The sequence below is a fragment of the Homalodisca vitripennis genome, chromosome 3 (assembly GCF_021130785.1).
Source record: "Homalodisca vitripennis isolate AUS2020 chromosome 3, UT_GWSS_2.1, whole genome shotgun sequence".
NCBI lineage: Eukaryota > Metazoa > Arthropoda > Insecta > Hemiptera > Cicadellidae > Homalodisca > Homalodisca vitripennis.
In genome coordinates this window covers 8,742,633-8,814,721 of record NC_060209.1, presented here as the reverse complement: position 1 = coordinate 8,814,721, position 72,089 = coordinate 8,742,633, and the positions used below count along the sequence as shown (strand labels likewise).

The window sequence follows — 72,089 nt, the reverse complement described above, 5'->3', positions numbered from 1 at the left end:
TATTATTGCAGGTAATTTTGATTTTACATGTTGGCCGAGATTTTGCCGAATCAAACAAATAGTTGAAGGCCCGTACGGTGTTACCACTAAACCATCGCTCAATTAAGTTTTGCATTTTAATAAATTCCAATTTTAGCTTACACTTGACTAGGAAGTAAAATCAAATCAGAATACTGAAATATTCATCTCCCACACATACATGGTATTTTAAAAAAGCTATTCAATTGATAATGAAGATAATTGTTTACTTTCCTATTTAATTTTATATGATGATAAAACCACATTACATGATTGAATTATTATTCCAGCATTTAATAACTCAATCAACAGTTTGTGTCAGCCTTAGTTTTGTACTTATCTGTAAAATGGAGTTTTCCGTATATAAATAAATAAATAAATAATAAATAAACACATTACTGTAAAAAATTCAAAACATAGAGTTTTATCTCTTAAAAAGTATAATCAATTTTAAAAGTTTGAATTCAGTATCACAATTGTATTTCATTGAAATTCTGCAATATTTGTTATCGCTTTATATCCTGAAATAATTACAGCTCAATACAATCTACTGTATGCTAGATGATTGAAACAAAATGATGTCATGGTTTGAGTGAATAAACCAATAAATTGTTAGTTATTAAACTATTAATCGGTTATAAGTTTATAAATAAGAAAGACATCTTTCGGCATTCGAGAACTAATTAATTCTGATCTACCCCAGTATATAAGATAGAGCTGTGATGAACCCCGGAACTGCTCTTTTATTGATAACAGTGTTAAAATATTAGTGTTTTATTCCCTTCTAAGCTGTAGTATTGCATTAACATTTAAAAGGAAATTTACCTTTAGCTGTTTGCTGAACGCTTCCCCTAGAGCTTTTTACTAATGCTTTATTCACAATCTCAGATCTTGGCGTGATGAATTTTGTGTTCGATAATATATCTGTTCAGAGCCAGGTTCAACTTTCTTCGATATTCCATTATTTATGCTAACAGACAGCACGACTTTTAATTCTTAAAGTAAGGTTTTAAACTAACATATAAGTAATAGAGTACTCATTATGTTGACTTAGTAATGGCTACAATCAATTAACCTGCTTAATTAGTTACTAAACATTTTTTAATGCTACTCTCCTCATACTGCCTCTTTAGAATATCAAAAATATGTTAAATTAACCTTTACTAATATTTTGATATTGTATTTTTAACTAAAATTCGTGCCTTCACTTAAACTGTTCAGAACGTTGGCTATCAGCATTAACTGGGCTATATAAAAAATATTATTCGTGTGGCATTAAGACGTACTCATCAGACAAATTTACTTTCTTTCGTTTACGAAAATGTAAAATAAAACAAGTCCAATGACCATTAATCCTATATATTAAATGATGTTCGCTTTTATTAATAGACAATACAGACAACAAATATTTCCATGCGTTAGAAAAATATTGTTTAAGTAGAAAGTTTAAAACCCAAAGTAATTGATACGACATGCTGGGACACAAGATAAGGTTTGAAACTAGGACCAGTCACCAGAACGCGCTTTTTTTTTTTTTTCCTTTGGGATATTGGGGTGGATTCCTAGATCCTCACACGTCAACCTGAGCTTATTGTGTGCCCCTTTGATGTTAGAGGGGTAAGCCTATCTTCGTGCCCTTAATTAGGCTAAGAAGCTTTTCCCCGATACTAGCATCTGGTTCGTCGCCTGGTTGTTTATCACCGAAAAGAGCCCTTCTCCTTGCTCCCAGTCTCTCACAGTCCAGTATTATGTGTTTTGCAGTCTCTTCAGACTTATTGCAGAGTCTACACTCCGAGTCCTCATTTCGTAAACCTAGAGTGTTTAGGTGTTTCCTGAAGTGGCCGTGTCCAGTGATCAAGGCAATCACTTGCTTAACCCGATCCCTCCCCAGCCCCATCAGCCATCTGGTGAATCCGGAGCTAGAATCGGCAAGCAGTCTTTTGCCGAGTGCTTGTCCTTGGTGACTCTGCCACCGCAAGCGGTGTGTCTTCCTGGACCATTTGTTTATACTTTGATAAGCGGCTGACTTGCTTATACCACAACTCGGTTCTGGACCGGTGTATGGCATGCTTGCTCCGCTTTTGGCAAGCCTGTCGGCGCATTCGTTGCCACCTATGCCTGTGTGGCCCGGTACCCAACCAAGACGCACACAGTTGCGTGATCCAAGCTTGCAGAGAGTGTTAAAGCACTCCCACACAAGCTTGGATGAAATGCTGTTGGAGTCAAGAGCTTTAAGAGCTGCCTGACTGTCTGACATTATACAGATGTTCATTTCCTGGTACCTTCTGGTGAGGCCTAGGTTGGCACAGGCTAGGATACCATAGATTTCGGCTTGAAATATGGAGCAGTTCCGACCCAAACTGCCGCTAAGGGCAGTTCTAGGGGATTGACTAAACACTCCATATCCAGTTCTACCCTTAATAAGCGAGCCATCCGTGTACCAGACAAAGCTCTTTCTTATTGTTGGGATGTTATCTTGCGATTTCCACTCATCTCTGGAGTAGAAGTCAACAGAGAATGGCTTATTGAATACGAACTCCGTTCTCATTGTGTCGGAGACCATTTCGAGAATAGCGCTTGGGTTTACAGCTTCAGTGATGGCGCCATGGCTCGCGTTAGACGCGCCATTCCTCCACAAGCCAGCAACCATCAGCCGATAAGCTGACTTACGCGCTTCAGCTTTTATATGAACATCAAGAGGTAGAAGTCCTAAAGCCACCTCGAGGGTCGCTGAGGGACTGCTCCTGAATGCTCCGGTTACAAAGATTGTGCCAAGCCTTTGTAAGCTTTCAAGCTTGGCTTTGGCAGTTACCTGATTCACCTTTGTCCACCAGACTAATGAACCATAAGTGATTTGAGGCCTTACAACTGCTTTGTAAAGCCATAGTGCTATATGGGGTTTTACGCCCCATGAGATTCCTGCAAGTCTCCTGGACGTCATGAGCGCCCACTTTGCTTTGTGCAGGATATTATTAAGATGATCATTCCACGTAAGCTTATGGTCTAGAGTCAGTCCTAAATATTTGACTGTCTTTGACCACTCCAGCTGAGTGGATGCGAGTTTCAGCCTAGAAAGAGACTCTAGGTTCTTTTTTCTAGTGAATGGTACAACTACTGCCTTAGAGGGATTTACTTTCAGTCCCTCTCCCTGACACCAGTTGTGTACATGTTGAAGGTTGGTATTCATGATATCAACAACAACATTTGTGTATTTTCCCTGTACCATAAGGACTATGTCGTCTGCATATCCTTGGACATAGATTCCGTTGTTAGTAAGGTCCTCAAGTAGACCATCTACTACTAGGTTCCACAGTAGAGGTGACAGGATGCCTCCTTGAGGACATCCCCTTGTGGGTGCGATCACAAGCGATACTTCATTGAGATCGGCCCTGATCCGTCTGGAGCACAGCATGGCCCTAAGCCACCGGCACAGAGCTGGCTCGAGGCCACGTCGCTGTGCTCCACTTACCATTGCAGTGAATTTGGCATTGTCGAAAGCTCCTTCAATGTCTATGAAGGTGCACAATGCCAATTCCTTGGCGGACAGGCTATCCTCAATCCTACTGACTAATTGGTGCAGTGCTGATTCACAGGATTTGCCTTGCTGGTATGCATGTTGGTTGCGATGAAGGGGAGTGTCTGAGAGAACTCCCTTTCTCAGGTGCCTCTCCACCAGTCTTTCTAATGTTTTCAGTAGAAACGAAGATAAACTGATGGGACGAAAAGATTTAGGGACAGAGTAGTCCGCTCTCCCTTTTTTAGGGATGAAGACCACCCTGTTGAGACGCCAGACTTGTGGTATGTACCCATAGGCTAGGCTCGCCCTGAATAGTTCACATAGAAGGGTAAGGAGATTCTCCGGCCCTTGTTGAAGCAGGGCCGGAAAGATTCCATCCCCTCCTGCAGATTTGAAAGGGGCAAATTTAGAAATTGCCCATTTGGCTTTAGAGAGAGTGACAATCCTTCTGGCAATGGCCCAGCTACCACGACAAGCTCTTGGCCGTGAGCCTGCCTCGTGATTACCAGACGTTCCAGTGTCGTCATTCTCAAAGATACAATCAGGGAAGTGAGTCTCAAGGAGAAGTTTGAGGCTATCACTAGACCCGGAAGTGTGTTGACCTCCCTGGGACCTTAAAGATCCCAAGTGACCGGTTGGACTTGAGGCTAGCAAGCGTTGCAGTCTAGCTGCCGCGCTTAACTCATTTACCTTCTGTGTAAACTGCCTCCAGGAACTTTGTTTTGCTTTTTTAATTGCTAGGCTGTATTCTGTTAGAGCTCTATGATAGGACTCCCAGATACGGCTCCTTTTGCATTGATTGTACAGCTTCCTGACATTAGCCCTTTTGCGAGCGAGGTCTGCAGTCCACCACTTACTATTGGTTCGACTCTTCCCCCGTCGCAATGGGCAATTGTCATGGAAGCTATTGATTATAGCATTCTGCAGGTCAGAAGCTATCTGATCTATGTCTGTGAAGCATCGCACCCTTCCGCCTACCGATCCCAACTGTGACTGAAGGTCAGACTTATATCCCAACCAGTCAGTCCTCCTGGGATTACGATAGAGGACCTCTGCAGCCTCATCTTGCAAGTTAAAGAGGATATACCTGTGATCCGATAATGAGGCCTCTTCGCTTACGTGCCACTTATCAACCATTCCAAGTATTCCTTGTGTGCAGATTGTTATGTCAATAACTTCTTGTCTAATTCGTGTTGCGAACGTAGGGCGGTTACCTTTATTACATATAAATAGGTCCCTACTTAGAAGAAATTGTAAAAGTGCCTCACCTCTAGGGTTAGTGTTGGTGCTGCCCCATCCAGCAGAGTGATGGGCGTTGGCGTCACAACCTAGAAGAAGTTGTTGACGTCTGGCTTGTGCTTCTTCCACCAGGAGCTCTAGGTCTCTTGATGGAGGGAGTTCCCTGGCATCATATGGCAAGTATACGGAGCCTACAATTGTGCTCTGCACTATACCTCCATTCTTCCAGGTCAGTGTGCCCACAGTGAGATCTCTGGAGCAGAATTCGTTGAGGGTTAGAAAATCCAAGCCTCTCCTCAACAGGATGCAGGTTCTGACATTCCTTAGAGAGGTACAGTAAATTAACTTACCTTTGGTTTCATTTAGGCCCGCCACTCTCCCTTGGTGAAGCCATGGTTCTTGAATCAGTGCCAGATCAAATCCCTCCTGGAGGAAGAACTGGCAGAAGGCTGCCGAGGCAGCCCTACTGTGCTGGAGGTTGATTTGTAGAACTCGTGGCATTGTCCTTGACTGTCGAGGAGACAATTGAGACCTGCCAGAGTCCTAAGTTGGCTCTACAGTTGGAAGCCTTCACAGCCTTGTAGCAGACCTCGTCCAGGAAGCAGACGAATCCGTAACCTTTCGGGTCTGGCTTGGATGGAAGGATTTTCCACTCGTTTACATTCAGGTTGGGGTTCTGCTTATTGAACATCTCAAGTACCTTTTCAGGTGTCTTCTTCAGAAGCTTCGGGTGAGCTCTGAAAAACACCCTGGTGGACCTCAAGATGTCCTTACGCAGACCCACTCTCAGAGAGATATCATCTCCCAGAGGTTTTATTCTTTGGATAACTTCTTCCAGCCAACGTTTGGTGTGTTCGTTGATGCAGGAAGCAATTAAAACACCTTTCTCTAGGTAGGTGCCCGCAAACGATGGAACGGAACCATCCTCCAGGGGTTGGATTTCTTCCATAATTGCGTCCTCGATGGCTTCTCCTTGCTCTGCACTAAGCTTCGCTTCCGGGTAGCCTTCGAGGGCTATGGCCATTTTAATCGCTGCGACCTCTCTGTAGGTAGCCTTGGGTGTGCTACCAGAGGCCTCGGGATCGTGGGCTTCGGGCTTTTGGGTTTCCCTCCTAGCCTTCTTTGCGGGTCCCTCAGCGGAGGGCGGGGTGACCAAGGTGCCTCTGGGGCGTTTGGCCGACCCCACCCCCGCCTTGGTACCCGCAGTTGGGCCCGGAGTTGAGACCTCCTGCCGTTCGGGATTCTTTTTCTTCTTCTTTTTCCCCCTCCTCCACTTGGAAGGGTCAAAAGCTTCACCCTTTTCAAGAAGTTTAGCCTTTAGTGCTTCTCTTCTTTGAGCAGTGGTGAGATTGGGCCTCTTCATTCTGAGGTTGCCGAGTTGCTCTGTGGCATCATCCAGCGTACCTGTAGACATGGGAGTGCTTGGGCTGTTGAGGAGCTGATCTTCTATATCTTGAAGGGATTTTGCTACCTCAGCGCTTGTACTGCCTTCCTCAGATAAAGCCTTGCCATGTATGGGAGCTTCAGTGTGCAATGGAACCTCCTGTGTTCCTAAGGCACTTTGTTGAGGAGAAGGTAGGGATGTTGGCATAACAACCTCTTGAGTTGTGTTGCCAGGTGGTGGTATGTGCGAGGTAGCTTCAGGAGCTACCTCAGCAGGAAGAGGTAGGTTAGAAACAGCTTCAGGAGCTGTTTCAAGGGTTGGTTTGTTTTGTTTTTTGTTTTTGTTTCTTTCCATGTTGTTCCCACGAGAAGCTAGGGAATGGAAGGTCCGCCCAGACAGAGCCCCGCATGCCTGGGTAAGCTGCTTTTAAACTGGAGGGTCGCCGGTGTCCAGAGTCCGCATAGTATAGACTGGTTTGCCACCAGCCATTCAGCCCTGGCCTACGCTGTTCCACCGTGGCTTGGCCCCTAGTGGGAGAAATGAAAGGGAAACTAGATCGAAGAGTTGAGGAACTTTACCTCAGATAGAAGAGAGTGAAGAAGAGAGATAGGCTGACACATAGAGAAGTGTGCCAGCCATAGGCCTCCAGAACAAGAAGAGAAGGGATCTGGAGCATTAGCTAGGGTACCTCGGGGTCGCCACTACCCGTACGGCCTTGAAAGTAAGACCGCCCCTGAGGGACAGAACGCGCTAGTAATGCTGCATGACCCGCCAATATTTGGCGTTAGTAGATAGGTCTGGCCATTCGATAGCGCTTTGAGCTTTTCTATGATCATTTCTGTGATCGCACAAGATTGAATAAACATACCACTCAAAGTTTTCTCAAACTTGACAGTTGGACTTACAAGACTTTCTAAAGACTCGAGAAGGAACTTGGAGGAGTTCCGTGCTGAAGTTTTACCGTCGCAATACTTCAGATCTGCATGTTTTAATTTAAGTTTTTAAGTTTTCAGGTAACTGTGTAAATAGCCAATAACGTCTACTTATCAATATTACCTTCTAAATAACTTCCTGTTGTGATTTATTTTCAAAGTGTTTTTGTGATTTAATCATAACATAACTGGCATTCAGAAGCCAATCTGACTAATGCCAAATAACTAAAATATTCAGTACAGACATCTAACATTATTAGAATATAAGAAACTGTAGTCTTTTTAGCACGTTTTTAATAAACTCGTTATTTTTTAATGCTTCAGGACATGACTTCATTACTTTAATCATGTTTAATAAATATTCAATTAATTTAACTAAGATAAAAATGAAATGTATAAGAGTTAAGTCACATTGCCAACTGAAAGGTATTGAAAAAACTATTCCGATTGGTTTGTACATACGTCACTCTACTAAACAAATGCTCACAAACAAAATTGTTTTACATGAAAAAATAAACAGTATACTTTGAAGTAACTAACATGGTTCTGGAAACAGAAAAACTGATCCTAGGCATAAAATAAAAATACAGATTTAAAAAAATACGTTTTCTAATCTACGTAAGTGATGCAGTCATTTTCAAGTTCATCCTGCAGCTTCGAATATCAGCGTTCTTGACTGGAATAAAACAAATAAAAGCTCTATTCTTGAATATTACGTTCCTATCAGTATGTCGACGTCTAATAATACTTGCTTGGTTTGATACAACCATTGACGTAAAAACTTTTCTGGGTGTGATTAGTTAAACTATAGAACGTCTTTAAAAGAATTTCTCTCTCATCTGCTGATATTTTTTCATTGCATTTCTGGACACTTGGACTGTTTGTCACTGAACGTTTTTGCAGCGATATTGTGTCCTGATATAGTTTAATAGCATTTGCCAGAAAGTCTCCTTTTATTATTATGTACCTTTTTCCAAATAGTTTGGCTTCATTTATATAGAACTTCTTTTAATAAACTCAGAGGTAGGCCCAGCCTCATTATTTGAAAGGGCAGAGTCCCTGTTTTCATGACTGGCCAGTCGTATGAACACAAAAAGGTTACTTGTTGACAATCTAGAAAGTTACAAAAGTGTACAGGATACTTTTTCTGGCAACTTGCTGTTGCCTAATAAAGGATTTGTTTGTCAGCCTGCCGCAGTTGAACGACCCTACAGGACGTGGGAGAGTGGTATAAAACTGGTAGCGGAAATTCCAATGCTGATTTCTGTTATTTCGATGTTAGTGTCCTGTGGTAGAGAACATGAGGTTTTTTTATTACGTTTCTTTCATTTCAATATTCAATAAACTCTGTTGAATGTTTGTTCTTTATTTAATAGACTGATAATCAGTTATAACTAATTTTGAATTTTTGTCCGTTTGATTATGATTTTGACTGTTCATGCTCGTGACTGAGCTCGCGACTTGGATCACATGTAGTGACAACGCCTGGACTGTACTCCAAGCAGCGTTTGGGTATGTTAGAACCATTTTCTCTCTCTTCTTTTTTGCTTCATTTGTTTATGTATTAATTTGCTCCCCACCTAACAAAGAGTAAATCTATTCAATCTTCAAAACGTTGCTATAATATCACGGAGGCAAACGTCCGAGATCCTAGAACCTCTTCTCTAAAACCGTCACATATTCTATTAAGAGTATTAATAACAAAAATTACTAGTAATAATACTTGGTGATAACAGGATTTCAGGAGCATGACGCGATTGGGGTAAATAATATGAAAGTTATATTGCATAATTACTAGTCTTATGATTGCTAACGCCTAAATTTAGTAACACTGAATTAATCAATACTTTCCTTAATAATTTCTTTCGCCTTCTACAGAATTTTTTTAGACGTAATCAAATCTCACAAGTTTATAACTAATATATTTAATATTTAAACAGTGATAAAATGCACGCAACTTTAATAAAATCTGTATTAAAAGTTAGAGCGGAAAGAAATGTCACTGCAGAAAACTCAGCTGGTTTAATAAACGTGTCCCAGGTGCACACAGCATGTGACAGCGGCGCCTGTGCTATAGCTGTGCTGGTTATTGGAACACCGTTTTCCCTCAATTTGTCAGCTGAGTTTTTGTAAAAGCGACATTTTCGTTGCAACAAGAAATTCCCATATACACCAGAGTTTTTAACTGTGCAGCAATCGGGTCTTGTATAACTGCATTAGGTCAATCACATCAAATTGTGAGTATAGGCGAATTTTTTGAGAGTAAGAAATAAATAAAAATCGTTTGATAGGCTAGACTATTGAGTAATTAGTTATGTTATTTTTATTTTTATGGAAAAGAAAAGACTAGAAAAATTAGTGGTAAGGAACGGCAAGATATGTAAAGGTTAGCTTATGTCACTTACAGAAGTCGCCCTCATAGGTCACATCTGAGTTCCGGAGAGGCTCATGCAGGTTTAGCACAATTAGTACATAGGTAGGAGGGTCAGGGGTATCATAGAGAGTACACAGATCACAACAATAGTTACTGCTATCGGGGAAGGGGAACAAGGGGGCAAGATATCCACATCTGTCCGGGCAGGGACGAACTCCACAAAATCTAACGGGGAAGAAGGGAGTTTTTGAGAATACCCTCACCATGTGTTTTAAAGGGTTAATTACACTGCACAAATATAAAAATTTTACCAAGAGACTTTTCGCCGGCAAAAGAAATGACCGAAATAAGAGCAGTCTGCTCCGAGAGAAAGAGCCACCGCACACAGGGTCACCTGTTGGACAACTTCTATCTCAGAGAGCGGACACGGGAAGCTAACCGATCAATCAGGCCACGTCACGTGATCGCAGGTGATATAAAATTTTCTTGTCCAACGGGGATCAACCACCTAATTTTACGTCATGGTCTATACTCCAGTCAGTTCATTGAGTATTCAAATAGATAATATGAATATAAACCAAATTATTCGAAATAATGTAATAATATGTTAGACTAATAAAACGGCGGTTTAAATGTCACACAATAGGTTAATGTTAATTTCTTTTTGTTTTCCTTAAACACCATCAACTTTCCTGTATTAAATTTTATTTAGCTTTTAAATTACATAATTTATAGGCATAACCATTACATTTACATTGTCTACTTTAGAAAATGTCTTTAATGTCAAATTATTACTTGGAATGTTCTTAAACAATATAAAATGTTATATTCCTGAGCAATACACTGGTACTGTCAAAACATAACTCAATATAGGTTAAACTATAAGCTGGCCACACAGAAGTACTTAACTTGCAGCTCACGAAGAGCTCTGGTTTGTTTGGCGCTTCTGTGATTGATCTCACTCTGCCTCTTCTACTGACTGCTGTCTTACCACTTTCTAATTAAATTCCTTCTCATAAACCAAAAGTATTAACTGAGTTATAAATGCAGTTTTCAGTTTTAAAAAACTGTATTAAGAACAATATCATCAACAGATCGACTAACTTCGACCTTTTTGTCTGTTACTGAATATGATATATTTATAGTGATAACAATTACAAAAACAATATAATATAATATAAATAGAATGCGGCGACAAGGTTTACTTGTATTAACACAGCCATACACGTTACTTCACTGGAAGCTCATGTCGAATCAAATAACAAGATTGAACAGATTGGCATGTATATACTACGAGAAAAATGTTAAATGTTGTATTTAAATTAGTTTTGTGTAATCCGACTCATGCATTAGTCATCTTTAAACATTCATATTGTAAGACATACAAGTATAACAAAATTCATAGAATCAATATTGATACACATAGTATATACAGATAGTTGCTGGAGAGGGATGTTCGGGAGTGCCAGTGCTTGTGTTCGTGTGCGGGGAAATATCTTTTAGGCGTAATAAGTGTCAAGTGCAAACAAATGTAAGTTAGGAAAATTTTGTATTTAATTTTAGGAACGTAGTATTACATATCAGGGTTCATTAATCATTTTAATACGTCTCATTTACAATTCCAAGGTACCTGTACATAAAGTAATAAAAAGAAAAGATTATAATGTGAGAAATCAAACGAATAGTTTATTATTGAAATTCATATTTTCTTATTTCATATATTTTAATTAAATGTCGAAAAGTCACTCATTTGTTTTAATCATGTAAATTTATGTACATGTATAAATGTTTTAAAAGTTTTCTCACGTTAGTCCATGAACACATATTTATTGCAACACTACAAAAATTACTAGTAAATGTTATAGTTAATTAAATTAAACATAAATTGTAATGAATAATTTAATATTAATCATGTGTTCAAAGTATTAAGGTATTAAACTTTGTTCTCAATATGTCGGTTGACGTTATCCATTGTTAATTGAAATTTTAATCAATATAAGGAGATGCTATTACGAATAAAATATGTGTTGGTTCATTTGAGGGTGTTGTACTGCCAATATAACCTATTATTAAATCCTTTCACAGCAGCCCTTGCTCACGATACACTATAATATTTCATAACCTTAATCTAAACTAAACCAACCTTACAAACCTTACAATATGATAGCTTATGGATTTCAGTAGTTAGCATTTAAATACATACCTTTATTTAGCTATCAAAAAACAATATTGTACTTACGCGTTTCAAAGCGATACTGAAATTTGTTAATTTTTCAACATTGGACGTCGTCATAAATTAAAAGGGACAAGGACAAGGACCCAAAATAGCAATTTTTTTAAATCCTAAAGCGGTACTGCTCGGCTCTAGACAGGTACGAGTCACTCTGATCAAGTGCTAAAACATTGCTTTTGGATTGCTGGCTGACTAATGGTATGTAAAAACATATTTAAATACTGATAAGCCGTCTATTGCAACTATGAATAAATTCTGGTTATTAAAAAAGGTAACAAAAATCGAGTTAATAAATACCCTAACGAGATCCTAAGCGAAGACACCACAAGAAACTTCTGTAGGATAAAATTTGTATAATGTTTTGGAATACATAAACCTCTTGAAAAGTATACCGTCCCTTATCTTATCAAAACTTACCACCTTAAGCCACTCTGAGTCTTGTACAAAAGAAAGAAAATCAGATATATAGCACGATAGTATCAATTACACAAAACTGGACAGTTGAGTCCCAAAATCAATTAATAGAATAAATTATTTTTGTATGAAGATTTTTGAAATTGTCTGAAAAAAATTCATCATTCAGAATTGATTTTAATGTATTGAGATGTGTCTCATTATTCAATATTTTCTGTAGCTTACTAGTTTATTCTATTGTGCTAAATAAAGTTCTTTCTGGATATAATGAGAAGACTGACGTGGAAAACTTTGTACATTGGTTAAATTATGTGTTACGTTGAACTTAAAACACATATACGTTATTACCGTGTTAGAAAACGTAGTAATGAGGTTCCTGTAACTGGCAATGCGGAAATGTGATCCAGAACTTGTGTCTGAGGCAATGTTACGGTCGTAAACCGTTGCTTACTGCAGTGGTAAATGCGTTATATTAAAGATACAAACAAAATCAACAAGCAGTTATCATGGATGCATTTTGTCTTTTGTAAGTATTTCTTCGGGAAATACTTGTTATGAAGGTTTATTATTATTCCTATGATATTTAAACATTCGCTTATTGAGATAGCATCATATACGTGCCTATATAAAATATTAAAATAGGTAAGTTAATTAAATAGGTAAATTAATATTAGGATAATTGTAAGCATTGTACCAGCATAAAATAACCCGTGTAGTAATACACGACTTCCTACAACTGTTATTTTTGCTTCATAGGTTCCATTCTTTAGTGAACTGTGTATAATTATGACAACTGCTAAATTGTTTTATATAATTACATTACAATTTGAAATTCTAGACATAATTTTCATGTAACTACAACAAAGGGCGTATTATTTTGTTTAACCATGCATTTGAATGAAATTGGTGTCTACAAATGTATTATTTGTCTCCAGACAAGGACAATACAAGAGACAGCGAATTTTAACAGCGGCAGCTACTTTAAATTAATTCTGAAGTGGCTCGAACGACTCTTGGCAGACAACGTGAAATGAAAACCAGAAATGCGACGCCCTTTGGTGAGATCTTTTGAAATCAGAGTTTTATTGCAGTTCCTAGAAGTTAGAGATGTAAAAAGGCTAGAGAAAGAGAAGTCTTTTGGTCAAAATTCGTTATTCGTTTAGTTTAGTTTAATCTCATAACAATGAACCATTGAACTATATTGGCATTGATTACAGATTCCTGCATTGTTTCTTCATTGAACTTAACTCAAAAACACAGTAAATTTAAATTGATATTTTTAATAATAATAATGAATAACTTTACGGACCCCTTTGGGATTCAAAAACTTGAAAATTTATATTAAATAATTCGTAGGTTCTTTAATTGTGACAACTTTAATTTTTTTTAATAAATTGGCCGAAAATAATGGCAGTTAAGAAAAATAAAGCATGACTAAAATACTAAAAAGAAGAAAGATCGACAATGCCAAAACACGTACTTCAAACTGGACACTGTTTTCACAACTAAACTATTTTAAATTAAATCCAAAATAAAAAAAATACCTAGGTGCTTACGAAACGATTTTTATAAAGAAGAACCAAAATGATTTAGTAAATAATGAACCTAGGCCTTTACAAATTTCACCTTTACTGACTTTAATCTAATTTAATATTAATTTTTTACATAAACATTAGACATTCTTTCCGTCTTTTAAAATGTCACCTCCTTATATTTGTAATAATGTGTTTTTATTAAGTACCACATTGTTTATATTATTAATGTAACCACTTTTATTTCAATTACGTGGGTCTGATGATGTTATCTTTGAAAACGAAAGGCCTCACAGAAATACAATTGAATTATTATTGGAGTGGTTGTTTTAGAATTAAGTAATTAAATCCAATAATAATGAAGCTGTTACAATGACGTCACCTAGTACTTGTACTATTATGTACATTCTCCTGTATAACTCTTGTAATTGTGATATTTTAATTGATACTTACTACAACTAAACTAATTTCCACTGGGTATTGCACTTGTCGAAATATTTTAACAAAGAATTTCAATTAGTAACCATCATTGAACGTAGTTACATTTACCGGATATAGTAATAATATAAAGTGACCCAATTAAAGTAATTGGATTTACTCTCAGTAAAACAATGTTAGTATTGTTTATAAGCTTATAAAGACTAATAGGAGTGATAATAGAATAAATTGTTATTCCGAGTATCAGACCACGTATCAAGGCATGTTTGACTGAACTGTGTTGTCCTCTATAATGAATTACTTCATCAGTCTGCTGATGTTGTTCCAACCGACTATTAAACTGATCCTGTCTCTCAAAGCTCTATCTAACGCTAATGAGTCATTGAAAGGTGTAAATATGTTAAAGAGCGGAAAAAAAAATTACTTTTTAATAAGGTTATGTTTATACTGTATGATTTGTCACCTACAGAAAGTATCATTGTATTTAATTACTAAATGATAATAAGCGTTTGTAATAGTCCTGGTGTTCTTTTGATTTTATTTCCTCCTTTTTATAAATGAAATTTCGTATGTTATCTAAATATGATTTTAAAATTAATTAATTAAATTTATATATGATACACCAAAATGACTGTAAACTACGTAAAAAGTAGTAGAGATTTAACCATGTTTGTATTGGTGAGAGTGTAATATTCTATAGTATTTATATAGGGTAAATTTATAAAACTTCAGCTCAGATTTTGGAATAAATAAGTGGAAAGGTCCTGGTGACACTTTAGACACTCTCTAGGGATACACAAGACTCCCCGCAAACCTCTCTATCCTAATCACGCCCAGAGGACCACAGTGATCGAATTTTAACACCGAACACTTTTAAATCTGCAAGTACGTCTGACTAATTTTTAATATTATGGAATTATTATCCAGAATCTTCTAATAATTGTTATAACATACTTTCAGTTACTTTCTCTCAACAATATTACGTTTTCTAGCAAAGAATCGTTGATTTTGCTATGAAACTACTTTGGAACTTCCCATGGTGCTAGATTGAGGAAGAAGAGCTAAACTTCGTTATCTTCCAACAAACCATGATAAAATGAGGATCAGAGTTATTCTGATAAAGAATTTACTAAAGATGGGATTAGCCTAAAGGGAAACTTACCAACAAAATTCTTTATCTCCATATTCAGCGTTACAAATTGCTTTCTGCCACTATTCGATACCACTATGGAACCTTATCATTTCATAAGTCTGCTACTGTGCCACGTTGCCTAGATTCTACAATAACATATTTAATTTAGTATTACAATTTATTCTTCCAAGCATCAACTGCACACTGATTACTTTTCCAACCACCCATTTTATATCAGGCAAATTACGACAAAATGATAAATATTACTAATATTATATTTTTTAGGTAATTCAAAAACGTTATCTGCATGAATTTTCAATCCACAATTACTACAATCTTTAACGTTCACAACAATATTTTTAAGTGTTCATAAATTTAAAATTAGTATATTTCTTTAGTTATTGTTTTAAATTTGTTTAAGCAGCATCAAATTTATCTTGTTAATAAAACATCTCTTTTAACTTTGTACTAAGTTTCCGAACGACCTTCGGACATCAGTATGGGATGCGTATTATTTTTTACCGGATAGTTCTTTTAAATTCTAGACAGGTTGACGCAGAATTTATATATTGAGATTTAAAAGTGGTTGCGAAAATAGGTATACTCACCTGTAACTGTTATTTATTTCAAAAATTTTTGGGATATCGTTTAAAAAGATAAAAATTATATAAAGCCCTCAATATGGCACTCGCGCTCCAGATTGGTTTTGCGTAAACGAAATATTGTACAGTTAAAATTTAATAAACTCCATAACAGTATGATCTCAATTAATTATTATAAGTTTGGTAACCAATACAAATACAATGGTAACCAATACAATATTGGTAAAAAATTAGATCTTTTTTCGCAAAGTGCTCATTTTTATAATTTTAAACTGTAAGAAACACTCCAAATTTTCGCAACCGTGATATTCCAAACTTCATTACTTACCTTTTTCAACATCTTCAACGGATCCTAAATCTTCTCACTGTAAAAACACAATTGATGCAGAAAATACTTTGTTTTTGTAAGTTACCAAAGACGTCAAACAAACAGAGCCTCCATTAACGGATTACATCAGCGCAGTCTGACTGACATTCACTAAGTGGGTTACTTATTCAACAGTCTCACAGCCACAATCTCGCACTGCGTCTATTGAATAAGTCATCCATTAGCTGGCTCTTTTATACTCTACTCTTTGATCTGTTTTTAGTATTTTAAAAGCCCCTGCATCTTTGGAAACAACAATGGATCAATGGATGTTATTCTCTTGTTACTCTTAAGTCTGTCCTCCTCCGTAGACTAATGGTTTATAGTCTCGGCTCTCTAACCTAGAGATCACGGGTTCAAATCCCGGGGAGGTCCAATCATGTAACAATAATAATAAAAACCAGTGCACTTCGAAGCCGGCATAGCTGACGCGGAGGCTTAAATGAGATAAAAAAAATACTCTCAAGTCCATGTCTATGAAATAGTTCATGACGTATCCTGTTAGTTATAACGCGTTTAGTGAACACATTTCACATTCACTTAATTGCGTCATCCCTAAATAAACAGTCTGAGAGATCTAAAAGTCAGTGATGAAGACGTTTAAAATGAACTTGGACCCATTTCCCCTTCAGAAACACATAGATTAAAAAAGAGTATGTTTCACTATAGCCAGCTCTTAAGAGGGTTCTTGAGCTCTTAATGGAACTACAGTTGTCTCCTCTTCCCCTTTTTTAATCGCTGGAAGGGCTGGAAACATTTCATTGCTGTTTGTACAGGTCTCGAGAACGAACTAACTTATAGACTTGAAATGTTGCGTGAAGCTTCATTTTTATATAGGCAATATCAAATTCGATATTGGTGTATGACATTCCATGGGATGTGACTGAGCGTTAGCGAACGTTCTTTCATAAGTCTTATTGGTAACCATAATGGCAACTAGAAAATCGTAGAGTAAACAAATCTATGAACAAAAACAGCAAAATCATATGGCATTTAAATGTGTGGCATAGTAAAAACAATGTAGCCTAAATGAGTGTGAATGGTACATATATATATATATATATATATATATATATATATATATATATATATATATATATAATTAAAATGTTGCATTCAACTTAGCGAAGCCTGTTACGCGACACATTGTGAAGCATACTCTTACTTCCTTATATGGACAGACAACATTCCTCTCATACTCTCGTGGTTCGAAATCTAGTTTTAGAGATTACAATTTAAACTGTATATTTACACAGTTTACTGTTTTACTTTATTAAACAAATCGGACTAATTGCACCACTTGATCGTTTAAAACTCTTATAAAAACTAAACTATCGTTAGGGTCGTTAAGCCAACGATCGGTTGAGTAATCGAACCAGACCCCAAGTTTACTTTATCCTTAATTAAACGTAAGGGATTTAGAATACAAATTAAAAATTTTACATTTTATAAAATGTCTAAAAAGATTTTAGAACATACAGAAATAGAATACAAGTACTTTGGAATGCGCTACAATTTATATAAAGTCAGAAACACTAACAAGATAATATGAGAGACTAATAACTTTATTCGTAAAGCGGGAGAGTGGGTTATAACAGTGTACCTATAACATAACACAAAATGAATACTTTTCTCAATAACATCCAATAACTGAATCTTTTTTAAATGAGTATTTTAAGATAGTACAAATTCAGTTATATCATATCTTAGATCGATATTTAATATACACTTTGGGACATAGTGGTTGACCCCAACCACAACTTACAAAATGGAACTAAACTTTTAGGGTTGGAAGCTACAAAAGAAACAATAAAAGCATATATTAGCCGGGGTTTAGATCAGTCTCGCGCTCGCCGTTGGCGGTTGGTCACAATTTCCGCCCAACTGGCGGGTTGTCACCGGAAATAACTTAGGATTAAATAATACATCATGTATAGCATACTTTAAAGTGTACATGATTATCAGAACATAAGGTATTTGAGCAATCTATTTCTGGATTTACCACAGACAGTACGAGTTTTAACGTAGGTTTCCTACCGAATAGTCAAACTGTCTAAATACAATGTACTATGAACTAAGTCAACCAACTTTCGTTTATCTCTTGTAAACTCATAAGATAATAATATAAGTATATGTATTATAAAAACGCTGACTGTGTAAGTAGGTGAAAAATACAAATAAATGGTACTATGTTGCTGGCACATTTTCCTTGTGTAGAACCTTAGAATTTTGCTGGTGGTTTTTGGCCTCGTCTGCTACAAGTATTTGCAGAATCCCTCCTTCTCCTCGAACTCTTGCAGCCGTGCTAAAAATACATGAATTTTCTAATCACACAAAATCACTAGCGTCGAGGTAACATTGTAAATGCATCACCATAACGGCAACCATATATTACCAGTTCATAACATCATTTTTAACACACTGGCTTCAACGGTAACCTGATTTTTCGATCTCATTGCAAAGATTGAGAATACACCATCTCTATTCGGAACCTCTATGTAGCCTGTCTGAAAGTAATATAATGAATACACTCATCTCGTCAGCCTCAACGTGGGGTATGCTGAATTCTCGTGAATATCTCGCTAAGCTATCTTCAGGAAGATTGGAATTAAAATTTCCAACTTACACCTTTTTATACCATAAAAATTTAACTTTAATGTTACTGAGAGTTCTTTTTAAAATAACATACAATAGTTTAATATTCCAGATTTACATAAATCATACAATGCTGCATGCTTTTAATAAACCGTACAGTATAACAGTTTGGGTTTTTACCACAATGATTTCTTTTTACATTTCTAAAAGTCCTTACAACTCTTCAATCAAACCTTTCTTTACATTTTGGTTTATTTTATTTCCTTAAAATCCTAATTTTTAGAATGAGGACGGAACTGGAGCTATGAAATCGTAGTGTACTAGTTTTAAAACCTCACATTAACAAAATTAAACATTACGTTTATGCCACTCACAAAGCTAGTTGTATATGCCGATGTTTTTTCTGTGATAGTTATTTTTATAGCTTATACATGATTATTATTTTAATAATTTAATCGATGAAATACAAATCCTAAAATTATTATAAATATTATGAAAGTCCAACAATGTTATATTTTATTCAGCTCATTAGTCCAGATAAACATTAAACAGCTTACTGTTGTGGCTTACTAGCAGTGATGTTGTCACATAGTAACAGTTAATATTGCTTAAGTTTTTTTAAACATCATTACCAAACTTTTCCTGAAACATGATATTGTTAGATTTGTAATAAAATTGTCTAAATAAAAAGTAACAGCTGTAACTTTTTTATCATAGTCGTTTTTATATATGTTTAGGTTAAATTTTTTAAGAAGGCGCCATTAAAAATAAATGTTAAAAACTGTTTTTCTGAAATTAGCTTCTTGGTTCTTTCTAGCTATAATATATTAAACTTCTATTTATTACAACAAACCCTTTCCATATTAAACACGTATAAGTAAAGAAAACTAAAACGCACTGTTAGGGTAATGACTAAGTATGTAAAAGTCTGAATATGATATTTTGGTTTGTCTTTGGTCCAACAATAATACCTTAAAAGCTTGGTAAAGAGTTCAGATAGCCTACATCGTGTATATTATTTATTATAATATACACGAGATTTTGAAAGCCTTGATTGGAGAAATGTAAAAAATATTCCGGAAATCACGTCTGAAATTTTTGAAAATCAATACGGTAATCTAAATTAAAAATAGATCCAAAATTAAACATTGAGCACACTACACTTAAAGCGGCAATGGTGGGAAGGGCTGATTCGATGTGAATGATGAATTTAGCGCCATTTCACTTTCTTCTTACGTGCAATTTCTGAAATCTGGTGTTGTTGCAGGCTTTGATTCCTGAAATCTGAAGTCATATTCTTCTGGAGGGATTCAAAAATAGTCGGTGCCGAAGATCGAGGTCGCCCAAAACGAAACCCCCCCCCCCCTCCGCATCGTTTCGACATCAGAGACACTTAGACAACACAAATTAGTGCAATCTAAGAGGTATTCTTTTTTTGAAAAATGTTTTTAACGATGGAAAGATTGTGAAGGAAACAGGATTTTTCCGGACATGTTCCATCGTTCAGTGACACAAAAAATCAGTACCACTGAATTTTTCGTATCACCGAACGATGGCAAGTGTCCGGAAAAATCCTGTTTCCTTTATAAGAGGTATTCTTATTCCGACTTTTTGCAAACTGGGTGTTTCTGAGGTCGAAACGATGCGGGGGGTTTGTTTTGAGCGCCTTCGTTCTTCGTCGCCTACTATTTTTGGATCCCTTCAGACGAACATGACTCCAGATTTCATGAGTCAAGTCTGCAACAGCATCATATTTCAGATGCTGCACGAAAGAGGAAGGTGAAATGGAGCTAAATTCAACAATCCCATTGAGCATTCTGTAAGGCAAGAGGTATTGTGTACACAAAACAAAATAGGAGTACCTATTTGATTGATTATCTGAGTTATAGCACAGCGCTTGTTAGTGCCAACTGAAAAAGTGAATTTAATTCATTTACACAATTACAAAATAGTTATTATAGTGATATACTTATTTAAAATCGTATTGACGTTGCAAATACAGCCGCTAGTCGTAGTTTTATACCGTTATAAATGATCGGACAGAGGTCCACACAGTGCAGATGAACTGAAGCAGTCAACTCACGTCTGCGCTGTTTGTTTAGGTTCGGCTCTAATGAAGGATTCCTCGTCTTTCCCCTGTCATAGTTACCGACTGATTCTGGCTGAGTTTTCCCCTCTATACAACACAATGTACAGTCAGTACTACAAATTAGAATATTACTCTACAAAGAGGGAATTTCTGGAATAGTCGATATATTCTACTATGTTCTTTATAGTGGTATATGTGAAGTGTTAAATGGTTGCATTTTTTTAAATTTCGTTCGAACTGTGTCATCGAAGATTAATTAAATATTTGAAAAATTATTAAAATGTAAAAAGTTTAATTCATTCAAATGTTCTATATTATTTTCTAAATTGATTCATTAGAGTCAATGGGTTTTTTCGTTTGTAGTTTCCTAGTGTATTTGTATATTTATTTATTTATTGACCTGAGTTGATTTGAAAAACTGTAAAATTGAAATACGCTCGTGTAATAAAGTATTATTTATTTAATACTTCTACATTAGTTTTATGAAACGAGAAAATAGGTATATACCATGTGGGATTTTAACAAGTAACACTTTTATTCATGTGGTAAAAAGAAAATATAATAAACTGGATTCAATGTCAAAAGTCGGTGACTGAATAAAATACTATATTCGTATTACTTTACAAGGTAATGAGGTTTTTACCACACCTCCTGTAAAAGACTTCGCTGAGGTTGCAATGCAAACTTTCAAATTTATAGCTTATTTCATTCTTGAGATTTCCAAATGTAGACAGAAGTAAAAAAAAAAAAACACGAAAATTATGTTAGAACTCATTCTTGAAGAAATGAAGTTTTCATGCAAAATTTAAGGCCTAAATGTAAAAATCTTCCTCGCCAAACATGCCACATAGTGAGTAAATTCTGATTTGTTTCATTAAATTTGGGTTTTATTTGGAAATTTAATATAAATACGCATTTTTAACACAATAGCTTTATTACATACTGTAACTATTTTCAAACCTAATTAGGTTTGAAAAATAGAATTTAAGTTATATGTTAATCTACACGTTTCACTGAAATGTTTTTTGACATTGTCTGTTTTCATTTACAATAAATATAGTCTAGCTCCAGTTCACCTTCCGCTTAGTGAAACGTCTGAGATCTGACGCTGTAACAGGCTTGACTCCTGGAATCTGGAGTCATGTACGTCTGAAAAGATCCCAAAAAAGTTGGCGACGAAGACGCTCATGACTCCTTTTCATCGTTTCGGTATCAGAGACACCTGGACTACAAAATCAGGTGTGATCTAGATGAAGATTTAAGACTTTAGATGTAACAGAGGGTGAACTGAAGCTATAATAGCTACGATAAATGTACGTATTTACTTACAATAAATTAGGTATTTTTCTCAATGTTTCATGATGTTTAAGGTTTCGCAAGAATGACGATTTTTAAATACTTTTTTATGGACATAATATTTTTTTACGTTTTATTATGTTCATAGACAGCCGGCCTTCAATCCCCTGCAAACCCCAGTAAACTTTATTTAAATTAACTTTCAAAATAATTGGCTGAGCTTTAGCGAAGTCTATCACTCGTGGTGCTCAAAAAAATGCATTTATGTCTGTCTGTTTGTCTATCTGCCTCTGTCCGCATGATATATCACAAACGAACTGAGTTATAGGATTGAAATTTTACATAAAGCTTCATTAATATAAGAGATACACTTATTTCGATGAGGTGCATGTCACTTAATGAGATTTGGCTGAGGGTTAGCGAATACCCTGTTAACCTCAAACAAATTAGATCTGTTCCTAATTTCAAACTTAAACTTAAAGAACATTTTAGCCATAGGAAGTTGCCATAGGATTGTTTGTGTAAAGCTTTATGTTGTGTTGTGATATTTAAGTATTAATTTATTGTGTTTGTATATTTATGTATTTATTGACCTGAGTTGATTTCAAAACAATTTGTAAAGTTGAAATATGCTCGTGTAATAAAGGCATTTTTATTATTTATTTAATACTTTTACATTAGTCTTATGGGTAACATGGACTGAAACGAGAAAATAGGTGTATACCATCTGAGATTTTAACAAGTAACACTTTTATTCATGTGGTAAAAAGAAAATATAATAAACTGGATTCAATGTCAAAAGTCGGTGACAATATTTGACTTCATGGCACTCTTACGTTGTAATATCCCTGCTAGCGTCCCAGAACTTGTATTTCATCACTGATATAAAACCTAAATTTCTTATAAAACATTTGACTGCACCATGTGGCAGCATATCTCAAGAAATATTTCATCTGTACACTTTGAATTTTGCATGAAAGTTCATTTCTAAATAGACAAGATCAAGTTCTTTGATTGTGCATGTCCAACTATTGAATTAGGCTGAGCGTTATTGACGCCTATCATTCAGTAGGCTACCAACACGAAAGGAAGTAAACATCTATTGTCTGTATTATTGTCTGTATTATTGTCTGTATGTATCTAGAGAATGAATGAGCTATACAGATTTGAAACCTTGCATGCAATCTTAGTGAAGCCTGTCACGCGACTCGTGATGTATCATACTTTTACCTTGTTATTAATAGGACTTAAATTATCTAATATTTATACATATATATATATATATATAAATTTATATATATATATATACATACATTTTTGTCTGTATGTCCTCTATAGAATCGTAAACTATTTTACCGATCATTATAAACATTTGTATGTATTTGTATTTTTTCACGGAGAAGTTTTAAATGCTAACTCACCATCAGGCGGTGCTGCAAAATATAACAGTTTTCAAAGCGCCTCCATACTATAAACTGCAATTATGAGACGTATACGTATATTAAATAGCCAAACATTATTTGAAGGAGCTAAGTTATGATGTATATTTTTGTTTTGAAGATAAATGTCTGGTTAAAGCTTGACTGTCAGACCACTTTATAATACGTGTACAGTGGCTATAAACATACACTTCTGGCAGATTTTCTTGATCGTGGCAACAAGGCAAACTTTACATCGGCGTTGGAAATATAATTCACTTGAACGAGAAGTACAAATACACGGGCAAAGCTTACGAAAAGCGTACGAAGACGCGGAAAACATCTAGTATATCACAAAATTAAATAAAAAAATTACATTAAACATACTTTTACAAGTCCTACATCTTTCTAAAAATTTTAAAAAAACTCTCTGCAATTTACTATTTCTTTCATATTTTATTATTCTCGTTTAATTTTTTACACATCATTTTTATTTCTGTCTGAACTGATTACAAACGTCTTCTCTTTGAAGCATTAAAACAGCCAACGCAAACTTCAAGGAAGAGGCAAAACTTCAGATTATTTACGATGGCGATAATTAATCTATCAAAGGCTTTCTTCATTAAAGGTGAAAACTCGCGCAATAAATAATGTTTGGAGCGGTTATAAATTATCTTGGGTAAAAATATTCGTGTTGAAATAACCTTTTATTAATATTTATTTTAACATTAAGAATTAATTTGGTATAATAAGTAGAAATGCTTATTACATAATACTATATAACACATTTTATACATGAGGAAAGTTTATAACATTTTTTTTACTTTATACAAAGTAATTATACAAATGGCGACTGCTTTTAATGATTTATCAGATTTTTTAATAACAGCACTCTTGTTGCATGTGCGTGTGTGAGTGTTTGGGAGCGTAAAAGACATGTGTTTGTAATGAATTTCACCTTTCTATGACAGTGGGAATTAAAAGAATTTGTAGTTCTATTACGGCTTATAATCTTATTTCAACCCCTATATTCTTAAAACTGTTGATATTGGATTTTTTACCGTTAAAGTATATGTATTTAGTTTTTGAGCCACTCAGTACATCACCTGACGAATGAGCTGAATATTATAGGATATTAATTGAGTATATAACGTTTGTTTTGGTATACAATTTGTAAATTATTGTTAATTGGAATGAAAATAAGGAAAATAACAATGTCTATTATTTTAGCAGTTATTTACATTTTAGTTCACCATTTCTGTTATTTTTCTGAATTTTTTTTATGAATAAGTCAAGCAGTTTTTGCTCTGTTATTTTTCATTGATAATTTTATATTACCCTTTGGACTGTATAAACTCGTTTCCACCCGCAGACATTTGTTCATTCTGCAATAATATTAATATTTTTACACTCATTACCTATTCGTTTAATAGAACCTGGGGCTACTTCCTTAGAATCAATATTGTATGGTCCTCTAACGTGCGTAGATTAAGAACGCTAATTGATGAGTCAGAACCTTTTAAAGATAGCTTCTGTAGCCTTGCAACGACAGAGATATTGTAGGTTTCCAACACAGCGCTCTCGCTCATTGTAGTTCAACCAGTTGACAGTGACAGGTACGTCCTATCTACAACCATGGTTGTTTGTGAGATTGACATACAAACGTGACGTATCTGACCCCACGTGAAGCTATCTCTCGAAGCAATTTAAACTCAATTTAAAAAGTCATTAGAGTGCCCGATGAATAAAAAACGTAATATTGTGATGAGAAATTGAGATTTAGTAGTATTGATTTGGCTTCCAAAGCACATTACAAAACCATGCGAATGCTCTAATATAAAATTAAACATCAAGAATACCAATAATTTGAAATATTATACTTCATTAATATTGATTCATTATAGTAGATATGAATATGCCGTTTCTAGACCACTTTTGGAGCCAACAGTAAATCAATGGAAAATACTGTTTAAAAGGACAATAAACGTATCTGTAAACCACGAATGAAAAATAACGAATCTATAGCTGTTTTGCTTCTACTTTCTTGAGCTGTCTAGTCAAATTAATCAATGTGGAGTCAAAATCACAGTTTTTAGGGTTAAAATCAAGGTTTTTTTAAGGTCCCTACACACTAGTATTAGAGTTTTTTTTTGAAAAATCCTGAAAATCTACTGAATTATCTCAAATTATTGCCAACTTTAAGCTTAAAAGTTGATAACTTTTCCTTAATAAAAAGATATTTTTACTAAATAGTGAAAACTTGACACACTCAAATTTTTTTAAATATAAAATGGAGTGCGATAAAATATCATGTCCGTTCTGCAAAAAAGAAACTTTTAAGAAAAAACTATGATCGGCATTATGACTCCAAAATACATGCCAAAAATAAAGAAATTTATGAAAAGGAGCTAAATTATTTAAGACAATGGGATAAAGAAAACCAAATTATCGATCACGAAAAGATGTTTAATATTGAGAAATTAAGGGAATTAAAGAGAAATTCCAAAGTTGAAAAGAAAGACTTAAATCTATTTAATTACGAAAAAATTCATTTAATCGCTGAAAAATCTTTCCATTGAAACAAACGATAAAACTAAGTCAGAAAATCATCGAGCAAATAGGTGAAACTCTTAACGAAAAAACCTAAAAATATCATTGATGTAGAAGTTTTTATCCTCAATACACGGTCTTTTCAAGCAATACATTTTAACAAACTTGAACGACAATTTCATGTCAATTTACAAATATCTTTCAATTATGCGGCCAGAAATTAAAAGTTTAATCGAGAAATTTCAAGAAAAATGTTAAAAATATGAAAAGGATATCTCTCTTTGGAATGTGAATACGAAAGAACTTTAGTGAACGGTGAAACACAAACGTGCCCAATGTACTTTACTATAAAAGCAGATGAAATCTTTGACGTAAACGACTTTATTACTAAGCAATTTAATAAAATTAACACATCGAGAACAGACAAATCATCCAAATAGAGGTTCTGGATGGACATTTAAAAGCTGCATACAACTAGTTTTGAGCCTTAACAAACACGAAATGATGAATGCCGGATCATATATCGATTTACCAAAGAAAATCAAAGATAAGAAAGCTTGTATAAATATAAAAAATAAAGATGACTATTGCTTTATTTATTCTATCCGATGCGCTATTGAAAGACCCGAGACTCATGTTGAAAGATCAAAGCAATATGAAAAATTTGTAAAATGACGAGATATTTTCGGGCTTTGAGTATCCAATGTTTTTGAAAGATATACAATTCCAGAAGTACAAATATCCAAAAATGTCTATCAATGTCTACAGTTTTAATGAAAGTATTACGGTTTGTTCCGTTACAAATTTCTGAAAAATATGATGCAGAATTAAATATTGATCTACTGTATGTAAAACAAGAAGACAAATCTCATTTTGTTTTGATAACCGATTTAAGTAGGTTAGAAGTTTAATCATCCGTACGTTATTTATATGGACTTTGAGAGCATATTAGAAAAAATTCCGACATGCAAGAACAATCCACAAAGATCGACTACAACCAAGATTTAGAAGCACATTCCTTATGGTTTTACTCTATATTTAGTGTCGAACTGTGACCAATCGCATGTATAAACCGATTTGTTATCGAGCCAAAAAATGAAGACGAGACGATTTGCCTAATGTTCCTGCAAAATTGTTTGAAGAGCTTAATAAATTATCGAAATACATAGCTAAAAAATATAATTCAAGGAACATGAAGCCTATGAAACTAACTGAAGAAGAAGAAATTTTGTATCAAAATTCAAACGTTGGTCATATCTGTGAAACAGAAGGTTTTGATGGTGAAAAAAAGATTAAAAGTAAGAGATCATTGTCATTTAACAGGTACATTTCGAGGCGCAGCTCATTCATGTTGTAATCTGAATTTGAAATTTCCACAAAATATTCCAGTTTTCTGTCATAATATGTCAAATTACGATACTCATTTTTACATAAAAGATATGGCTAAACAATATGGAAATGTTGATTTGATTCGCAAACACAGATGAAAAATATATAAATTATTCTGTAAATTCTGGATATGGCTATGAGTTTGATAATGATAAACCTAGAAAATTTTTCAAGTTTTCTTTCGTAGACACATTTAGATTCATGGCGTCATCTATTGAAAAGTTAGCTAAAAACCTCAAGAAAGAAGACTTCAAACATACAAATCATTTTATACAAGATGGACGAATATTGAACGCAATTCTAGAAGGACAACCAAATGACGAAGAAGAAATCTTTTAAAATTCTATCTGGAAAAGGCATATTTCCTTACGAATTTATCGATAGTATTGAAAAACTTGATTACACAGAAGAGCTGAAAATTGAAGATTTCTATTCACTTTTTGACAGATGAGAGCATATCTGTGAAAGATTTTCAACACTACTTGAGCGTTTGGAACAAATTCAAAGATAAAAATCTTGGAAATTACTCTGATTTGTACAATATCCAAGATGTACTATTGCTCGCTGATATATTCGAAAACTTCAGAAACATTTGTCTAAATTGTTACAAACTTGATCCAGCACATTATCTAACTGCTCCAAGTCTTGCTTGGGATGCCTATGTTAAAATTAACGAAAATCGAGCTTCAACTGATACACAATTACGATATGTATTTAATGATTGAAAAAGGCATTCGTGGAGGCATTTCTCAATGTATTAAACGATATGTTAAAGCAAATAACAAATATTTGAAAGATTTCGATAAGACAAAAGCCCGAAAACTATTTACTTTATGTCGATGCAAACAACCTTTATGGTTATAGTCTTATGCAAAAACTTCCGTTTAGTGATATCAAGTGGATGAATCCTAAAACATATACAAAATAAGAGTGGCAAGAAACAATTTTCTAACTCACTGGCGGCAAAGATTATGGCTATATTCTCGAAGTTGATCTAGGATATCCAACAAATTTACATGAACATCACAAGGAATTTGCCCTTTGCTCCCGAACATTATAAAAACAAACTTTGCACAACTTTACTGGATAAAACTGAATACGTTTGTTCATTCAAGAAATTTGAAATTTTACCTCGAACAAGGGATGGTGTTGAAACATGTGAATAGGGTTATTGCATTCGATCAGAAGCCTTTTAATGAAAAAGTACATAGATTTTAAACACAAACATGAGAACCAAAGCTACAAGTGACTTTGAGAAAGATTTGTATAAGCTCATGAACAACTCTGTTTTTGGAAAATCTATGGAAAAATGTGCGAAATAGATGTGAATATCAAACTATGAAATGAAGAATTTTTCAATGAAACAGGCCAAGAAAACGAACTTCAAATGTTTCAATATCTTTGACGACTGTATAGCGAGTCACATGTATAAACAAAAGGTGAAAATTTAACAAACCGATATACATTAGGGATTTTCAGTTATTGACCTATCAAAATTGTTAATGTACGAGTTTTATTACGATACATTAAAGAAGTTATGACCCAGATTTGAATCTGTGTTACATGGATACAGACAGGTTATTTTCCTATAATTGAAACGAGATCCTTTTAAAATTATTAAAGAAAATATAGATGACTTTGATACGAGCGATTATCCAAAAGATCACGAATGTTTCACTACTAAAAATAAGAAGGTAATAGGGAAATTCAAAGATGAGTTAAATAGCGAAGTTTTAGAAGAATTTTGTGGTTTGAAATCGAAAAATGTACTCGTACAAATATCTAGACAAAAATCCAGTAAGATGCAAAGGAATTAAGAGAAGCGTTGTGTAAATAAAACAATAAATATCGAAAACTTGAAGAGATGTTTGTTCGAAGGTAAAGAAAAATTTAGAGAGATGACTTGCATTAGAAGTTATAAACATGAGTTTGTACACAGTTACCATAAACAAGTTAGCACTGAGCGTTAAAGATGATAAGAGAATTATCCTAGAAAATAAGATGGATACAGTACCGTATGGCTATGAAGCGAAATCTAATATTTTAGAAGAGTTAAACAAAATTGGAAACTTTGATATGTAAATGGAAGATGATTTAATTCACTGCCACAAATGTAAGAAAAAAATGAAAAAAATATAGATTCTAAAATTGTTCAAACTCAAAACGGATTGTATAGAATTGCAGCAAAATGTTCAAAATGTAAGACAAATAAGAGTAAATTTATAAAGAATCCTTATGAAAAACAAGTAAAGAAAGAATTGAAGAATAAAGAAGAGATAGAAATTGAAGCTAGAGAAATCCATGCACCAGCACGAAAAAATTTTAAAAAGAGAAAAATTATAACGTTAGGAATTGACGATTTATGGGCAGCAGATTTAGTTATAATGTCTAACTATTCAGATCAAAATGATGGATTTAAGTATATGTTAAATGTTATTGATACTTTCTCAAAATAAGCTTGGTCAAGAGCTATCAAAAGAAAAAACGGCAAGGATGTTTCAAAAGCTTTCGAAGATATAGTAAAAGATGCCATAAGGATCCATCACAAACCTCCAAACCTACTTCATACAGATAAGGGTTTTAGAGTTTAAAAAATAAAGAATTTAACGAAGTTTTGAGAAAATACAACAATTAAGATTTATCATACTGAAAACGAAAGAGAAATCAAGTATTGTAAAGAGATATAACAGAACTCAAAATGAGAGAATGAAAGTAATTTTTGAGATTAATAAAAACTTTAAATGGATCGATATTCTTCAAAAAATCGTAACAATTATAACGATACAGTTCACAGCACGATCAAAATGAAGGCCAAAGACGTAGATAAGGATGCAGAAAAGGAGTTATTAGAGACCGTTTTCAAGTATGTTACACCAGAAATTCACACGAAAACTAAATATAAAGTCAATGATCATGTAAGAATTGTTAGTAAAAAACAAACATTTTCAAACAAATATAAGAACAATTGGTCAAGAGAAATCTTTGTGATTTATCAAATTAATAACACAGATCCTGTAACTTATAGTATAAAAGATTTAAATAATGAAGAAATAACCGGAAAGTTTTATGAATATGAATTGAGAAAGCTATAATTTTTTCTATATAAATGGAGTCTCAAAAGAAATGTACACAGTGTCAAGAATTTAAAGATTTTGAAGCTTTTTATAAAATAAGAATAAAAAAGAAGGATTAGGGTCTATGTGTAAGGATTTTCGTAGTAAATATGAGAGAGAATTATACGAAAAAATAGAAAAATTAACGTTAGAAAGAAAAAATGTTGCGTTTGTAAAGAAATTAAGAATATTTCAGAATTTCACAACTGGCATTATAGTAAAGATAAAAAACAAGCTTTTTGTAAGGATTGTGCTAAAAGAAATATTCAAAAAAGTCTAAAGAAACCGACTCTTTGTGAGTGTGGACGAATCATTCAATGGTTACCTTATCTTCAAAAACATTTACAGACAAAATATCATAATTCGGGAGTTTTAATAAAATTTAGAAACATTTTCATCGTGTAATAATTTTTTCTATCTAAATGGAGTCTCAAAAGAAATGTACAAAGTGTCAAGAATTTTATAAGGAAGAGAATAGAAAAGACGGATTGTACTATTATTGTAAGGATCATGATGAATTATATGATAAAAATGGACAAATTAACTTTAGAAGAGAAAAAGTGTTACTTTTGTAAAGAAATTAAAAATATTTCTGAATTTAATAACTGGCAGTATTTTTTCATTATCTGGAATGTTGAATTTGTCTACGATTTTAAGCCAGAAATCCTCGATGATTTTATAGTACACTTGGAAAAGATAAATAATGAACCTCGTCAAACAATGAAGATGTTGGCAATTCCCTCGACTTCTCGAGTGATTGTTAGCAAATTCATTTTTTTCGTCTTTAAATTTTTTTCTATCTTGAAAGAGTTGAACGCGGTTGGTGAATTCAAGCTTAAAGAATATAAGAAGTTGAATTAATTAGAAGAAAATAAGAAATACAAAATTTTGAATTTGGAGAAAATAAAAGATAAATTCGTGTTTTACAATAATTGCCGATTTGGTATGAAGTACACTTACCGAACAGACTTTTGAATGTTTTGGATGAAAAAAAGATTAAAGAATTGAATAAACATGATAAATTACACTTGGTTGTTTACTGGGAAAGAAGACTATTAAAGATAAAGACTGTGTTACTATCAATTTTGTAGAATAGAAGATTATCATTAGTTCCCCACTTCATAGTACTCTTTTGATAACCATAGTTGGTGTCCTCTCTTATCAGAATCACATGGAATATTATCTATAGTAATACCTTTTGTTTCACGCAAAATATAGTGATATTTTATAAGAAAAATCTGATAGTGCTCTTTTAAATGAATTTTGTTGATAAATCTTGATTTCTCACAAAAAATCCTAAGGAATTCAACAATTAAGTCTTGATTGTATTCGAAAAACGTACAGTATTTAAAAAAATTTCATAAAATATCGATGAAAACTCTCTGTTTGTTTCTTTTTTAATTTCTTTTCAATATCTTTCGTAATTAAGTTAAATAAAACAATCCAATACATTTCGTGCTTTATGATGAAAAAACAAACCCTCCATCATACGTTCTTTCTGCAAAAGACAAGTTCAATGAATTCTGTATCGGAAAGTGTCGAAGACGGTATCAACTGTTGTATAAAATGTTTTGGTAAATCGTTGAATTCATCTTTGTTGTACTTTTTAAACGCTAGAAATTTTAGAGACTTTGGTGAGTTCATGTTTGCCATTTAGCAGAAAAATTTTTTATTAAAGTATGTTTTTAGTAAAAAAAAATTTTAAATTGATTAAATTTTATTAAGATTTCGAAGATTTTTTGTTTATTCGTATCAGATTTGACAACATTTCCAATATATTTTACATTAAAACAGCTTAAGAAAGTAGAAGCAAACAGCTATAGATTCGGTAATTTTTCATTCGTGGTTTACAGGTTCGTTTATTGTCCTTTAAACAGTATTTTCCATTACTGTTTGATTTTACAGATTCGTTTATTGTCCTTTAAACAGTATTTTCCATTGATTTACTGTTGGCTCCAAAAGTGGTCTAGAAACGGCATATTCATATCTACTCATTATACTATAATTTCTCAGGCTCTTTCAATTAATATTTCGGAACTTAGAGACCAAGATGGAATTTTTCGCTACTTTAAAGACCTATGGGGCGTAGCTCGGTGATTTTCGAAATTAAAATAGATCTATATTCATACTAAAGACCCTGAGAAGATCCATGTCAAATTTCAGTACAATCGGTTGAATAGTTTGCGCGTGAAAGCAAAACAAGCGAACACGCGAAATACACGTTTGCATTTATACTATTAATTCGGATATTATAAAGATTTCTCATATAATTGATTCCCAAACCAAACTATAATAATATAGACCCGCCTTAATACACTGTTTTCCGAGTAAACTAATAAATTTCATTCCAATTTTGACATATTAAGTGTTGCATAAATAAATGTTACTCAAACTTTTAGCCGTTAGTTCTAAACATATAAAACCCCCAATTGTGCAAGTATATTTTTAGTCATTTTAACAATGCTACATACTCTGAAACACTTCTAAGCCTATTGCTAAACACCGTTAGAGAATTAGCGATATAGAATTTGGAAGTTCATATCGTTGTCCAGTCCATCCCAAGCACGTAGGTGTTTACTTCTTAATTCTCTTTTCCTCCTTATGACGTGGCTCTGCCAACTTCTTTATGTTGTCGGTCGCTGAAACAAATTTTATACATTAGCAGAGTAGTGTATTTATACAAACAAGTACGAAATTCAGGTAAGAAAGATCGTTATGAACCAGATCTGATTAGAGTGGCGTAAACAATGGCAGCCAAAATGCACATTGTAAAATATTTTTTATTTATTTTTTGAAGAATTTAAGGAAATTTCTACAGCTCTTAATCCGATCATCTACAGCTCAGGCGTGTCATCTTGGAAAATGAAGAAGTTAGCTCTGTTCTAGACTTTGCCGGTAAAGGTGGGCATACGAGTCAAATTATAAACAGTAACAAAAGCCAGTATCGAATCTTGACTCCATTAATATTGATCAAATGAATTCCAAAGAGTTGTATTAATGGTATTTCAAATTTATTGGAAACTTATCGAACAACCTCTGGTACTTATGTGCCATAATCTTGATGGTTTTCAATTTGAACATAACAAATATTTAAAATAAACTAGACACATAGATAAAAAATAATGAAATCGAAAATAACCATTCTCGAATTATTATGAAACGTTATTAAAATAAGATATCGAATCTCTTCTCTCTGTCAATTACGAGTCTTTTGGGTTAATCACTAAAAGGTCCTCTAGTCACGCTTGAGCTAATTGCCAGGTTATACCAGATTAGTGATCCTCATCGCATATTTAAAACTCATTATCTTTTGACTCTTCTACGTCTCCCCGACGTATTACTTACCGAATAGTTGAGGGCAGCTGGGTTGATGATATAAGGGTCATAATTCTAGTCCAGCTTGAATTCATTGCAAGGTTGTGCTAGATTCATATTCACACCGGATATTTGAAACTCATTACCTTTTGAACCTTCTACATCTCCCCGACATACTACTTACCGACATAGGTGAGGGCCGCTGGGTTGATGAGGTAAGGGTCATAATCCTCGTCCAGCTTGAACTCATTGCAAGGTTGTGCCAGATTCATATTCACACCGGATATTTGAAACTCATTACCTTTTGAACCTTCTACATCTCCCCGACATACTACTTACCGACATAGGTGAGGGCCGCTGGGTTGATGAGGTAAGGGTCATAATCCTCGTCCAGCTTGAACTCATTGCAAGGTTGTGCTAGATTCATGATTCACACCGGATATTTGAAACTCATTAACTTTGGAACCTTCTACATCTCCCCGACATATTACGTACCGACATAGGTGAGGGCCGCCGGGTTGATGAGGTAAGGGTCATAATTCTAGTCCAGCTTGAATTCATTGCAAGGTTGTGCTAGATTCATGATCCACACCGGATATTTGAAACTCATTACCTTTTGAACCTTCTACATCTCCCCGACATATTACGTACCGACATAGGTGAGGGCCGCCGGGTTGATGATATAAGGGTCATAATTCTAGTCCAGCTTGAATTCATTGCAAGGTTGTGCTAGATTCATGATTCACACCGGATATTTGAAACTCATTACCTTTTGAACCTTCTACATCTCCCCGACATACTACTTACCGACATAGGTGAGGGCCGCCGGGTTGATGAGGTAAGGGTCATAATCCTCGTCCAGCTTGAACTCATTGTACTCTCGGGGCTGCGCAAGATTCTTTGTCCTCTCTGAAGGCTCGAAGCTTTTCGGGTCTAACCTTAACTATAAAATAAAGCATTTTAAAATAAAATCTAGTTATTTCAACATATTGTTGTACTTTTCAAACATTAATATTATTTGCTCTAGAGAAGACAAAAATTAATATTTTGTTAGGTGAGGAAATCTTTTTAAAGTTTTACTACCATTACTGGGAATATTATATTTCACTACAGAATCCACTATATGAGTATTTATCTCTAACTTTAACCTTTAATTACAATATCTCAGAATTAAAATATGATCCGATTGGCAGAATAAAAGTAAGCTTATTGTTTGCTCCAACTAAATAAAACCCCCAATTAAAATAAAATACTGAGTGACGAGTGAGGAGTTAATCCATCAGCTACTGAATTGTGAGAGACACTAGCCCCTCAGCTTCTGTGTGACGTGAGAGATTCTAAAACACAAGCTACTGTAAGACGTGAGAGTCTCTAACCACTCAGGTACTGTGAGACGAGAGAGACTCTAACCATTCAGATACTGTTTGGCGAGAGACACTCTAACCACTCAGCTATTGTGTGACGAGAGAGATTCTAACCACTCAGACACTGTGAGACGTGAGAGATTCTGATCACTCAGACACTGTGAGACGTGAGAGATTCTAACCACTGAGCTACTGTGTGACGTGAAAGACTAACCACTCAGATACTTTGTAACGAAAGTTACGCTAAACATCCATCTACTGTGATTAGGCTTGCTTACCTTTCGAACAACTGGTATCTTTGGCAGATCTGGCGACTGGTATCTCCTGGGCAGTTCGCTGAGGATCTTTATCCGAGGCAAGAGTTCATTCAGCGGCTTTGCAGGTTTCTGTTTTTATTCACACAACATATTGTATTATACTACATTAATTCTGTAATACACCTTTTTATTTACTAACTTTCCTATCCTCTCGTATCCTAACTGTATCCTTAGAATTTAGAGTTTAGCTCCAGTTCACCTTCCTTTTATTGCAGCGTCTGGTGCCTGACGCTGTCTCATACTTGACTCCTGGAATCTGGAGTCATGTTCGTCTGAAGAGATCCAAAGAATGTCGACGACGAAGAAGCTTAAAACAAAACATTTACATCGTTTCGATATCAGAGACACCTATAAATAGGTGAAGTGGTAGTCTCATTATCTAATCAGGTACACAATTGAGACAATAAGAATACCACTTCACCTTTTTATAGGTGGCTATGATATCGAAGCGATGTAAAGATCGTTTTGAGCTTCTTCGTCGTCGGCTTTCTTTGGATCTCCACAACCTTTTGTATGCGTAAAAACGTTTGTATTTATATTTCAGGAAGCTACATTCTTCTATTCTTATTCTTGCCGTAAGAGTCCCTACAAACCCAGACAAGTCTAAAGTTAGAGTTTTTAGAGCAATTTAGAATTTTTAATAACATGCTTAAAGGAGGAGAAAAAGTTTTATTTTTATTTTATCTGCAATGGTTTTTCTAAACTATATAATCTGTAAACACAAACTAAATAAACTAGAAAACAAACATTATATATAACCAATACAAGATTAATAAAAATTAGAAACTATTGTGTTTTTTGTAATTGTAATAGGTTATTAAAAAGTTATTTTTGTATAATATTTTAACGATATACCAATAACAGTATCGATAAAATAATTACATATGAGGTCCTATTATTCGTGTCTAGTTACTTGTACGGTTATTAATTAAAGTATTCTGATTTAATATGAAAATTATTAACTTTGCCCTTGTCAACAGTGTTTTATCTCTGTTACTTATACTCTTGGAACATACTGTATTGTACAACGCACAGCGCTATCTATTAATAAGATTCTAAAAAATTTGGATCAAATACTTGTGCAATTTTAGATAAGTACTTTAACTTTATATGAACATCAGATTGAAAAAAAAGCTCAGATTGAATACAAGATCAAAGGAATGACAATTAGTGTATTTGAGATAACGATAAAGTAATAGATAAGATTGATATATCTTAAATATTTTTGAAATTTTATCTGTATTCCCCAACATTTTACTGTAACCAAGTCGTATTTATTATTACCTTCTTTATTGCAGGAGGATGGTGGGAAGGCTTTCTTTTAGCCAATGTCAATAATCTTTCTTGGCTGTATTGCTTCCTTTTCGTCCTCGAGGTTTTTCTATCAAAAGAAAAATAAATGTTAAATAGTTTGATAAATGAAAAACACACAAGAAGTGTATCTACCTAGTACAGCATATAGGTACATAAATATTATATAGGAATGGATAGATAAACAATCCATTTTTTGCATGAAATATAAATTTTATCTCGTGTTGTTAGAATAGTAATTTAGTTTTTCCTCGTTCAAGAAAACCTTTGGAGGGAGGTGATGTGGTTTATCTAGGAGTTCGAAAATACGTGTGCGGAATGATTACTGCCTGATAAATCTCGTATACTAGCACTTATCCCTGATTTAATACACAATTTTTCAGTGCTAAACAAAATTATGACGGAGAAAAACTATTTAACTGTTATAACTATACTATTTTTTTTGTTACTTGACTTTAAGAATTTTTAACAGACACCGTTTGTCAATACTAAAGAAAATAACACAATTATTCTTATTTTCCTCTTACGTATTCAAACCTATGTGCCAAATTTGGTTTCTCTAGCCTTACTAATTTTAGAGATAATAATGTGTTAATAAAAATGGCGGCTAGCGGCTAAACGAAGTGGAAATTGGAGAAAAGTTATTCTTAATTTTTAGCTTACAATCACACATAAAATCTAAAAATGCATAGCTAGCCCAACCTTTTTGTTACACCCCTATATATATTTAGTATTTTTAAGTAGCCTAATATTTTTACTAATAACTTACTTTCCTACTGTTACTTCCCAACAGAGTATTATCTCTCCGTATTTTTAACATCACCAACTATGTATAATTTATATTTTATATATATATATATATATATATATATATATATATATATATATATATATTAATGTGTAGACTACACAGGTTATGTCAATGGTTGATTTCCATCAAAATCACTATAAAAATACTTATATTATTATAAAATATTCCTTAAAGGATTAATTAGCAGCTTTAAACTAAAATAGGCTTCTGGCCATGTACTCACGCTTTAAATTCTTTGCTACGCTTGCCCTTACGCGCAGGTCTGGCCAACTCCATGATCCTCTGAGTCGGTTCGTACTTCAACACCCACGGCTCTACAATGGTCGGGACCTCCTTTGGTCTGCAAATTTAAAAAACACACAAAATAATCATTAAATTGTCTCATTTCGTTTAACTGGCCACAATACAAAGTAGCATTCTCAATCTAATCATCCAAAATCTGTTAAGGAAGCAGTTTTGTACTCTTTGTTTGAGAGAGAAAATAGCTTGTGCTCAGACAAAGACGCGGTCTAAAAGAAGAAATAAAAAAGTATTAATCGGACCTTTTACCAAACTGATACCCTCAGTCTGTCATAAATAAGAGGAAAATAAATTATAGGAATTAGCTAAATCAGGAAACAACGACAAACAAAGATTAACATACATTTGTGTGCCGGAAAAAACAGAAAATGGGCAGAATACATTTGACTGTATTCAACAGTAGAGATATAGATTACAATCCAAATCAGTTAAATTAGGCAAATTCGTGTAAAAAACAAACCAAACATTGGCACACAGTACTAAAAACTGTGTTTAAAATACAACGTATCCAGAACACAGAACATAATGGTAATACGTGAAAATGATTAATGGAAATGATTAAAACTCTTCAAGATTGCTAATTTGAAAATCATTATATGTAGGGGGAGGAAGCCAACATAATACACCATGAGAAGATTTTTCAAACTTAAGCTAAGCCTTAACCGTTAAATTAGAAGATTAGCCAGTGACAACACACACTTTTAGACAAAGCCATACAAATTATAACACTAAACAAAATCAGCAAGTAAAATTCGAACACACTCCACCTCCCATCGACATTTTTCTCTAAGTATCCGCTGTTCTTGCCTGTAATGTATTGTGTCGTTTCTGTAGTGCATATGTATAATGTATGCTTATGAAATATGCTTCTTCTGTATGATATGAACCTCAGGCGTGTGCTTGAATGTTTTTACTTACAATTTTTTCTGGTGTCAATATTGGTTTTGGCGAGTGCATTACCACATACTGATTAACCTTGTGTATTAGGTCCTTCAATAGACAGCTGAAGAAAGCAATATATGCTAATTCTGGAAACATTGTGTTCTATTCTGGCAACATATTACGCTATTTAATATTTAGTGTTACATAATAGTATTTAAAATTTTAAAACAAATGATACCCTAATATTTTTGGTGATATAAAACACCATCAATGGCATACGTTCTCAACTAGTAATGTAAATCTTTACATGAACGATATAAACGAGGTCAACATGCAAGTTAACAAATAAGTACATATAATTTACACAGTGAAACTTTCCTTCTGGTTTGATTATTTGAGGTTTTATTTGTATTAAATAAGTTGTAAAAAAATTTATTGCGTAAAGCATTTTATTGGTTTTGGATTTCAATTTGTATTTAGTAAAACAAAAATATGTGAACAGTAAATTGAATTATTCACAATTTTAAATGGCATCCGTTATGTTCCAAATTCATAATGTTTTGAAGACACGAGTTTTAAATAAAGACACGTAACTGTTGTTGGGGTGTTCTGGCAATACGATTGGGGATGTACAGTTTTTTTGTTTAAAGTGACCCATGATTAAGGGATGAATGACGAAAGGATCATGCATTTTAAACTGAACCTTTAGAGAGCTGGTGAATCTCAAACGTAAAAAACGTTAGGCCTATTAGGTCTCATTGACCTATCGCCACGTGGACCGTTATCTGTCTGGCACTCGTGAAATGTATATGACGCCTAAAGGTTTTGAAACCCCAAATCTAAAAAATCGTTATCTAGATTAACGGTAAAAAGTAGTAGCGTCTTGGGATATTTTAACAGTATGCACATGCCTATACAGTTTAATCAAATCATCACCGATGAGGAAATATAAGTTGGTGATGTCAGTGTGGAAGGTACTCACCATTTATGAGTAATATGTGTAGCAAGACAACATCCTCTTTAAATTCCCAAACAAATGGTGAAGAAAAAGAAGGTGTCTGACGGTTGTTGGTTTCGGAGAACGGAATGGAGGACGTAAAGTGACAAGGAATCATTTAATACTAGTAAAAGAGAAATCGCATGTAGAAAGGTGAGGGTATCAGTTCCAGTTCTATGGACTGATCCTACTCCAGCAGGCAAAAGTTGGATGCTGGAAGACAAGTCGGGGAGAAAATGAAGCCTCCGTTGGAAAGACATCTGATAGACATGTAACTGAAACCAACTATTTACATAGTAAAACATAGTTTTACTGCTAAGCCCCAAAGCGCTTCTCGGAGGAGGAGACTTTGGAGCTGCGGGGAGGAGGGAATACTCGAGTCCTCTCAATCGTAAGAGAGTGTCTGCAGTACATATAATTCTTCTTCGAGAAATATTCTATTCAACCCTGCTATTGCTATAAAACTGTCTCGTCTAAACATTATTTTTTGTAGAAAAACATTTAAATTTGATTTTGAAGTTGTTTTTGTTTTGCCGTGAGTAAATTACGATATCAACTATTGGTGGCAGAATCTAGCAGCCGGACTGGGAGCTTGTGATGTAGGTAGGAATGTGATATTTGGGGTTTACAGAATCCTCATTTGGCCTAAAAAGACATTCCTTAATGTCAGATGTACTCCGGCCAGAAAGAATCCCAAGCACATGACCATATAGAGTGGTGTTATTCCTGTAGGAAAAAGGAAGGTGCTTGATGATTTCCTAGTGAAGTATTCGAGGATGTATATTGTTCTCATCAATACATACCAAGGGTAAAGTTTCTTCAGGTCAATGTTCAGTACAGACTCTTCTAAATATCTAAAGGTATATTGAAAAAATGAAAGTATTTAGATGTCATAAAAGCGTAAATTCCAATTTTATTATCTTAATATAGAGGCCATTACTGTTTTGTACATTTATGCTTATAATAATACAACCATATAGTTTTACAAGTTAATAACGTGTGTAGAAATTATTGACCCACCAATAACGTATGTGGGTGTGTAATTTAGTTTTAAGTTAAGCATGACGATAAGTATAAGAAATTATTTTTTCGGCTACCTTAAACTTTGGCGAGATTTCCAGGTTGAAATTTAAAAATAATCCACTGCAACTAACGTATCATAAATGCAGTACACCATTACTCACGGCATCGATGGGAATGTTGTTTTCGGCTTAGCAAGTTCTAAGGTTCTGGCGGTCGGTTTCGCTCGCATGGCAGCCGCTGGAATTTCAGCTGGCAGCGTCCTCTGTGGTAAATAATTGACAGTAATTTATAATTGCGGTAGATATTCAATCCTCAGTAGATAATCTGCAAGATAGTTCTCTACAATACTGTATCTGAGTTATCTTTAATGAATCAATTCTACAGGAATCTAAAAATGACAGTTTTCTCGGCTAACGTTAATATGTGAACAACAAAAACCATTCAGCGAATATGGGTACGATTATATACATTCACCAACTTACCTCAAGCGCAGGATCTGGCCACCGTTGTAGATATCTCGTTCTTGGCCTTGCCAAAAGCATGTCGTGCATCCTTTGGTTACTTTTCATCCAGGCTCTCTTAAATCTCTTTGAAAAATGCATATTTTATATTTTAGTTATTACAAATTACCAGACTGAATTTTAAATTTTCTTATGTAATTTTTATAGTTATAAACAACAGTTATAATTTTGTGTACACATGACAGCTGTTAATTGTTTACTTGCAGTTCCTAAGTTCACTCCAACTCGCCCTATTTAGTTAGACACAAGCTACATCAGTTTGGACATTTGCAACATTTCACAAGTATTGAATGTTGGAAGCTATGTAGTAAAATATAATTTTTACTACATAAGTTTTTCATACATATTTGAATTCTAGTTATATTTTAAGTAATAATATTACTCATAGTATAGTTTCCGCTATTTTAGTATACACAACTGTTGACGATATAGGCGACGTTTTACATGTAGTGGGAAGCTCAAGTAAGTAAGTTATAGTGCATTACTACGTAAACTTGAAGTAAAATTGAATTTTAAATAATAATATCATTAATATTGTTATAATTTCCGTTATACGTCATAGTTTAATTTTGTTACTGTAAAACGATTGCTAAGAGTGAAATTAAAAAGTATACAATCAATTGGAGATGCTGGATTCTTGTTTAGACGGAAAGTGTTTGCTTTATGAGTTTAACTTGCGAAAAGGATTGTCGCTTTTCATCAGGCCGTACATCACTTGAAGAATTTAATATAAAACTGTAACAAGAAACTGGTACTCACTACAGAAAGGAATTGAATTCCTTGACTGGCCAATTGCCATGTCTACTAATTGCTTATAAGTTTAATAACTGTACATATTTACGCTATTAGGTTTGATATTGAATGATCTGTAGATGATACTGTGTAATTTACAAGGTCATCGACAATATCTGTTACTTGCTTTAGTCATAAATGGAGACCATTAACACTATTTCTGATCCTTATAGAGAAGTGTTATTATAAAACTTGTTGTTACAGAGCACATTTTTAGGAATGACGGAACATGTATTTTAAAAATTCTATTGCATAGTTACGAGGCAACACAGGTTACTAAAATATTATAACAGATAATTTATGTATTGCTTAAAACTAATATATAAAGAAATTTAGATTCATTCTAATCCACCCAACTTAGTGCATTCCAGTTAGACGACAATGGATTTTGGTGTGCTGTTATCCAGCCTCTAGTCAATGGATTTGAAAATATTTTAATGCTTTACAGATTAAACTGTTACATAAGTGGGTTTCAAAATCTACCTCCCATGGTCTACCACGATAGTGAAACTGGTGAGCGCCATATATCACCCTTCATCCAGGCCTACCACTGTTCAAACTCTAAAATCCGTTACCTCCTGAAACGTTCATGAAATAGTATACATAGTTGCTGTAGTGTAGGCTCTACTAACCTTTTCAGGTATTATTCCTGGACTAAAAAACCAAGATATAATCAAAATTTAGAAAACCCAAAAATTTTCAAAACAACCATCATTTTTATAACAATTTTAATTTGAGAACAGAGTGTTATAATCAGTTGAACTTCAGTATGTATGTTATGACATCTTGTGACAGCAATCATACGACGGTCTGTACGATGATTGCAAGGTGTGTACACGAATGTCAATTCAATTCATCTTTCGTCAGTGGTGTGACATAATATACTGTATTATAATGGACTGAAGCTAACAGAAGGATACTTATCGAACCGTAACAAAAGTCATTTTCGATAGTAGTAGAGCCTACCTTTTCGACCGCTGCGTTTTAAAAGCTTCGTTTAAGGCAAGCATATTATCATTTTCTTTTAAACTTTATGTTTTAGCTGTTATACATCTATATATTTTTATGTACATATGTATATATTTCTGAGCTATCCCCCAGAAATATGCCGCCATGTGTTATGCCAATACGTAATCGAGCCTTAAAAAATAATTAGGCTGTCAAACGTATGTTCTGTTACAAGATCTGCGGCCCTAAAGGCATCCTTGTAAATTAACTAAAGATATTTGGCAAATACAGTGGCAACTCTCCCATCTGAATATAGAAATATATTTCTCATGTACATTGGAAGGTAAACTCCTGGCCCTCATAACTAGAGAGGATGAAAATTCCAAAATCCCTTCGGCACATAGGTCACTCCGTCTTTTTTATTAACATTGTTGCTGTTTATTTTACTATCACTAGTATAAATGAATAAAATGTTTTCCAATATAACTTTTATTTTTGCGCAAGACTTTTCGGAATCAATGATTCATCAATGATCATCAGGCATTTCACAAATTAACAAATGTTTATAATTTTTGTTTGTATTTGTGAAGTCTGTTTAGCTCACTGGGCTTGAGTGCCATGTTGAATATAGAATCTTGGAGCATTGGAAAATTATGTTATTCATTTATAATAGTGATAGTAAAACAAACCTTTTTCCCAATGCTCAAATATTTTGCTGTTATTCGATTTCATGAATAACTTGTCGTACTTTTTTCAGACTGTTCTAATGTTCCTAGTTTTGATATACTCCCTTGCAGTGAATTCTTAGATTTTGTTCTTCGCTCTCATATTTAATTTATCACCATTACACTATTACCAGGCAACTTACTCCTGATACCTAGTGTATATGCTAATTGTAACAATACGAACAATAACAATATGATGCTCGACTAAACAGACACTGTGACTAGTAGTGCAATGTACATGGCGTGTCAACAAGCAGGGCCAACGCCGACACCGCGTCGTAAGAAAATGAATATAAAGGGGAAAATATAAGAAGAGGCGATTAGTATAGCTGATAGTTATAATGCGGATCCCACACAGTAATATCACAGGAACTCGCCAAAACCAAGGTCGGACTGTATTAGTGGTTATTTTATTGGTTTCTTGTGCATTTCCAGCTACTGCGATTGCGCATAAATTCAGCAGAGGTTTAGAAAATAAACGTATAGCACTGTTCTCAAGGTCAGGACTTAGTTTACGGTTAAGTGACTTAATTGGTTTTTGTTTGGGTGAATACCTACGTGTGCAATAAATTCAAAATGTTAATTTTAAAACCTTATTACAAGTACTTTTGAATTTGATTAAGAGATCGTGGAAATTGCATATTAATAAATTTTCAATTAAGATGACGAGAAATTTTATTTTATCGCCTCTGTCCTTACTAGCACTCTACAAACTACCCAAAATCCTTGAGCTCTAGGGCAATTGGCTAGTCTGTTCATTTACAAGACGGCCATATGATGAGAGATGTGATATTGATTACAACACATTGCTACATACAACATTGTATGACTCCTACACTGAAAAGAACAAACTAGGAGAACATAGCGGTCAGAACTTGTAACATACCTTGTAATCCTATCAGGTTCACATTTATATGAGGATCAGTCAAATACAACTCAGACTTCCTGCCATTGCTTTTTTCAAGGGTCCAAACAGCAATAGTCACGTGAGGATAAAAAAGGGGTGTAGGAAGGTGTTTAAGGGTTTATCGATGTGAGCACTCCAGTTTATCCCGCGTGAAAATTGCTATGTGAGGCTTAGCGTTGTTTTGGAAAAGGATTACATCTCTGATGGTTTTTTTAGAGCAATTTTTTATGAGTGCTCTCATTGCTAATACCTTCCTGTAACATAAATTCATTCATCATTAACATTAAGTTTAGATGTTCACCGATTGTAATAAACTTCATGATAAATGTCAATAATATATTGAAATCAAATAATTGTATTCTATATTAAAATTTATTCTTTACACGTTTGCTTTGTTTCTTAATTTAACTGTAGAAATTGCATTCAGAAGTTACCGTAATAGGCACCAAGTTTATTGCAAAGTGTAAAAGACAACTCAATCCTATACTGTATTACCCATGTAGGCTTATTTCTGCAGAAAGCCTGTTAGTCTTTTTTTAACCATTGCAATATCATATTGTATTTTTTCATTCCAATTGTTATGCAATTGTATTAATTGTCAAATTTTACATTTTAAATTCCATGTTTGTATTCTTAAAGATATACATAACGATTCTTCATAGAATAGGAAGGCTTAGTTGTATTATAAAATATAAACTTGATCATTATATGTTTTATAAATTTTCTTTTTGAATTGAAAAGAAAAAAATATGATTTATGCATTCATTAAATATGTTTAAAGTCAAAGATTACGTCTCCGAAGATGTTTCCTTTTTTCATTTCGTCTACGCTCCCTTCCTCCATGGTTACAAGTAGATTGTTTGTTGCTTGTTGACTTGACTTTGTGCTTTCCTCTATGGTCATTTGTAAATTGACGGATTTTGCTTTGTCTTTGATAATTTTTAGGTAAATAGAATTAATTTAACTTTAGTTTGTTGTAAAATAGATCATTACTATGTGTCCATTACATTTGTTATATAAAGTCCTGCATCTCTTTAATTTAAATGAACATGTTTGGATTTTATAATCTACTAACCTAGAGCAGAATTCACTGAATTGGAAATAGAGACTAAAGATCATCTTGTATTTACGTATTAACTTATTTTAGAATATGTTTTAAGTATTTACCACAGAAATATAGCCAAAGTGTCTTTTATTAGCATATGTATTTAGAATTATTAACATCAAGCCCTATAATTAGGACTTGTAATTATATGTTGGGGCTCTGTTAAAGTTACAAGTTCTTCATGGAAGCTACAATCTGAATACTTATATATATTTGCGCATAAATTATTATTTTAGATAATCCTAGACGCAACCAGTTCCATCAATAAACTTAATGAGACTATTGTTATAAGGTAACAATGATTATTTTACAATAACAATACAAATAGGCTATTTGTTTATATTGAATTTAATAAGAGGCTTTAGTGTGTTACTTCTGGTCATTGAGGTGCATATATTTTATAATACTTTTCTCACATTAGAACTTATCTTGGATCTTAAATAAAATGTAGCCTAATACTAAATCTGCAGTTTGTATTTTAGCTACCTCAACAGGGTACAGTTTCTTTACATGTAAGCTTTTTACATAACATTCCAAGGGTTTAGTTAAAACTATCTATATTTATTTACATTAGCGTGACCATGGAAAATGGACTTTTTTTCATGGGTTGGGCATTTATAGCCAAGTATTATTACCTATCACAGGTGCATATGAACTGGGGGAAAGTATATTATTGTATTATATTGATGCCTTTCGGACATTATTGCATTAAGGAGCAGGGGCATCACGTGATCTGGGATTCGACTTTTGCAAGCTCAAGTTAATTTTTCTTCTAAAAGAGCAAGCAGTGCGCAGTGGGCAGGCATCGTTGACAGGATTAACGTATTAGTCAGCATCATTTCAGTAACTTATCACTTAAATTTATCATACAAACATAACATACTTTTTCATTAAATGTGTTTGGTACGATTATTTTATATGAAAGTACGATAATTTCTCGTTGTTGGTATGATAATCGGTTTTTAAAATCTGGCTATACTGAGTTTGAGCAGACGCGGAGTTATAGGAAACTGTCAAAAACGGAGTTTTCAGAGGATTAAAAAAAATCTTAGCTCCTTTGATTTTCGTTGCTGACGAATTTTTTCTTCAATATTGTTTTCAGGAAAAAAATTGTAGTTCTCAGGAAAAAAAAATGAACATACCTGTCCGTGGTCACGTCAATGTAAATTGGTACCAAACTATCTAATAATTGTTAACTGCCCATAGTATTTTCCTACACGCCAAGCCGTTTTTCCAAGTTCTGAAATCTGTAAAAAATGGTTTTTACTGTAAACCTAACTGTATTTTGTATAATTTTGTTTACAATGAGCCGTATAATACAATGATAATAAGTAACTAGGGTAAATACTTTCATTTCAAATTTTATGGTGAGTGGTGAATTTTTTATTTGCATGTACAAAAGGGGGGTGGGTGTGCATGAAAAGTATTGTTTAGTATATAAATTTAAAATTCCAAAATAGCCTTAAGGTCACAAATTTAGTCTAGTTTTAAAAAATGTACAGTTTTGTTTGAGTCTTTGGATAAAGCGCAAAAACTGAAAGTACTACTAGAAGAGTGACGGTTTTCGTAATAAAAAAAAATCAATTTCTTAAAATGTTTGGTATTTATTTACAATACCGTGACCATGAAAAATGGACTTTTTTTCATGGGTTGGGCATTTATAGCCAAGTATTATTGTCACAGGTGCATATAAACTGGGGGGAAAGTATATTATTGTATTATATTGATGCCTTTCAGGCATTATTGCGTTAAGGATGGAAAATAACCGACAAAATTTTGTCGAACAACACTTGGAGGGTTAAGGATCAGGGGCATCACGTGATCTGGGATTCGACTTTTGCAAGCTCGAGTTAATTTTTTTTCTAAAAGAGCAAGCAGTGCGCAGCACTGCGCAGCGGGCAGGCATCGTTGACAGGATTAACGTCATCATTTCAGTAAAATTGCCAGAGGTACTGTCAAAAACAGAGTTTTCAGAGGATTTCAAAAAATCGTAACTCCTTTGATTTTCGTTGCCGACGAATTTTTTCTTCACTATTGTTTTCAGGAAAAATTGTAGTTTTCAGGAAAAAAAAATTAACATACCTTTCCATGGTCACGATTTTGTAAATTGATACCAAATGTTTAAATTATTATAAAATGTTAACCTAACTATATTTGGTATAATTTTATTTACAAAAAAATAGAGAACACTATAATAATAAATATTGTGAGAAAACCTATGGTTGGTTTTTATTTCTTATGGTTAGGCCTAGTAGAAATGAACCGAAAATTTTTATTTTAGCCTACGTTTATTAAAAAAGGAGTAGTTACCCGATAAAAAAAGTTATTCTAATAATTTAGTAGTGTTATATATAAATAATATATATTTTTTTGTAAAACTATTATAAAACACTTACAAAAACAAAAAAATTTGGTGGAACTATATTTTATGAAAGAAGAAACAGCAACGTCATTCTAAAATTACTCCGCTGTCATAGAACAAAAAGGTAATTCTAAGCAATATATGGGTCAACCTCGATTTTTCTCATATTACAATATAATGTTCCAATAGTCAATTAGAAAAGGAAATGACTAGAATTTCTTGCCGGAAAGCAGTCGGGTTAATTTTTTTTCTAAAAGAGCAAGCAGCGCGAAGCACTGCGCAGCGGGCAGCCATCATGCGTTAATTCATTATATACCCAGATCACGCACGATGCCTGCCCGCTGCTTGCTCTTTTAGAAAAAAAATTAACTCGAGTTTGTTCCAAATTTGAAGCCCAGATCACGTCAGTGCCCCTGATCACTAATAGGTAATTCTAAGCAATATATGACCGTCTGGCGGTTGCCTGCTCCCTATAACTGCTTTCCAGCAAGAAATTCTAGTCATTTCCTTTTTTAATTGACTAATAGAACATTATATTGTAATATGAGAAAAATCGAGGTTGACCCATATATTGCTTAGAATTACCTTTACGGATTATAACTAATGGGATTAAGTGGGCAGTTCAAATCAACGGATATCCGTTTTTTTCCCCATAGTACCTCAGACATTGTAGGGGCTTACTATATTCTCACCAACATTAGAGGATATGTGTTTAATGCATTGGTCACTTGGGTATCAGGGGGGTAACACCCGGAGTAGCGAATCAAAATTTCAATATTATTAATGAATTCTGCTTGTTCTAAACAAAAATGTGTATGGTTTTAGGGGGTACAAATCACAAATAACTTTGGTTTTTAATAATTTAAATGTCAATGTAAATTTGTGTGTTGTGCTTCTTATCTAGGATTTTCAGCGTTCTCTACTCCCGATAGTTTATCTGAGTGTTCAGTGGTCAGAACAGTTAAGTAGAGCATGAACAAGCATGCCTTGCAGTAGCCTTCACTACCTCCATTAATAACAATGGTGCCCATTATTCGTGTTCTTTAATACCATTATTTAATAAGGTCTGAAAGTAATTTACGTGAGCAGTTAAAAAGTGTTAGGAAATTAATTTATTCATTTTTAATTGGTCATCATGTATTTTAAAGTTTGAATATGGGTTCATTGTGTAATCATGTGTTATTTTTATATCAAGGAAAGTTACCATGTTTATCTGATCACGTAGTATGTAAGTAGATAGTACATAAGTACAATGTTATGGTACAATAGTTTCCGTATACATGAAACTTATGTTTGTTTTTTACACAATTTATTTGTTTGTTGAAAGTTTGGTTTTGTTTGTATGCATTATTTTCATTATTTATTTTTTTTTTTTTTCAACTAGGTATTAAAAATACGACTCTAGCCTACGCACAGGCTGTTTGCCCATGTAGGCTAATTTCCATACGCTAAAGAATTCTACGTGATGCCCGTAGAACAATAAAATATTACTCTGCAGTAGGAAAGTAGTTCCACTTTTTATGCTTTATAACTTTGTATAATACTTTTAGTGATTTATTGTTTGTATATTAATTATCAATTTATATATTGATACTAATTGTAATAGTATTGTAATTATAATGGAAATAAAATTTCTTTCATTTCATTTTTTTTTCATATTTTTTATCCATACCAGAAAAGAGATTTGTATTATTAACCTATAGCTATTTTCCTACTGAAGAAAACAACGTAAGGTTTTAGGGTATGAAAATGACTTTCAATACATTTTAAAAATTAAAATTGGAACTACTTTTCTTGTAAGATAGAAAGTTATGGTTAGGTGAATTGAATTTACAATATCTATTTTTTTTTTTTTCAAGTTGGGTTTCCTATTAAAGTAGTAATGGCCGGAAGCATTCGCTTTAGACCATTTAGAATTTGGTATTTTAGTGATAAGTACTACCTCAAGGGATGCTTTTTTATGTGGCCATCAGATGGCCGGAGACACTTGTGTTAGACTGATATGAACTTTCTTTTTTTATGAACTGTTCTTAGAAGTTCTAAATTCACAAAAACGTCATCTGGGTAAAATTTCCTTGATTTCAGCATTATTATTATTTTATGTATCCAAAGATGGCGTAACGGCTGATGTCAGCAGCAACCATTACAAGGTCGATTTCAATCATAACAAGACCACGTGATGCCCGTAGAACAATAAAATATTACTCTGCAGTAGGAAAGTAGTTCCACTTTTTATGTTTTATAACTTTGTTATTTGACATTTGCATCCCTTGAAATCTTTTTTTTTTTTTTTTTTTTTTTTTTTTTTTTTTGTTCAGGACAATAGCAATAGGTTAATAATGCGAAACTCATGTTTTGCCACTCTATCCGTTAAGTTCATAATTACCAGCTATTTACATTAGTCTTTATGCCTAGTAACTTTTCGCTCCATTTCAATTTCAGATTCTTTATTGTTTTAAAATTGATTTTCTTTTAATAGGCCTAATGTTTAAAGAAGATTTAGAAAAATTTGTTTCCTTCAGCTTTCTTACTATATTGTAACGCGCATTTGCTGCTTTAAACACCATTATAGCTGAGCATTAGCGAAGCCTTATCACTTGATGGACTAGGAAAATTTCATTTCTGTTTGTGTCTGCACTATATCTCCAACAATTTTGCACGAACCTTAATTTCTCTATAAGAAACGTTGAATTCGATGATAGTGCGGCTGAGCGTTAGAGCATTTTTACGTTATTCTTATGGGTAACTATGATGGCAACGAGAAAATCAACCCAGCAGGGATCACTTCTGGCTGGTTTATACCTACCAGTTGAACCCACCACTGGGCACAGCAAAAACCGATGTGCCACTTCAATCTGGACAACCTTATGGATGTCCAGTAGCGGCACATCACTAACCGCAAATGTTGAGATTCTGGGGTTCATGGGCAATTCGATAGGTCTAGTCTACTGTGGAAGATGACTGTTGGAGTTGGTGGGGTTTGTTCCCTTACCTCAGAGGCTCTTGTTAACCTCAACAAGGGTGTGCCACCCCCTGCCTACTTTGACTGGAGAGGCTGGTTCAGAGCTGGCCTCCCCTTCTTCCGGGATGACTTTGAGATGTAGTGCCCTAATTCTTCCTCATGGATCTTGATAGGAGGCGGCCCCTACTCCCTAACCTTACCCATCCTGAATATCCTATCACTCCGGAAGCAGTGCACAGGACTAAGTGCAATTTATAAGCTTCTTGTCCTAAGAGAACAAAAAAAAAAAAAAACAAGAAAATCACAAAGAAATAAATTTCAAAACAAACTCAGACAAATGACATAATAACACATGTAACTCATTGAAATGAGTTATTGACCTGAAATTTTCCATTTAACTTGAGCGTAGCTTGTTTCACTGCACATGGCATGGCTTACTCCTAACTTGTTTAAACAATCTGACCCTTGTATCTGTACATTGTTTGGACCTCATTCCCAGGAATTTGAGATTGTTCCAGGACACCAAAATTTCCGATGTTATCCGTTCTATCATTATTTTTTTAAACTCAAAATTGTACTAGATTTCATTAATGTAATGTAGAAAAATAGTAAGTTATTACTTAGTTTATTGAATATTTATTCATTTGGTAAATTATCACCTTTATTACCCTTCCAATAAATTTAGATAAAGATATATTATCTATTGGTTAATGTACTAAATTAATACTTAAGAATCAGATAGATTGTTTTAGTTGGATGTTATTGGATATTGTTAAATTCTAATACTCCTCCAGTTATAATAGTAGCTACTTGTTCTGGGAGGATTTTGTTTTATAGATTGATTATTTGTTCATATATTTGTCTTGTTCCCAGGTTTTTAAATGGCTGATGAGGTAATTACTACTGATAATGAACCAACTTATGGAAATTCAGGTAATATTTTAGTGTCTCATACAATTGATACAAATCAACAATAACATAATATAAAAAACATAACATATTGTCATTGATTCATATAACAATATATGAATCTCAATATCGTGTCAGATTTAGTGAACACACTAATTTCTATGTGAAACCAAGTTGTATGTACACATCATTTGGTATTAACCCATTCATGCTGAAATACGAGTACATGAAGCCCGAAATATGAAGTTACCTGTGTTGCTATTATATTGCAATTTTTCGTTTTCATGTTTGCTATAAGGAAGAAATAGGTTCGTTACTGTTGGATGTACGTGAAGATGATTGTAATGAAAATAATGATGTAGTTATAGTTGATAGGCATTTCGAAGATGCCAATTTAGCATATTCTGTCAGTTTATCAAATTGATAACAGACAGGTAACAGAAAATGTAAATTGTTATCATTTGTATAAATACTTACGATTTAAATCTCATTATAAATAATCTGCAAAGTATAAAATTTACTTGTAAAACTATAAATTGTGATTTTGAAGAAAAAATGTAGGTGATTTAGTGTCTAAATATTTTTGTGAAGGGTATTACATCCAGATGTAAGAAAAAAGTGTGCTTTAGCCATAATGTAATTTTTTCCATCAGTACATATGGAAAATTTACTTTAAATTTTTATCTTTAACTCTTTTTATTAAAAACATACATAAAAAATAAAATTAAAAAGCATCATTTATATATATTGTTTCAAGAACAAAATTATAAACAGCAAATTGGTAAAAAAAGTCAATTAAAAAAAAAACTAAAGATAAATTGAGAAAATTAAAAAACCTGCATTTTGCCACTAAAACCACAAGGTTGAAGAGCACTGCAGCTGTTCCAGGAGTAAATTGGCCAGTGGGTTAGCATAGTGCAATGTAAAATCCCATACTATACCAACTCCATAAGTTTAATAAGCCTATTTCAGATAATAGAAATTTTGGATAAGGTGGACTAACATTGTCTGTAATTGCTATACTACTATACTAGGTGTGAACTAGGTGAATGTTTTTAGAACAGTTCATACGGACATGATAGCTGATAATAAAAGAATATTATTGCTGCCATCATGACTGCCTTGCCCTTTCGCTGCTTGCTTCTCATGCAGATCTGAACGTAATTTTTTGTATTCTCCTCAAGGGCAGTTTTGTATGTCTTTAAGTCATTAGTTGTTTAACAATGAATAAAGTATTACAAATGATTAATCTAAGCATATGAGTGGCCAGTATGTGAGTAATGAAACAAGAATGGTATGTCTGAGGAGCAGATTGCTATGAACGCAGTGGAGTTAAATTTGGAATATTTCTCTACAATTTTGAACAGCCTGGTTGTACAGCTTCTCAGAAAGTTCATGGGATAATGCAAGTGCTGCACAATATGTTTACCGTACATTGGTTAGCTCAGGCTTCAGAATAAATGACATGAATACATAATAGATTTTATGTGCACGTTAATAATAACAGAAATATAACAAATTATTTTTACTTTTTCAGATGTAAATCAAGATGACCTGATTCTGCAACAGCAAAGGGACTTGGAAAAGGAGGTAACTTTCACGACAGATAATAAGCGAATAGTACAGGTTTTACTTGTTAGTAAAGCAACATTTTCTAAACAACCCTTGTTTATAGTATAATTTCTTTAAAAAATCCAAATTTTATGCAATTTTACGTTTTCAAACAGAGTTTAATACAGGAATTACAATCAAATCAAAGTCTGTATAAAAAACCAATTGTACAATAAGAGACATTAGTTTTAACTAATAATTATGTAATTTAATCTTCGTTGACAATTTCAGTGAAGTTTGAATTGTTCAAATGTTGTTAATTTTTAATATTTTTTATGTTACGAGGGGTGTTAGAAAAATAAGGTTTCCATGATTTTTTAAAATAGACAGCTCTATATTTCTACTTAGTGTTATACATCAATTTAAAACTTTTCCACATAATCACCGTTTCTGTCTAAACACTTTTGTAGACGATGCTCCAACTTTTCTATCCCCATGTCGTAGAATTCTGCTGCCAATCCTTTGAGGAATCGAGTAACCTCTTCCTTGACTTCATCATCGGTACTGAAGCTTTGGCCACCCAAGTGTTCCTTTAATTTTGGGAATAAGTAATAAATCTCAGGAATAAGCTAAGCAAGTTCGTGAATGGTGATTCTCCGATCTTCAAGCAATATTGTCTCAACTTTTTCAACAACTCCATCTGAAACTGAAGGCCGTCCACTTCGGTTTTCATCGTGAATTTCCATGCGGCTTTCACTGAATTCTCTACACCATTTCCGAACGTGTTAAACAGATATGCAGTTTTCACCATAAACTTCGATTAACTGACGATGAATTTCAATAGGTGAAATCTGTTTTGCATTTAAAAAACGTATCACAGCACGAATTTCGCATCTGGCGTGGTAACAACGATAGGGAGCTCCATCTTTGAAGGCAGCTAGGCCGGCACTGTTGGAAGTAGGGTTGTTGCAATATGAGGCTAGTTCCGATATTTGGTATCGATATCAATATCAAGCTTGGATATCAATATACCGATACTATCGAATCCAAATATCGATATCCTTAATATCGACCGATATCGATAAATAAGGGAAGGGGAATAATTAAATTGGTGTATACAACCTTTGATTGTATGAGTGAGTGTAACTAGTATAATCAAAGATACAACTTACAAGTTCATTTCCAAAATAATGTTTTTAATACAAGTACAACTTAATACATTAAACAATAAACCATTATTTAAAGATAAAAAAGAAATTCCTTAAATTATTTAAATTATTCTATTTAACATTTTTTAACGAAGAACCATTTGAAGCACAATTATTAACCCTTTGAACCCCAGGCGACGAAATATCGTCGCCGAGACTATACGCGAAGATCCCCACGGCGACGATGTATCGTCGCCAATGAAGATGCGAGAATCCCCGGGCGACGTAATATCGTCGCCATGGTATCTGCGTTTAATACATATTTATTTTAAACCGTAAAATACTTATTTTACGAATATTAATACATATTTATAAGTATTTTAGTAAAATACAAATTTTTTTATTAATATAGTGTATTTAAAATAACATCTATGCTCAAAAAAATATATTACTCTTTGTTGCTACAGCTGTATTTGTTTACAAAGCGGTCTAATGTTAAGTATATTGTCTTTATGCGTGTGAATTGAGTTAAATGTTGTAATTGAGACTGTTTTTAGTCACTTTTTCTTTAGTTTTAATCTTATAGTAATAATCAGTTCTGTGAACAATGAGTGATAACATTGTAAATCACCCGAGTGAATTGGACAGACAACTGGATGTTGACCTATCAGATGACGATTGGTCTGACATCTCATCAATTTTCAGTGATGACACTGATGTTGATCCTACCTATAGGCCAAGTATCTCGGACTCAGATGACGAAGAAATGCCATTTAGTCAGCTATCTACTTCTCGCGGTAACGCCGCCGCTAGGCCTACTCCGGACAATGACCAACCGGCCTCAGTGAGATCACGGTTGCAAAATCTTTATATTTAGAGATATTAATATAGTTGTTTTTGTACATACATAAAACTAAATTTAGAAAAATAAAATGTGGGTGCCCATACTAAAAGTTTTTCTTATTTTTGAATTAAAAAATCTTAAAATCTATTTTTTTACCTAAAAAACTAAAAACATATATTTTTAAGTTATTTTAATGTTGTTAAACAATTTTTTATACTTCAGACTAAAATTTTTCTGTGTACACAATTTCATTCTGGACATTTTGGTGTGTAATACAAGACAATAGCATAAAAAATAGCAAAAATATTAATTTTTTACGAACAGTATGCAATACAGCTGTTTCTGCTCCGGGGATTCTCGGTAGTTCTTAGGTCAAATGGTTTTGGTACGTTTTTCCCACCATCAATATTTTGGTCTGGGGTTCAAAGGGTTAAAATCAATTGTCAAAGTAAGAATAAAAATTACAATTTTACATTTCAATATAAATCTATAAGAATCTACATTGAGTTTTAAGAACAACAATTACATTTTAAAAAGCAACTATATTATACATGCTTAACTGAACCAAGCATCGTCTGGTTACTTTTTACTTAATCTGCAAAGTTAATTTCTTTGCTGGCGTTGCATTTAACAACTGAACAAAGCAAGTTGTTTGAGTTTTGCTTTTGTAAAACTAATAAAGCCAAAATAATAAATAATTACAACTTTTCATTCAATATGATATCAAAACCCCGATATTTGTATATTTCTTCCGATATCACGATAATATCGGATAACGTATATCGATATCAATATAGGTAATATCGAAACGATAATATCGATATATATTGATATCGATAATATCGCAACATCCCTAGTTGGAAGTAACGAGGTGCGAGTGGTATGGATAGAGAGAGGGACAGCTGATGAGTAAGATAGTGTTGCCAGATTTCTCCCAACATATCGCATTCTGTCTCGGCGGCATAGGGAACTTTATTTTTCTAATACCCCTCGTATATTCCATAGAGAGTTTTCTATTACAATTAAGTATTTATAATTTTATTTTATTTTGTTAAATGCAAATGAAGTACGACTATAATTTTCTTGTTCTTTTCACAGATTTCCGAAAAAATTGCTCTTGTTGGTCTGAAGGAGAATCTTTCCACATTAGAGTCAGAATATGATTCCGATGACATTTACAGACAGAAAGTCCAGGACTTGTCCAGCAAGTACAAAAGTATAAGAAGAACAAGACCAGATGGTAACTGTTTCTTCCGAGGATTTGCATTTGCTTATTTTGAACGATTGTTAGAAAATCAAGAAGAGTACAAAAGGTACTGGTAAAAATTTACTTAATATAAGTTTAATACTATAAATGGTAAATATTAAGCATTCCACGTTCCTTTCAGGTAACCTATTAACCACTTATCACAGTACCCTCTCGTGATGACTGACACAGTACCAAAACATCTGTCTTAAGACGTTAATGTAATGACGACACTCGTTATTTAATATATTTTTTAACATTATTCTCAAATTGAAAAGATTATGCATTAAAATTAAACAAAAGAACATGTACTACACTTATAAATATATATCAACCCCAGAAAAACTACGTAAATCAAGGTATAATACTACTGTATATTTTTGGACTTTATCTAATGTTACGTAACTGAATTGATCAATGTCTTATTTTGTAAAACTTATTATTTTTCAATATAATCCATGGTTTGAATAAACAAACACAGTACTGGTTGACATCCTTTCTGTTTTGTTGTTATTACGGTGGTGTCATTTGTATTTGACAAACATGGCAGAGCCTTCTAAAAAGTTTGATTGTGTTTTCTCAAAAATTAGATTATATTCTAGTCTGTTTCATTAGTTAAAAAAAAGTAGCTCAGTTAACCAAATCACAATAAAATTGATTTTTTTGTGAGCGTTATCAAACCACAAAAAAATCTTTTTGTGCTTTTGCTTGTTTGGTTGGATTTGTGTAAGAACACAAGTGTCATATTTTAAAAGAGACTAAAATTGAGAAAAATTAAGATAAATTAATTAAATAAAATGTTCAACAGAAAGAATTAGATTTTCTATAAAAGTGCATGAAAAATCATGGATTATAACTATAAGTAAAAAAGCTTGTTCCTTTTAAAATTAATAAAACTCAAATTATTCTGAAAATAATAAAAACGTTATATACTTTAACATGTTTATGAATTACATTGTGTTATATCCTGCTTAATTAGCTAAAAAAAAAATAGCTCAGTCAACCAAATATCAATAAAATTTAATTTTTAGTTAAGAATTGTGCTAAACTGTTGCATTTTTTGCATATTTAATTGGGTTTGTACAAGGAGGTTAGGTGCAGGAATATTGAGTGCCTAATGGGTTAAATACATGAAACGAATTCCATTTGTGTTTGGGGAAAGTATTTTTTATTGTCTTCCTAATTACTGATTTATATGATCTTCATCTCACATTTGTTTGTTCTGCCCACCTTACATTGCAAAAATATATCTAAACAATACAATAATAACAGCCCAAAAGTCAACTCATAACAACCTAATATCTGAAATGAAAAACTTCTGTTAATATTCCATTATAATAGACACGACACATCTTGGGTAAATTGATTAAAAGTGGCTTTCACGCTAAGGTATGTAATAACAATTTTAATTAGTTTTTTGTGTTTTATTTGTAATCAATTTTGTAAGATAGTGTAGTATGTTATAACACGGTTGTTCTGTTTCAGATTTAGAGATGTTGCTTTGCATAGCAAAGATTTCCTGATATCTTTAGGATTTCCTCAATTTACATTAGAAGACTTCCATGATACGGTAAGTTCAACAAATATCACAATTAAAAATTGTCCTTCAAGTGTATACAGTCTACAGAAAAGGCCCTAAAAACCAACCACAGAGTTACTGGCTTATTTCAATAATTCCCTTTTAGACAAATTAATAGAATCAATAGCATATGAGCAAATTAGCACCTTTTGGAATCAAGTAACCCCTTAAAACTAACTCAGAATGGCTATAGAAAAGATAGATCAATTGTTTGCGCACCAGATCACTTATACAAGCAAATTTATCTAACTTTCAAGGATAAAGCATGTGCTGGGACTACTCTGTGTGACTTGGCCAAAGCCTTGATTAATAATCTTACTACCAAAATTAAAATACTTCGGATTTCAGTTCATTTTTTTAATCTTAGTTTGAGAATCGTAGACAAATATGGTATTCATGGATGGTAAATGTTCAGATGAGGTTATTGTGAAATGGGATGTTCCGCAAGGTTCAATTCAGAGCCCTGCTATTTATAATTTTTTGTAAATTATTTTCCACTAGCAATAAAAATGTAAAAACGTCTATGCAGATGAAACAATCTTTTTTAATGTTGGAAAGACTCTCTTTGAGCTTGAGAAATTGACAATGGTTCAGTTGAATGGACTTAATCAAGCAAATAAAAACAAGAATATGATTTTTATAAAAAATTCCATTAACTCCGATAAAAAATAATTGTAAATCAGCCAAATCATGTAGACACTGACTTACCTTGGAGTCCACATATTTATTAGATGTTTAATTTATGTAGTTCCCCAAAATTCAGGACCGCGTACTATGCTTATTTCCAGTTGGTTTTTAGATATGCTTTGATTCTATGAAGGAGCGGTATCAAAACTCAGGACACCTCGATTGTACAAAAGAAAGTGATTAGAATCATTACTAAATTCGTATTAGTATACATAAAAAAATACCCCGTATTGTCCAGGAAGTTTCCATTTCCATTGGAAGATTACAATTACCGTTCTTTACTTATTAATTATTGGTTGTTAAAATAAAATAATTCAGTTCTGTGTCTGTTGACAGTTTATGGAAGTAGTGGACCTGGTGGGCAAGGGTCCTGATGCTCAAGAGGCACTCTATGCTAAGTTCAATGACCAGGGCTACTCGGACTATGTGGTGGTGTATCTCCGACTGTTGACCTCAGGACAACTGCAGAAGCAGGCGAACTTCTACAAGTACTTCATAGAGGGTGACAGAACTGTCGCAGACTTCTGCAGTCAGGTGAGCAACACCTTCAGCTTGTTCTAGATCAGCTTTCCAACACAGACTTCGCTTGACATCCTTAATCCTAATGTGAACTTACTTCTGAGGTAATACTTTGAGGTTTGACTACATTGTTTGCTATTTTCTTTTCACATGTCGTGCAAAGTTGTACATTTTATTGTAATTTGGCATATTGTTAGTTGTTTTTTGTTTTAAACCCTTTCCCACTCGCATTGTTTCCAGGCGCTCACGGTGCTTCTAACCTCAATTAATTCGCTCTGCCGGTCGCGCTTGGTCAAAATACGCTGTGCCTCAACTTACACACGTTCTGTCATTGTAATTAACTATAATTATATATATTAATTATTTTACTATATATTGGTTCAATGAAGTTGACTGTACGAGACCAGGGAGGGGGGCACACACGGACAGCAGGGCGCCGATGGCGCGGGGTTGTTTATTGCGCAGTTACTTGGTGAAGGTCATTGTCTGGCTCGCTGTCACTGCCCCTGCCACTGTGATCACTCCGAACTACATTCTCAATGCCACCAACCATTTCACAAGGCTCTGGTACATCACTACACTCACTTGAATCGTCGCAATCATTACTAATAACGAGATCGAATTCACTGTCACGAAGTGTACGACTACAACCCGCCATTGTTTCCACACAACTAATACAAATAGCAAAATAATGGAATAAATCTACTGTAAAAGTAAAGTGAATGGTCTCCTGATAGCAAAAAACCCATAGTAGTTCAACATATTGTTACTCGAGAGCAGCACTTATCGGCTCTAGTAGATCAAGCAGTGCGTGCCGATCTGTGCCGTTTAAGCTGCAGTGGCTATGTGGTGGCCGTGCCGATTCATGCCTTGCGAGCGGGAGAGGGTTAAAAACTTGTGTCATGTTTGGTTTTACTGTAATCCTTCATTCAAGGTCACAATGCACTCTGTTATAATATTGGCACTACACTGTAATGAGACTGATCAGTTGGAATGTTAACTAGTTTTTATTCAATATTATCAAAATCTATGAAGATCCCAGTTATTGTATGCTCCATGAATATTTCAGTGGTATGCATATTCTAGATGCAATTCAGTTGCATGCTTCTCTTCAGTTTCCAAACAATAACCTGGTTTGATTATTGCAATTTTTACACATCTACAAGCTCAGTATATACTAGTGAGAACTGATACAAAGGATAGTATATTTTTAAACTAAAATGTTTGAAACATGTAAAAAATTAAAGAAATATTTCCTGTATTCTAAAGAAGTTTTCCTTAAGCCATAGTAAGAATGGCATATTACAGTGCCAGTGAAGACAGATATAAAATTAAAATTAAAATGTAAACAAATGTTTCCGTTCTTTAATGAACTTAGTTAAAACATTAAAGAAAGTTTAAAATGGTTAAAAACTGTTTAGTGTAATTTAAATTTTTATTATGAAACGTAATTTTTAATATTATTTTTATAAATTCTAAAGTGTTTAGGGAACTTTTCCATTGTTTTTATTTATATAAACCTTCCTTGGACTTCCAACAAATATAAAAAAAAAAATTGAGCCAAATTGGTCCAGCCATTTTTAAGATCAGCGCTTAGCAAAAATTTGTATTTATAAGATTTAAAGGGTTGGTTTTTATTACCATGAACCTAAACCTTGCTAGTTTACTCTTGTAGACAGTTTTTGTTTGTTTTACAGTCCAGTTCACTTGTATTGAGCATTGTGCAATTTATAATTCAATGTGCCACATTTTGGAATTAGGCAAAGCTGACCCAAGTCAATTATAATGCGTAACTTCAAAACAAATGACACACATATTTTTACAAAAAGCATTGCAATATATCAAACTTAGATGACTCAAACTTGGAACTTTTGTTTAACTCCAAAATTTTTTAAGACAGAAAACAGGCTTTGTTCTTTAATCCATTCTCACACAATTAACTAGATTTTAATTCTCCAAGCCTAACCATCATTGAATGTATGTAATTTCCAGAAAAATAGCATGACAGGACATGTGTGATTCAGATTTTCTTTATGTGTATTAATAAAGTTTGATTTCTGTGCAGGAGGTGGAGCCAATGTTCAAGGAAAGTGACCACATCCACATCATCGCTCTAAGTGCAGCCTTCAATGTGGGAGTGAGGGTGAGGTACATGGACCGAGGCACAACACCTGAGGTCATCGCTCACGACTTCCCTGAGAACTGCACCCCTGCCATCCATCTTCTGTACCGGCCCGGTCACTACGATATCCTATACCCTGGTTAACTGTGGTCAGTACTTGTTATATCATTGACCTTGACATCTTTCTTTCTGTAGACAGCCCACAGGCCTGTGTCTGTAGTATTAACCCTTCGAACATCACTAATAAATGTTGTTTCTTTAAGTTCAAAGCTTATTTTTATTATAACTAAATTATAAAAGGTAAAAGCAAAAGAAGTATAAACAGGGCATTTGACTTAAAATTTATGTATTTATTGATCAAAATACAAAAGAACTATTTACAATACTGTTTATTTCAACAAATAAATTCTCATAATTTCATTGTAAAATGTAATTAAACACGATGAAGAATAATAACGAGATACGTAGTAGACGCACATTCGTGACCACCGAGAAAGCAGTAATACACGCCACGGATATGTTTGGTTATGGCTCTGTAGGAGGTGCAGAACTGACGAGCAGGTGATTGGAGTTAGACGAAGGGTGAAGGTCGTTTATAAATACTTCCGTAGCAACTGCGATAAGCACAGAGCAAGCACCGGGCATTTTGAAGGCCTTTTGTGAACTAAGAAACAAAATCTATAACATTGGATATAACTGTATTTGCGTTTTGGTCAAATTCTACCATTCTAATACATCCGTTTTGGGCGTGGGAAGGGTTAATATTCTAAACAAATATGCTAAGTTTACTATGATTTACGTGGCATGATAGCAAGTATGAGATTTCTTAATAATCACTTTGTTAGACAAATTGATAAGGTTGTGTATAAATGTAATTAGTGTAATCTTGTGTGCTTTTGTACCTCTGGATTCATTCTCTTTTCCCTCAGTAATGATTATTTTCAAATCAATATTGTTCTTTTATGAGATACATTTCTTTTTCAATTAAACATATTTCTTTATTTATAAGCTTAAATGGATACATGTGGCAACTTACAAAGTGTAAATGTTACATCAGATTGTAAATGTTATCAGATTGTACAGTATTTTTTTATGTTTTTTATATGCAGATTATTTTAATTTGTTTATTCTAAAAGGCAGTTATTCAAACTAATTAGAGTTCTTTTAGAAGTTATCTCGTTGAAGAAAAATGACAATATAATAAAAAAGTAAATGTGTGTAATTTGCATTGTGCGTTCTGACACATCCAATGGGTCAGACCTCTTACTTGTTAACCATCCAATACTTTTGGAAGGGGTAGCCATTTTTATTTCCATAATAATTGTGTAACTACCTTAACTTTTATGTTATCAATCTGTTCTCAATAAATGATCTTCAAGTTATTACATGAGAGAATAGGAAGGCAGGCATTACCATTCCAGATTGGAATGTAATTCCTCTTTTTCTCAACATGAAGGCATGAAAGTGAACACACAAATGAGGATATTTCGTGCCCTACAATACAGATTGTTTTAATGTTCGTCATTGACGTGAATTCCCAAAAAAACTCCATACTTGAGCTTCACGTCATTGACACAGAATCTCATGGAATCTATTGGAGGTTATTTAAATGTAATATTATGTTTAAGTAACTGTCATATCGGCCTCCTTGATTATGAGTGATAAGAAGGCTTTATCTTTCTTCCAGAGACAAATATAGCTCTGCGTATATTAAACAAAGGCGGCCAGTGCCTTGTTGATTATGTTGAAGGACTTCCCAATCAGCACATTCTCCTCACTGCTCCGATCGGCCAGTCCACTTTTATTCTGTCCTTTTTGTCCCATCACAGTTGATTTAGACCCACTATTTGTAGAAATGGACAATAATTGATATTTACAAAGTCAAGTTAATATTAAGTTAGCACCGCTGTCATCGCAACAAGCGTGGCCATTCGTTGGATACTAATCTCACACAAAAAAGTACAGCTAACCTAATTTGAACGTTAACCATAAACTAACGAGTTGAGTGAATTTAAACAACTAGAGCTAACTTAACTCGTACTATAAATTTAGCTTTTTTATTTCTGTATCTAGAAATATAAAGAAAATTTTTCACAAACATTAAATTTAAATTTTTGTGACAGTAAGAACGAAAAATGATGTTTTGTGGTGTTCTCAACCAAACTGCAATTTTGAACATTCATAACTAGGAAAACTTGTTATTCTTGAGATCAAAGTTGTGTACAATATATGTACTAATATACTTTTTTAAAGAATCTAATTTTAGTATTTTTTAATTATATGGATAAAAGTTGTCAATTAACCATGGGTTCGGCATTGGTCATGATATTGAGCTTACAGTCATTATGTTTATATTAAAGGTCATTTATTTGTTTAAACACAATTTAAAACTATGGTTTTTAACACCACTTTAATTAAACAGATTTTGTTAATTTACCGCGGCTGGTGCCTCCTTGTTGGAAAGCACGTACCGTCAGACTGTCAGGAGGGCAGTGTTGCAAAGATCGTGCGTGGTCCACTCATGCCCTTAACTGCAAGAGGAGGGTGTAATATATTAAATATTGTTTTAATATATTGACTTCCAATTGCAGGTTTAACTATGAATAATCCATTTTCAGAACTGCAGTTTAGTAGTAAAGCGCTGAAAACCGGTATCTTTTTTCATTCTTATAGACACAAAACTTGGTTATTGTTTGTAACTAATTTGCTTTACACGTCTGAAAAAGCAGAAAAAAGTAAACAAGCTATATTTTAATGTAACTCCTGTAAATGTTAGCTGTATTAGTTACTTTGTGTTAACATTCAAACTTGGGTATCTATACTTTTTGATCTGAGAGTAAGCAGTTGCTTTCCAACCAGAAAGTTTGTCATCAAGCAGTGCGGCACAGTGTCTAATATTTTATGTATAGGAAATTAAATGTGATGATGAATACATAATCTTATAGTATCATAGAAAAAAAATTTTTTTCTTTGCCAAATATCACTGTTCTCATGTCTGTGAAATTTGTTTCAGATCGCTGGTAGCATTTAACTTCTGATCTCCAAGCCTTTGTGTCAGTTACAAACTGGTTCCATCATTAATTTAAAGTATTTTGTATTGTTTGTATAACAATAAAATATTGTTAACCAATTTCTTTTGTACCTTTATTCAATTTTTAGATGGTTTATGTATAAAAAAATTGTAAACAAACAGTAAGAGAGAATAGCCAGTACAATTGCCGATATTTTCAGATTTTATTTTACACAACTTACTTGTTCAGCATTATAACTAGAAAGAAGAACTATTATATCTTTTCTACAAAAAGATTAGTTATTTTTAGAACCAGATCTTTAATTTTTCATTTGGCAGAACCCAGATGATTCAGTAATTTTTTAATCCACCTATTGCATTCTCTTTGTTTTTATATTTCAGGATATATTGGTGCTGAAAGGTACAGACTACATATACTACAAAAATTATATTGTATGGACATGTTCAGTTTATTTTAAATGTTTTTGTCTATAGATTATTTATATAAGTCTACTTTGCTTATAAAAATAATGTGTATGAGTGTTCTATCCTTTTATTTTGTTTTAATTATTTCGTACAATATTTCCCTATACATTGCATTTTATTATAAAAACAATTATTATAACACAACTAAAATACTAATAACCAAACTACTAACATATAACGGTAAAAAACTATTTTTAGTGAAAGTAGTAACAATAACTTTTTTCATTCTTATAGCAAATTATTTATTGTTTACACGTTATTTTTGTGGCACATTCCTTATACAGGGTCATCCAAATATCAGTGGCCTCCCCTGTCATTTCTAGACGGTTTGACCAATTGAAATAAACGTTACTGATCTTTGTAGATTAATGCAACCTACTTTTTGACCTATCAAAATATGTTAGGATGGTGGCACTCTGGGAGTGCACCCCAACTAAAAATTTTCAATTCGCAACCCTCCATAAGTAACACTTTTGTGGAAAGAGAATATAAAAATAAACATTTTGGCGCAAACTGAAAGTTGCTATATATCACCGTTCCAATATGACAACTGCTAAATGGCGGAAAATGGGGGTTTCAGCTATTTATAAACAGGATTGCACACCTGGGAAACGCATATGTATTCTTGACAACCAATGTCAAATTCGTTCTCAACCTAAAAAATCCTCAGATACCAATTTTTATACACAAATCCGTTCAAAAATGGTAGGACAAAGGATAACCCCTTTTTCACTTTGTTTGATACTGCCAACTTGAAAATGAGATTTCAGATATGGTTTTTTACTAAAAAACGAAGTTTCCTGAAAATTTGTTTGTAAATAACCCCATTTTCCGCTTTTTAGCATCTCAGAATGGTTATGGATAGCAACTTCCGGATTGTGCCAAAGTGTTTCCTTCCCTTTATTCCCTTTCCACATGTGGGGGATTGTCGTTTGAAACTTTAGTTGGGGGTGCATCCCTCCCCCTGCAGCGCCCTAGAAATTACAAGGGTAGCCACTGACTTTTGAGTATTCCTGTATATTTTCTCAAATATACTATGAAATCTTTGTCAGGCATTCCAAAGATGTATTTTAAAATAAAACAAAATAATTAAGAGTCAATTTTCCTTATTTTATGGAAATATTTCTGTACAAGTATATTAGAGACATGATAATATCTACCGTATTGTGACATAATCCTGATATCTAACCAACCCTGATAAACCTCAAGACAGCCCTAGGAGCTAAAAAGCAGCTTTTTAAAATGTTCTGTAAAGGTGTCTCCACCTAATGAGGGCAATCACTTCGCCATTATGATGTGTACATCAGTCTTTGGACTCTGCAGAAGTGACATGTCCGACTCGGAGATTAAACAAGTGGCAGTTAAGTGGGCAATGTCTAGTCAACAGATTGGAGAATAATTTGAAGCCTGGTCTTCCAAGTGCTAGAAAGTTTTGCTGACATCGATAAAGGCCCTATGAAACCTTTCACTCGTCTCAGACCTCAGAGAATTTCCAAGTAGAAAGAAATTGCTGCAGCTATTCATTTCGTGACAGCATTTTTCACTTAACATTTGTTCAAGCCACAAAAGGGTTCTGCCCCTATGATTCATACTCACCAATGAGTCGTCCATTTCAATCCCTTGGTACTCATATCAGTGACAAACAGGACTCTGTAATAGGCAGTCCCATACCAACCTGGCCACTTAAATGCAACTGGTGAGAAACTAAATACAACTTGATGGTCGATAGGATGTTGATCTTGGTTTTCTAGATAAGTTGTTACATCATGTTTTGTCTACATCTCATCTCCACTCACCATATAAAAGTGATTCAATCAAGCAGATGCACTTAAAGCTCATTTGTTCACTCTACTTTTCATCTTCAACATGTTATAATAATCTTCCTATCTGATTCAGTCAACTTGAATATACCTTACAAAGAATAATTAATGTTATATCAACCATTTAAAGATAATTCCAGTCCACAGAAGATGTGTTTGTTTTAAGTGTGATGAGGCGGGTCACATGCGGAGCGGCTTTAAGATGGCTTTCGAAAAACAAAGTCGAAATTATAATAAGTGAGCAGTGCCATGGCAGGGACGGACCATGCTAGTTCCGTGATACCCTAGGCACCGATGCAATCTAGGTTTCAAACACGAACGTGTTCGTAAAGAGTCACGGTATCTGCCGGGACTCCCGTTTGGGTGACAAGCGACGAGGTAACTTCTCAGGTGCTATCCACACACAATGAAAATGAGATCGATTTTTTGGACAATCTGGATGGTGTACTTTACTTCCTCGGTGATTTTAACGCAAGCTACTGAAACTAGAGGACGCTGCATTTGGTCTGGTTATCATGAATTCGGGGAACACCCATATTTCGTCGGCAGAGATACGCATTTACCATCCCAAATATAAAGTTTGCGGAGGAAATATTCTCGAAGAACCATGGACTGGATGGTGATTGAGGACTTCTAGATCTGATCAGTATATAATCTTCAATATCTTGCCAAAGAATCAGGATTCTTATCTGAACGACCTCAAGGTTCGAATGTCACCAGACTAAGTGAAGTGAAGACACCCTAACTGTGATTGTTGTCAGGGAAAGAACGTTGTTTTGGAAGTGACGAGGGCACCGGCGACACTGTGTACTCTATGATGGAGTTTATCGTGAGGAGCTGTGAAGACTCGGAGGCCTGAGATACGTTAGAGCTCAAATGTAATGGTGGAACGACGAAATCGTATTGCTCCACAGGTGCTTCAGTCTAAGGCGTAGGATTACTCGCGGTCGGCGGAAGGGACGAAAAGATCCCGAGGCCTCTGTAAAGGAATTCCGTACAGCGAAGCTTTAAAGAGAGCAATCATTAGAAGCAAGTGCGATAAGGGGAACGAGTTAAGGGGCATGAACAAAGACTATTTAGGACTTGCTTACCGAGTATTAATGCGCAGGCTCCATGCCCAGTTAGCAGGCCTGATTAAGAGCTCCTTTCTTAAGGACAATATAGTAGATACCCTGTTCCCAACCCAAGCGGTCAAGGAATATGATGATATCCCAGTCGACCTTTAGGAGATTCCTTTCTTTACTGATGCGGAGTTGTCCAAGGCCTTCGGACAGATGCGGTGTCCCGGTAGAAGTACTGAAGGATAGTAGCTCGGACCTGACCACAGTTTTTGAATATGTACAATCGCTACTTGCAAGAAAGCATCTTAGATAACCGATGAAAGGTCCAAGGCCTGCCTCTCATTAGTAAAGGCAAAAGAGATCCTAAAACCCCGTCGGTATACACACCTCTCTGTATGTTCGACATATCAGGGAAGCTCCTGGAGCAACTGTTGAATCCAGGGCTCGTTTAAGTGATCTAGGCTGGTAGTGGCCTTTCTGACCGTAAGGGTAGGCCGCTCCACAATTAGGGAGGTAGAGTAGGTTTTGGATTTCTTCGTGGCGGCTCAACGTGAGAAACACAGAACGTGCCGTCTGATCGTGTAGAACATTGGAAATGCCCGAAAGAGGCTATCTCGTATAATACGGGGACTAGATTTCCGCAGTTTCATTAACAAGGACCTTTGACGAAGCACAATGGCTACTCTCGACTGAGTCATACTGCGAGTACTGGCCCGGATGAGTAAGTGCATCTTGAGTCTGGCGACGGAGATTATCGATATCGTACTTCTCACCAGACGGAGGATTGATACCGTAGTCCAGATCCGAGTGGGCCTGGAGATTTTTTAGACAGAGCTCTGTAAAGTATCGGCGTGACGCTTGATTCCAAGCTCACGTTTCAGGACCAGATCTCTGAGGCGGCACCTTTATCGCCTCTTTAAACCAATCGATGAGTATCGACGTACCTATGACGAGTAAGCGATGGCTGCGGGTATATACGAATGGAACTGTGTTGTAACTCGCACTGAGGCTCAACAACACACCATAAGGGACTGGCATGAACGATGGCTGCTAGAGACAAAGGATATTGGACAGCCAGGCTGATTAGAGACGAAAGAATGGGTGGAGCGGCAACATGGGAAGGTACATTTCTACCGCTCTTGGCAACTTTTGAACGTTTGTTTAATATGGGTAAGTTCAAAAGCTCAGAATGTCAATGGGAATGTGGAATACGACCACGCCAACCACACGATCTTCTTCTGCAGACGGTGGGAAAAAAAAGTGTATTTGATATTGCCATAGGCCATGTCTCACCAGGCACCATTGTTCGAAAAATTGTATGTAAACTATTTTTTATTCACTGCTATATAAATATTTTTATGCTTTTTGTATTATTTGCGATTTAAAGTATTTTACACACTAAACACTTACCAATACTATATTAAAATAGTAACCTCCATAACATGATTTTACAATTTGCATAGTACAATTCAAAGAGTTTGGTTACAGACCTTAAAAATTGAAACCATTTGTTTCCCTCTCTTTCTTGAGACTATAATTTTGGCCTACAATAAAAATCTGTTCATCTGCTGATTAGTGCAAAGAAAATAAAGCATTGGACCTCCCCGGGATTTGAGCCCATGATCTCTCGGTTAGAGAGCCGAGATTATAAGAAAACATTGTTCATACAATCAGATTATTGAAATATTTTAAACCTCACTGTGGAAAGTTATCTTCAGTCAATGTATTTTAAACCGTCAAATTTAACGTCTGCTAGTGTGAACGGGCGAACTTTAATGATGCAACAACAGCGTAAGTCTTAAGAACTAAAATTAACCATTGGTACAAAGAAACAAAATCTCAACAATTAAATAATTCAGGTCATTTTAAATCGCTATGTAATTATCTTTTACATACAACATAATGAAATAATAATATTCATATAAGGACCAATGTTTCAGTTAAAAATATTGTAACGATTCAATGATTTTTTATTCTTATTATTATTATATAAGGTTTGAAGACCATCCAAACATTTTCTATGTGACAAAGCAAAAGGAGTAGTTTTATTAATATAATGAAACTATGACAAATAATGGTTTTCAAAACAAAAACATGATTTTGTTGTAACGTATAACAACAAAAATGTTCACAATCCTTTATTTTTTGAATCGTTTTATCATTTTATTTAATTACATATTTGAAATAAGAATCACCCATTACTTTGTCCTAGAGTTGAATATTTTATAGTGATTAATATAAATTAAAAAAAGCTGTACACACATTAAAAGTTTTTCCACATTCAATCTAATTATCTTTTTTGGAAATTGAAGATATAATATGGAGGGCAAAATCCTCTCAGAGTGCAAAAAAGTATATAAAACTACTATTCCTTATTAACTCGTATTTAGGGAGTGAATAGATATCTCGTAGGTCTCCAAAGAAAGCAGGTTATACAAGGGTCAATACAGATAAAGACACATACATTTTATTAATCAAAAGTTAATTAAAACTCTCATGTGTTTATGCATTGTACTATTATAATAAAAATCTATAAAATAATAGAATGTTTTTAACAAGGTTTTTTTCTAATAATCTGTGAGCAACAACAAAGCAGTGCACAATGAGGCTTTATTAAGAACAGTAGGTCTTCAAGCTGCCTAGTAAACAGCGCAAAAAAACAGACGGGCACAGCAGCTGCAGTGAGCATAACCTCAAAAAGTTGTTTCCGTAGGAAAGAGTGTCTTAAAAGTTAAGTGATTGAGTTGAAGCAAAATGTGTTAGGCTATTAACAGTGTAAAGAATATAAGTTTTAGCGTACATCTTTATATATTTAATAGTAAAATATGTACATTTTGATCTTATGAAACTTTGGGCTATTAAAATGGAACTCTCCAAAGCTGATAGTACTGATACACTAAGTATCCTCAGATAGTCGTGTTAATTCAGAAATATCTGTTTTTAATTTTTAATAAACCAGGCATAATGGAGTTGATCAACAATGAAGACATATACTTCCTATGTGAACGTTGGGCAAAAGAGGATAGGGTGAATTTGTGTAGTAAAGTAGATCAGTTAATCGTAGCCCTAAGCAAAGAATTAATTACTGATAATTGTAAAGACTTATCAGTTCAAAGAAATATTTACAAAATGTTATCATTTAGAATTGGGCATTCAAAAAGTATTGAAGCATCAGTCTTATCTGCATGCAAACAGTTGGTAGACCATATTCAAAATGAAGTCAAGCACACATTCAGTGAAAGAAAAAGTAATGATCAGTTGTTAGACATACTGCAATTAAGTTTAGAGTATCTTGTAATTGCACAAGAGGATAATTTTTGTTTATTCTTCGTTGAAAGTGTGATGAATACTCTACAGGCATCCCTTGATTTAGACATTCTCAATCAACTGTCTATTCTTGAATGCTCGTTAAATGCTTTATTTGCTCATGGTACAAAGGAAAACTTCAAATATTTATCTAAAACTTACAATCTAATTCAGTCTGACAACTTTCATTCATCATTAGCAGATCTTTTGCTTTTGAGTGATGATAGGATAACTTTAACTTTTATCCTGTTTAACATAGTACCAAAGTTAATACAAGTGTCCAGATGCCATACAGTAATCTTTAAAATTTGGAATAAAATCAGTAATTCAGAAAAGTCAAATTCAGTTTCTCTGTCGCAAAACCTGTTTATTCTATCTGCATTAGCTGATTTTTATACCTCTAAAGGTAGTGGTGATTTTGAAGTTATCAGATCTCGGGAATTTTGGAGTCACATACAAATGGGACTCTTATCAAATGACAGCAGTTTGAGAAAAACAGGACTGTATCTTCTAAAGCGTTCAGTGGA

The 72,089-nt window shown here is 33.9% G+C and overlaps 2 protein-coding genes across 3 annotated transcripts; one reads left to right on the top strand and one right to left on the bottom strand.

Annotated features, from left to right (window-relative positions):
• Window positions 1–33,049: 33,049 nt before the first annotated feature.
• On the bottom strand, window positions 33,050–41,671 carry LOC124358602 (testicular haploid expressed gene protein-like). Its single transcript, XM_046810907.1, has 7 exons — window positions 41,435–41,671; window positions 41,114–41,214; window positions 37,974–38,090; window positions 36,913–37,009; window positions 35,590–35,697; window positions 34,755–34,890; window positions 33,050–33,271 (listed from the first exon to the last, which is right to left on the bottom strand). Exons 1-7 carry the CDS (start codon window positions 41,552–41,554, stop codon window positions 33,207–33,209), a joined length of 744 nt encoding a protein of 247 aa, XP_046666863.1. The 5' UTR covers window positions 41,555–41,671; the 3' UTR covers window positions 33,050–33,206.
• Window positions 41,672–45,672: 4,001 nt separating this feature from the next.
• LOC124356572 (ubiquitin thioesterase otubain-like) lies at window positions 45,673–65,009 on the top strand. 2 transcript variants are annotated; one of them, XM_046807652.1, is made up of 8 exons: window positions 45,673–45,790; window positions 52,148–52,207; window positions 53,721–53,773; window positions 56,825–57,039; window positions 58,458–58,542; window positions 59,575–59,772; window positions 61,823–62,028; window positions 64,893–65,009. In XM_046807652.1, the coding sequence occupies exons 2-7, from the start codon at window positions 52,156–52,158 to the stop codon at window positions 62,021–62,023; spliced, it is 804 nt and encodes a 267-aa protein (XP_046663608.1). In that variant the 5' UTR covers window positions 45,673–45,790; window positions 52,148–52,155; the 3' UTR covers window positions 62,024–62,028; window positions 64,893–65,009. The 2 variants fall into 2 exon arrangements, with proteins under 2 accessions (XP_046663608.1, XP_046663607.1); XM_046807651.1 differs by lacking the exon at window positions 45,673–45,790 and adding an exon at window positions 45,840–46,242.
• Window positions 65,010–72,089: the final 7,080 nt, after the last annotated feature.

Bases quoted from the DNA above. Each gene is read 5' to 3' on its own strand.
- LOC124356572 (XM_046807652.1), top strand. From the start codon at position 52,156: ATGGCTGATGAGGTAATTACTACTGATAATGAACCAACTTATGGAAAT. The intron at 52,208-53,720 runs GTAATATTTTAG...TTACTTTTTCAG, and splicing joins ACCAACTTATGGAAATTCAG to ATGTAAATCAAGATGACCTG. The intron at 59,773-61,822 runs GTGAGCAACACC...ATTTCTGTGCAG, and splicing joins TCGCAGACTTCTGCAGTCAG to GAGGTGGAGCCAATGTTCAA.
- LOC124358602 (XM_046810907.1), bottom strand. From the start codon at position 41,554: ATGCATTTTTCAAAGAGATTTAAGAGAGCCTGGATGAAAAGTAACCAA. The intron at 37,010-37,973 runs GTGAGTACATGG...TTCTTTTGATAG, and splicing joins CGTAGCAAAGAATTTAAAGC to AAAAACCTCGAGGACGAAAA. The intron at 33,272-34,754 runs GTAAGTAGTATG...AATTTGTTTCAG, and splicing joins GGCGGCCCTCACCTATGTCG to CGACCGACAACATAAAGAAG.